At 48.6% G+C, this 60,948-nt stretch overlaps 1 protein-coding gene across 1 annotated transcript; it reads left to right on the forward strand.

The window, feature by feature from the left end:
* The first annotated feature begins 12,100 nt into the window (after window positions 1-12,100).
* Podxl (podocalyxin like) lies at window positions 12,101-54,386 on the forward strand. The gene is made up of 8 exons (XM_021165444.3): window positions 12,101-12,515; window positions 46,666-47,256; window positions 49,038-49,246; window positions 49,521-49,592; window positions 50,994-51,147; window positions 51,355-51,416; window positions 51,614-51,781; window positions 52,870-54,386. The coding sequence occupies exons 1-8, from the start codon at window positions 12,434-12,436 to the stop codon at window positions 53,065-53,067; spliced, it is 1,536 nt and encodes a 511-aa protein (XP_021021103.1). The 5' UTR covers window positions 12,101-12,433; the 3' UTR covers window positions 53,068-54,386.
* Window positions 54,387-60,948: the final 6,562 nt, after the last annotated feature.

Raw genomic sequence — 60,948 nt, forward strand, 5'->3', positions numbered from 1 at the left:
ACATTCTAGGCAAGAGCTATGCCACTATTACATTGTCCATATTAAACCACCATTCTTGATACCACCTAGGGCATCAGATGGTACAACCGTCCCTGAAGTTGAACCAACAGCTCTTAGTTAGGGTTAGAAAGCCACTGGTGTGGAGCCCACGAGAGACTATAATAAGATATAAGTATCCATCTGTGGACATATGTTATCCCTACAAATAAGACACTATTCTTCAAACTTCTTCACCAACTATGTTTTGGAGTTTAGAGCTGTGTCTAAACAGAAGTTAGGGCAGACACTTCCTTACCCCTGTTTCACAGATAAAGAATTGACACTTGAGTTTCCTGATATCATACACGAGTGAACAGCTGAGTAAAGAATAGAAACTAGAGCAGTGGTTCTCACCCTTCCTAAGGCTGCCCCCTTCAATACAGTACCTCATGTTGTGGTGACCCCCAACCATAGAATTATTTTTGTTGCTGCTTCATAACTGTATTTTCTGGAGATGGAAGTTTTACCAAATGGGGTTTTGACCCACAGGTTGAGAACCACTGAACTATATAATTTATCTGTGAAGATTTATTCATTTTCCTAACTGCTGTTAACTGATCTCCTCCCAAGGCTATGCTGCAAGGTATGCCCCACATTATAGGTTTGAGCCCAGCAACATAGCTGTGACCTCACAGAGCTTGGGGAATAGTGGGGAGAACAGTACTGCACACAGAGAGAAAGATTTAGAAATGCATGTATGGACTATGGTATGGGGTGGGGGAGAAACTATCAGGAGACCCCCTAAACACTAACACCCCAGCTTGTGTCTTTATTTTAGTGTATCCATTTATTCCTCAGTGGAATTGAACCCAGGCCCTCACAAATGCTGGGCATGAGCACCATGCAACTGCAGTGCCAGCCCAGCTCTGTCCTTTCACGCAAAAGCCTGCTTACCAGGATGCAACTTGAAAATTCTGGAATTTCCTACTGTACCTATGCAAAATGCCTCTGTGAAGACAGTGCTGTATATGTGATGTGTGTGTGGGGGGATTTCAAGCTTGTACAACCACTCTGGAAATCAGTCTGGCGGTTCCTTAGAAAATTGGACACAGTACTACCGGAGGATCCAGCAATACCTCTCCTGGGCATATATCCAGAAGATGTCCCAACCGGTAAGAAGGATACATGCTCCACTATGTTCATAGCAGCCTTATTTATAATAGCCAGAAGCTGGAAAGAACCCAGATGCCCCTCAACAGAGGAATGGATACAGAAAATGTGGTACATTTACACAATGGAGTACTACTCAGCTATTAAAAGGAATGAATTTATGAAATTCATAGCCAAATGGATGGACCTGGAGGGCATCATCCTGAGTGAGGTAACACAATCACAAAGGAACTCACACAATATGTACTCACTGATAAGTGGATATTAGCCCAAAACTTAGTATACCCAAGATATAAGATACAGTTTGCTAAACACATGAAACTCAAGAAGAATGAAGACTGAAGTGTGGACACTATGCCCCTCCTTAGAATTGGGAACAGAACACCCATGGAAGGAGTTACAGAGACAAAGTTTGGAGCTGTGACGAAAGGATGGACCATCTAGAGACTGCCATATCCAGAGTTCCATCCCATGAGCAGCATCCAAACGCTGACACCATTACATTCACTAGCAAGATTTTGCTGAAAGGACCCAGATATAGCTGTCTCTTGTGAGACTATGCCGGGGCCTGGCAAACACAGAAGTGGATGCTCACAGCCAGCTAGTGAATGGATCACAGGGCCCCCAATGGAGGAGCTGGAGAAAGTACCCAAGAAACTGAAGGGATCCGCAACCCTATGGGTGGAACAACATTATGAAATAACCAGTACCCTGGAGCTCTTGACTCTAGCTGCATATGTATCAAAAGATGGCCTAGTCGGCCATCACTGGAAAGAGAGGCCCATTGGACATGCAAACTTTGTATGCCCCAGTACAGGGGAATGCCAGGGCCAAAAAAATGGGAATGGGTGGGTAGGAAAGTAGGGGGGAGGGTATGGGGGACTTTTGGGATAGCATTGGAAATGTAATTGAGGAAAAGATGTAATAAAAAAATAAAATAAAATAAAGAAAATTCTGGAATTTCCTACTGTACCTATGCAAAATGCCTCTGTGAAGACAGTGCTGTATATGTGATGTGTGTGTGTGTGTTGGTTTGTGTGTCTCTTTGTGTGTACATGTGTATGTGGTATATATGGTGTGTATGTGGTGTGTGTGTGTGCATGTGTGTGTATGTGTGGTATGTGTGTATATGTGGTGTGTGTTAGTATGGTGTATGCATGTATATGTGGTGTGTATTAGTATAGTGTGTGTGTCCATGTATGAGTAGTGTGTATGTGTGTTGGTGTGTGTGCATGTGTGGTGTGTGTGTGTGCATGTCCATGTATATGGTATGTATGTATATATGTGAGTGTGTATATGTGTGTGGTGTGTGTGTATGTGTTGGTTTGTGTGTCTCTTTGTGTGTACATGTGTATGTGATATATGTGGTATGTATGTGTGGTGTGTGGGCATGTATGTGTGTGTATGTGTAGTATATGTGGTGTGTGTATGTGTGGTATGTATGTATATGTGGTATGTATGTGGTGTGTGGTATGTATATGTGGTATGTATGTGGTGTGTGTTGGTGTGAGTGCTTGTATGGAGTGTTGGTGTGCATGTATATGTGGTGTATATTAGTGTAGTGTGTGTCCATGTATGTGTAGTGTGGTATGTGTCTATGTGTTTGTGGTGTGTATGTGTGTGTGTGCGCGCATGTCCATGTGTATGGTGTGTATGTATATATGTGAGTGTGTATATGTGTGTGGTGTGTGTATTGTGTGGTGTGTGTGCATTGCATGTATGTGCATACATGTGTGGTGTGTGTTCGTATGCATGTGTGGTATATATGTGCATTTGTATGTGATGTATATTGTGTCTTTTGTGTGTGTTGGAATGTGTGTTGGTGTGTGTGGTATGTATGTATGTGAGTGTGTATGTGTGGTCTGTATGTATATGTATATATGGAGTGTTTGTGAGTATGTGTGTGGTGTATGTGTATGTGGGGTGTGTGTTTGTGTTTGTGTGTGTAATGGGGAGACAGAGAAGGACATTTCTTTGTCTTCTTTGGCTGTGACTTCCAGCCACTGCTCAAGTCCTTCCTGCTCAAAGTCAACTCCTACAGCCAGTTGTGTGCCTGAATGTGCAAATGTTATCAAAATGTCCAGGCGACACGGGAAGAGCAATGCCCCCAAGGTTAATGAAGTCATGGGAACCTCTAGTGCTCGGTCTCAGCCTCAACCATTGCTGCCATTCGTCCATAACTGGCCAGTGTGTTTGCCTCCTTGGTTTCAGTCCTGTCCTTAGGGGCCACAGCAGGGCTACTCCAGTTGTCCCCATTCTGTACTCAGATATAAGGACACCTGAGCTAGCGACTTGAAATAGAATATGTGCCCCAGGACACATGTCATATTGGAGCTACAAAACCCTGGATGCTGCCAATTGAGTAACCAGGAAGAAGAAAACCCTTAATGAACTCCAACCAAGGGAGACTGGAAGATCTATGAGATCTGAGTGGGAAAGGACAGGGGTTATAGGATGAAACCACGGGGTGCTGAGGTTATCCTGATATTTGCAGGTAGAGGAAGATGTCAAAGATCTTATGATTCATTAATCTTTTTGTTACATTTATTTATTTATGGGGCACATACATGTGGAAGTAAGAGTACAGCTTGCATAGCCAGACATGGTGGTGCACATATTTCATTCCAGCACTCTGGAAGCAGAGGCAGGGGGATCACTGTGAGTTCGAGGCCAGCCTGGTCTACAGAGCTAGTTCCAGGACAGCCAGGGCTACACAGAGAAATCCTATTTTGTAAAGCAAAAATTAAATAAAGTACAACTTGCAGGAGTCCATTCACTGCTACCAGGAGGGTCCCAGGGATGGAACTTGGGTCATCGGGCTCAGCAGCAAGTGCCTTTCTCCACTGAGCCATCTGATTGCCTGGGATAATGTGATACAATGCTAAATTTGTGCATGTCTTTAGCTTAAACACACCTCGCATGGTCTCTCTCATGTATGCTATAGAGTGAAGATGGTTCAGTAGTCGTACACCCCATGTGCTTTTTATCTGAGTCAAGAGGGTTTGGGGCAGCGTGCAGCGTGGTTGTATGGATGAAACAATTGTCTCCTTGAATGGAGGACGGCACTCGTGGTGGGCTTCATCTGCACACTATATTTTGGATTGCTCCTAAGGGCAGATATTTCATCTTTTAACTGTGTTTATGAGACTCAGCAGGCAAAGTTATAGCACAATAAATCTCACTCTGTAGTTAACACCCCATGCTCTCGCTGTCTGCACAGTGAGAGGTTGAGAAGTGGAGCTGACAGGGTTAATTCTGACCCTGCTACTTAACAGTTACAGGATTTGAGGCAAGCCATTTAACTCCTCCAAGAGCCTCAAAATCCTTACCCAGAAATCAGGATTAACAACAGTACCCTGCTTCATGGATTGGTTGTGAAGATTCAGCATGGCTATCCAGGTTTTAATCTGGGTCAGCACTGACACATACAGTGAGCATTGATAAATTCCAGCTGTTCCGAACATGCAGTATCTCATAGGCTCACTGGTCCCCAAGCGCAATATGGAAAGTGGTGGAAACTTAAAGATGTCTAGCTAGAGGAATTACGACACTGGAGGCAAGTCTGCGGATTCTATGTGATCACCATTTCCTGGCTCTGTTAGCATTTGCTGTCCACCATGAGAAGCAATACACTCACACTGCCATGATGTCTGCCCAAGCAACCAAGGGACAGAGCTCTCTGAACCTGTGAGCCAAAGTGAACCTGCTCCTGCAGGCTGTTTCTGTTGGGTATTTGGTCACAGAAGTTACATTGTTTGTTGTTTGTTTTGTTTGTTTGTTTTTTATCATTGACTGTCAAATGCTATCATTTGTGGGATCCCCTAAATTTCCTGTGCTAGAAACTTGGTCCCCAGTGCAGTAGTATCAAGAGGTGGGACCTTTAGGAGGTGACTAGATCATGAGGTCTGTGTCTTCTTGGATAGATTCATTGGTAAATGAGTTATCTGGAAAGTAGTTTTACTATATATAAAAGAAAGCAAGCTTTAATTAGCTTGCCTACTGTGTCTCACCATGTGATACCCTTAGCTCCCGTATGATTCAGGGAAAAGGCCCTCCCAAGGGAATGCCAGCACCATGTTCTTGGACTTCCTAGCCTCCATCCTGGGAGCTAAAACAAACAAAAGCTTATCTTCTTTATAAATTGCTCGGCCTCAGGAATTTCATTACAGTAACACAAACTGGACTAACACTAACACACACTTGTTCAACTATTGGGCACTCACAGTGTACCAGATGCTGTGCTAAATACACACCAAGTGGGCAAACAAGTGACTAAAGGGGGATTCTCACTCTCACAGAAAGAACTGAGGTTTGTCCCCCAAAACCATCTATTCAGACAGTGAATTAGGCAAGAAGAGGAGAAAACGGTTAATTCTTACCTGAGGGGCAGAGGCCAGGGCACAACATGATGCCTAAGCCTCCAAACGCACAAACTATGGGAGGTGAGCTAACTCTGGGGGCAAGAATCATCCATCACCTGCAAAGACCTGCCAGGAACAGGGTGTGTGGAATCCAGTGTAAGAGACCTTCTCCCCAACAGTGGGAGAGAAGGAGGGGAATTTAGTACAGACCAGAATTTAGAAGGCTTTGAAAGCCAGTTTAGGGAAATCAGGCAACTCGAAACAGAGGCATTTGAACAGGAACGTGATCACATTTAGTTCTGGGACCCGATACTTTGGTGTCAGGTGGAGGAAAAGCAGAGAGAGGTGAGGGACACATGTCAGGCCCAAGGTAGGAAAAGGAGCCAGATACAACAGCTCTGTCCTTATGGGACTCAGAGCTCACTGGAGACATAAGACACGTGTGTCAACATCCAAGACGGAGATCACAGAACAAAGCCACAGTTACCTTCAGGGTCAGTGCTAGGGAAATGGGTTTTCATTTCCTCAACTGGAAAATGGGACAATAGCACTCCATTTACCCTTCTGGGTTTATATCAGGATGTAATCATGCCAGGACAATGAGACGTGGAAAACCATTTGCCGCATACAAACCAAGTTCCGTTCAGTATTGCCCAGGTGCAGGTTTCAGGCCTGGTCTGACTCCAGGGTGGAGGAAATTAACTGCATGCTGGTTTGACTGCACGAGGACTGGGAAGGAAGTGAGCCTGGAAAGCAGGCTGGGGGCTGAGATGAAGCTGATGCTTCAGTGTCTTTTTTTCCAACTCCTCTACTTCTGTCTCCGTGACATAGCTCTTCTGTTCCTGCCTGGGGACCTGAGACTTTCCAAATTGTGAGACACAGGTGTACGGATGAGAATAACATTGACAAAGGATTTGGGACAGCCTGTTAAAACAGTAGCTGGAGGGATAGGCTGTTTCTGGAACCTTCTTTACAAGCAACACGAGTGAGGATGTTGTCTGAGCTCTCTGGGCCTCAGCTTTCTTCCTGTGGGAGAGGAAAACTTCAGGTCCAGTGACCCCTAACATTGGCCGAACCTTAGGCTTGGTCCGAATGTGAGGTGTGGGAATTCTGAGACAGTGCACACATGGCTCTGTTTCATCTGAGAAGAGGGCAGGTACAAGCAGATTTGGTAACCTGTAATGTTGGCTTGAGATGAGCATCACCTCTATGGAAAAGTCTCTCACCTGTCCCTCCAGGGCACAGCGTGTTAGGCTCGTATGACTCTAGACTCAGATACATGAGAGCAAACAAATACTTCTGGAACAAAGCAGAGATGGAAGCGTCTCTTCCGTGGATGCCAAAAATATCCACGAATTGAGCCCCCCAACTACCACGGGACTCTGGGGGTTGAGGTTTATTTTATAGAGGAAGAGACTGGGTTATAGAAGTTAAGGACAAGGCCAGAATCTATGGCCACCAAGTCAGAGGATAACATTCTGGGCTGACTCAACCCAAGATGTAACTCCCATCTGCCATTGATAGACAGTGTCTCAAAACAATACTTTCTCCAAATCATTGTGGTGTGTGTCTCTCTGCATGTCACAGAGTATATATGGAGGTTAAAGGACAGCTTTGGATGTCAAACCTCACCTTCCACAGTGAAACAGGATTTTCACTGTGGAGTGATCCCCACAGACTCACTGATCCCCAAATTTCTGGGGATTTTCTTGTCTTGGCCTCTGATCTTGATCTAGAAGCACTTTGATTACAGATTGATGCTACTACACCTAGCTTTACATGTTTTTTGTTTGTTTGTTTTTGTCTTTTGGCTCGTGGGAAAAGGGAGGAGGGAGAGATTTGAACTCAGGCCCTTTCCCACTGAGCCATCTCCCCCGCCCTCAGCTCCAGACCTTTTAGCACTGGCATTCTTTGGCTTAAGATGAATCTCACTGTTTCTGCTTCTTCTAGCTTCTCCTTTTAAGCTAGCTCCTTCTGCCTAACTCACAATCATAGAAGTTTCTCTCATTTTAAGATTAGACAGCTCATAAGCCTTCCCTGGGTGCCGCATTCTGCGCCCTCCTCCCACCCCACCCCACCATCTACATTGACTAGATGTAGGCATCTGTCCTCTGTTCAGCACCTCCCTGACAATTCATTCTACTTAATGGAAACCACACTGGCTCTTTCATTGCCGGATTCTGTCTCAGCCCTTGCAGCAGGTGACTTGGATGACTCTTTCTCCCTCCATTTGGGGGGAGGGGACTTAGTAACTCCTCAGTCCATCTCTTTTGGCTTAGTAACTCAGCCCCTCCCCCTCTGCAGTCCGGCTGTGAAAGAGGATCTTTTACAGGATCTGACTCAGTCTTTTCTTATCTCCACCGAAACTATCCCCATCAGTCCTGCCTCAACTCCTCCTGTACCCTGATGACTCTCCTGTGGCCGCTCTTGGTCCTGACCTCTGTCCGAGCTCCAGTGTCACAAATGGGACCTCCAGATATGACTCTGACTGTGTCACGGGTCTTTAGCATCAGCACATCTTGTAACTAAACGTTTCTTCCCCCAAATCTGCTTCCTTCCCCACCCTCCAACCCCCCGCATCTCCTCTATTTCAGGAATGCCCCTACTCTCCCCGCCCCCCACAACCTTTGCACCCAGATAGTCCACCTAATAACCAACAGATATCTAGAACCCAGTCATGCCTTTATGCCACAGTACTCCACAGACACAGCCGCTACACCATACCCCACAACCTTATGTCCCCCAAATACCTCCTGTTAGAACCTTCATCTCATTTCTGTCTCTAGTGTTTAAATTCAAGGCCTCCCTGAACCATTAAACTGGCTTCACGTTGTGCTGTGATCCCCCTGAGATTACATCTATCTGCCTACCATTCCAAGTACGCTGGAGCTAGAATGATTGTTTTTACATGGAAAGTTGGTCATTGTCTTAAAGATTTTAGCTGTAGTGACCTTTCTATTGTCAGGTCCTAACACTCTACAAAATAGCTTTCTGCTTGGGGGTGGGTGGGGGTAGGGTGGGGAATCCCTGAAGATCTCAGCTCCCAGGCTCATTTTGACCTCTCTCCTCTGACTCTGAAATGCTCCACCTTTCCTTCTATTGAAGACCTAGCCAGAGTCGCACATCCCTCCTCCTGGAGCCTTCCCTAACCTGAGCTGTGTGCCTTGTTCTCTGCTGCCCACACAGTTCTTGCCACCTGCTAACCGTGTTTGTGTACAGGGATTACTTCTCCCTGAAGAGAGGGGAAGCTATGCCGCCCGTGTGGGGATTCTCAGCGCGGTGCATAATGTCTGGCACACCGCCTGTTACAGTAGTCGGAATAAAAACACACAGGGCATGACTTTGGAGTGAGGTGGGTAATTTAAGCCCCAGTGGAAAGTCATAGAATTATAAAATTTGGCAGTCAAGAATAAAGTGCAGCTTTTATGATAAAATCCAAGCACTTCGTCATCTGTTTACCTGTGTGCATTTTCCCAGGATAAGGCACTATCTTCCAGGTCCTGGATTTCAAGATAAACGGAACACTGCTCTGACCCAGGGTTAGAAAGCCCATTTAACTTTTACGTGGTCCTTTAGACAGGCATCCCTGGTCCTGTTTGCAGGTACAAAGGCACTGAAGGGGTAAGTGAGCGTATTACATCTTAGTAGGAGGCGTAATGGAACAGGGTCTGTTCTACCTCAATAGACATGGCGAATAAGGATCAAAGTGCTTCAGGATGAAGATCAGGAGGACTTACCAGGTCAGCATTTAGGGATGTGGTCAGCTGCATTGTCAAGTTGCTCCTAATAGTGAGGGACTGACAGGGACAAGAAGAATACAATTTTAAACCTCATGCCATAGGTTCCTGTGTTATGGTTCCAAGCTGGCATGCATGTCTGCATCAGTAGATTAGCAAATATATATACATATATACACCTATATACATATATACACACACACATATATATTACATATATTGTTGTACTGCTGTGCTGTTCTGGCCTACTCTGAGGAAGTGAAAAGTAGACATGGAAGATTCTGTGTAAATCTGGGCTGGAGAGATGGCTTAGCGGTTAAGAGCAGTGACGGCTCTTCCAGAGGTCCTGAGTTCAATTCCCAGCAACCACATGGTGGCTCACAACCATCTGTAATGGGATCTGATGCCCTCTTCTGGTGTGTCTGAAGACAGCTACAATGTACTTAATAAATAAAATCTACTATGGGGATGGATGGTCTGGAGTGTAGTTCAATGATAGATTGCTTGCTTAGCATGCACATGGCCTTGGGTTTGGTCACACACACACACACACACACACACACACACACACACACACACAGAGAGAGAGAGAGAGAGAGAGAGAGAGAGAGAGAGAGAGAGAGAGAGAATGTGCACTGAGTTCCAGAAGTATGGTGGACTAGCATCAGTAAAGGGCACACTGCATTGCAGCTACAATCTTGTGTTCCAGGCCAGCAAGCTCACTGTGCAGATGAACCAGGGCTTCAGTCCAGCTGAGAAGAGCACTTTCTGATGGCTTCATTCTGGAAGTAAATTGGGGGTCCTGTCAGTACTGGAGATTGGGAACCACAATTCTGACTTTGCAGTTTTTACTGCAAAAAGTACCCCACTTCCTAAGTCTAGATATTTGCTGTCATTTTTAACTATGTGCGATCTAATAGTGGGGCCAATCTGAAATCATGTGAATGTAAAATGTCTCAGACTTTATGCACGAAGTTAGCATTGATTGTTTTTTGAGTTCGTATCGAAGTTGATTCGCTGAATGAAAGGCATGATTCATCGGAGAGCATACAAAATAAAAATTTCAACCTCAGTTTTGAAAAAGTGTTGCTTGGTTTGAGAAGCAAGCCTTTTGTTGGCACTACTGTCGAGGAGAACAGCACTAAAAAAAAAAAAACAAAAAGACCATCAGACACAAATACACACACACACACACACACACACACACACACACACACACACACACCGGCGTATTCACAGGCAACACCCTCTGTCTTTCCCATACGCAGCGTGGAATACCACGCCAGAACGATCATGCAGAAACTTCCTAGTGAAGACAGCAGGGAAGCTCTTCTCAAACTTGAGACCCGCTACAAGGACGCCCCAACCCTGCTCTTCCTAAGCGGTTTCACGATGAGCCTGCGTGCAGCCCACTTGAGAGGTTCATAAGGTCCACGGTCCTTGGGATCTGGGAACAATCTCTCCACTTAGGCTCATCTGACAGAAAGACTCCGGATTAGTAACCCAGGAGTCATGAGTGACAAATTTTCGCCATCTCCCTTCGGTGTCAGCCTCCCCTCCCCCTTCAGCTTTGTATCCCGAGATGAGAGTGCCACCTCTGCAGGGGACTCCACTGAGTCTGCAGCCCGCAAAGCCTCCCCGCCTCCCCAAACGGGGGTGAATAGGATGCGAGCTTCTTTGTCCTTTCACAGAGTAAACTCGGGTGTATGAGATTCTCCAATTCCGATCTCCCACCTCAGGTCTATGCGTTTCTCACGAGCGAAAGCTGCTTCTTTCATTAAGGCTGTTCAAGGTTCTGACCCTACTCTAAGTGTGTCTCCCAAGCAAGTGTCTCAGCAGCTGTTGGAAGTGTTGTTAGCCCTGTTCTTCCTATGTAAAGAATCAAAGCACGCAGAGTGAGTTAGCCCAAGTAGGGTTTGAGCCCAAGTTGGATTTGACGCCGAGGCCCTTAAATCTCCATTGCTGCTTTTTATTCAGCAATATTATTTCTTATGGCTCAATTACAGTATTACGGGCTCTGTGCAAAGTATTTTTCCAGATTAATCTCAGAAGCAAGGCTACTATTTACCACCTAAGGGATCTTAAACAACTTTTTAAACTATTTTTTTTTTTACTCTATTTTCCTGTCTGCAAAATGAGGCTTAAAAATGTGACTGCCGTGAAGAGCAAGCGAATTAATACGTGCAAAGCACTTAGAACACAGACGCGCACGAATTAAGCGCTGAAATTTTTGCCTTAAAAGAGTCGCATCCATTTGTACATCGGTGGGAGAGGTTAAGAAAAACCTCCGTCCAGATGGTACGGGGCTCATCCCGGAGGACAGACTTGGGGACAGCACGAGATCCAGGCACCTGCTGGGCAGGGGACCTGCTTCCCTGGTTCTGCCGCAGGAAGGCGCTGAGGTCTGGGGGCCTGGAAGGGTCGGTTTTTATCGGAACTTCCAGACTGGGGGGGGGGGGGGCTGTGCCTGCGTGTAAGGGCGGCAGCATTATGGAGGATCCGGGCTGATCCCCTGCAAAAGCAATGTGTAGGACATCAGCGGCATGGATTGATTGTCTGACAGGGTCCCTGGCGCGCGCACAGGCAAGTATACACAGCGTGAGCACAGATTCACAGGCACACACACACACACACACACACACACACACACACACACTGCCCGGGACCAAGTATACACAGCGTGAGCACAGATTCACAGGCGCACACACACACACACACACACACACACACACACACACACACACACACACACACTGCCCGGGACCGCCAGCCCCTGCTCCCCCGCCCGCCGCGCTCCAGGGCGGAGTTTCCTCCTCTGCTTATTGTTCGCAGCCCAGCGCCCGCCCAGCCGCCGCCCCGCCCGACCCCGCCGCCGCTGTGGGCGAGCTCCTGGGGGAGGGGGCGGAGGCCAGCGCGGACGGGACGGGGCGGGAGTCTTCGCAGCAACGTGCGCGGGGCCGCAGAGGCGCAGACACCGCCCCGGCCGCAGACACCTTCGCTCCTCGCTGCTGGCTCCGCGTCCCAGCCCAGCTCTGCGGCAGGCAGGAGAAGCGGCCGGATCGCGACTCCAGAGTTTGCGGCCGTCGCCAGGCCTCCCCGAGCGGCGCCGACGCTCCCGCCGTCCGGACGCGCGACCCTGCGCCAGCGCCGCAGCCACCTGCTCCGAGTCCCCGGGCGAGCACAACCATGCGTCCCACTACGGCGCTCTCCGCGCTGCTGCTGCAGCTGGTGCTGCTACTGTCGCCTCCATCTCTCTCCCAGCAAAATGGTGAGTGGACAGCCGCGGCTCTGCCGGGACCCCTGGTCATTCTCCTCCGCCCCAAGCCTGGTGGGGCTCCTGGGAAGCCGGCTGCACCGCGTGGTCCGACCGCTTTCAGCCTCTCCCGCGTGGCCGCACGCAGAGTCCTGACCTTGGCACCGTCCACGCCCCCTCCAAATTGGAGAACCCCGCAGGTGCGGGGCCAGATCGTGGATTTATCCCTAGTCTTCACTGGTGTAGAGTGAGCCGGAGGTTGTGAGATTGTAAAGGGGGCACTTGGTGGGTTCGTTGGAGATGGGGGGAAACTTTGGGTTGTGGGGAGGTCCCAGATTCCCGAGTGACCACCAGAATGCGATTTCTCTTTCTCGTGTTTGGGGCTACTAGGGGACCGTATTGCGAGGTCGTTGAAACTAAGCAAAGCCACGGGCAGGGAGCACACGAAGGAGCCCCTGAAACTGACCTCAAACCCCTAAATGCCCACGCGTGTAGCGTACTTCTTGTGCAAGTGCTTTTTCTTAAGCCTGTCACGGGACGGGTGGAATAAGCGCTCCTTCCAGGGTCCCAGAGTCTGGTTCAGTGGGGTCCTTGCTTTCATGTTGCCAAAGGACCGAATTCTTTCTCAGAGCATGGCCAGGATGGTGGGCCCCTCCCACCCCTTTGTGTAAACAAGAAATTTCTTTCACAAATGAGGTTTGAGTTGTGTCTTACCTCAGGCACCCATCTCCCATCAGACCCAGCTTGGAGACGATCTCACTACTTTCTTTCTGAAGGTGGAATGTTACTTTCTGTTTGAGAGGTCAGGCAGTGTCTGCAAACATAACCAGAGCAGGTGTCCCAAAGTCCCTGCCAAACAGCTGAGAGACTCAGCCCAGGAGAGAGAGGCAGGTTTCATAAACGGAGTAGCCTATCTTGAGCAGGTAGCTGCAGGGAGAAAGTAGCGAAGGGAGGCTTTCCAGAGTCAGAAGTACAGTGGTGACCGCCCAGGCGGGGAAGGGACTCTGCTCCTGTGGGAGTTAGTGTTGGGGGAATATGATTCTGCAGAACAATGAGAGATGAGATGGCAGGGTGGCGAGGGCTGGTCCTCAGGGAATGGAGGTTTAAACCTCCGGAGGGTGGCCTGCGACTCCAACGTGACCTGGAAGGGAAGAGTACTCCCATTGGGGGAAGGGCCTGTGCTCCTTGAGGAGGGGTGCAGTTTGAGGAAGATGGGAAGAGCTTGGAGGGCCACAGTCTTACAAGGACCGACAAGTCTGTAGAGTGCCCTGGCAACTTCATGGTCTTCACATGCAGTCTTTTGGAGGGGGAGCCCCTAGTACCATTCAAAAGCCAGATGGGCTAGTTAGTCCACAGTGATCCAATCTTATAGAAGCCAAGCTTGGAGAAGATACAGGCTAAAGGGAGATCCCTGGAAGCCATCAGTGAACTGCTCCCAACCTGGTCCCTGGACATCAAGGTTGGGCTTCTTGTCTGGCACCTGAGAACTGCCTAGGAACGATGCCTGCTGAGGGGCCCTGTCCAGACTCTACCACAGGGACAGTTCATAGTCAGAGATCAATATGCTCGAACAAATGTGTCCAGAAACCTGGCCTTGTTCCAAACAGCAAGTCTCTTAGCACCACTGAGCCCTGGATACTGAAATCCTGAAATGTCATTTTCATAGTATGTGGCAATATAGAGACGTTCTTTGACAGTGTTTGGTGGCGAGGAGGAATGGTTACACTGACAGCAAATTGATTATGATGACGATGATGGTGGTGAATTGTATCCAGGTCAAAAAAGGCTTAGGGGGCAAACCTGGGGTTGGGTTGTGGTGGTTTTACACCCTCCTGTCATCAGCCATACCCCCCCACCCCCACCCCCAGCGCCCCTCAGCTGGTGGAATTCTATGATGAGATGCAAAACTGTAGGCTTCCAGGGCAGGTCTCTGTAACACAGGGATTATCCCAACAGGTCTCCTGCTTTCCTCCTAAACTGGTGGTTTGAGCTCACCCTGGAGGTAAACAGCCTTTATCCTGGGGTCCTTCCTGGGCTTTTCCTTTGCCACAGGGCAAGTCAGGCCTTTGCTCTCCACTTTCCTATCTGTAAAGTAGGATGGAGGAACAGAAGGGGACCTCTGTTTTCACTGTTGTGGATGTCTTGACTTCCATGTTCCTTGGCTGTTGAAAAGAGAGACCTATTTAGGCCTCTCTGGATGATAGCTGTTTGAGGGATGAATCCTGGGCAGGAGACAGATGGGTTGACATGGTGGAAACTCTCTGACTGGGCCCCACACTTGCATGCCTGTGGACTTTTCAAGCCTAGGCTTCCTACTGAAGTGATCACAAACCTGCTTCATAGGTTGTCTTTCATCTGATGAACAATGGTAAGGGTAACAGATTTAACATTGTAGCCAAAGCACTGGTACTGCGGTGAATTGAATGGGTGTATTGGGTGCTTGATGGGCTTGAGACGTCCTGAGCTTTGGGATTCTGCTGCTGTTACCCAGTGGTCCTGGACGAGTGACTTGCTTCCCAGAGGCTAGGGGCTGCTGTCTTAATGAGCCCAGTGAAGAGCTTCCTGGAGTGTTTTCGTATGGAGATTTTAAAATAAAAGAGGATCTGCAGGGGGTGGGAGAGCTGTTCCTAGGGTCACTAAGCTAAGATGAATTGTAAGGTGTAAGGGAGAAGCAGGCTTGGGGATGGGAGCCACTCTGGGGGGGGGGGGTTGAGGCGGGATCTGTGAGGAATTCTATAGGGGAGGGAGCCAGCCACTTGCCTGAAGGGAAGGTTCCACAAGTAGGGAGGGGGTAGGGGTTTTCTGACAAGATTCACTCTGAGGTGTGCATCAACAGAGGTAGCCTGACTGCGAAAGGCACAGAGGCTTCAGGTGGGGTGTGGCCTTCCAGGGAGGGACAGAGACCAGCAGTTTAAAGTCCTCAGGAGGTTACACTGAGAAGTGTGGAATGTTAGACTCAGGTGAAGAGAGCCTGCCAGTCAGCCTCTTCCTGGGGCCTCTCCATCCACCCGGAGGAGACTTACCTTTGGAAGCTGAGGGGGAGGGACCATGGGGTTAGAGTCCCCTGGGGAGGAGGCTGCTGAATGGGTTATCTCTTGAGCCTGGGCTCCATAGCCTGCTGTGCCTCTCCACACGTAGATCCTTTAGAGAACCTAGAGAACCAGGATCTTGTGCTGAGCACGTGATCCTTGGATGCAGACCGGAAAGGGAATCCCAGCAGCATCAATGTCTACCTAGTGGACTCCCTTTCCAGTTGTGTACTGGGAACCGGTCTCTGCTCCAGCCAGTGCTGCTCTCCACAGCTGGAGACAGGCCTGAGCTGGCCTGGAGACCCAGCAGACCTAGGTCCGGACGACTTTCAGCTCTGGGCTCTGTACTTCTTTGTGCCCAGAGTGTCTGAGGCAGGGCAAGGAAGGAGTTCAGTTGGTATGGTTTCCTATCACAGCCTGTTCCCAGAAACATTGATGGACGAGTCTTTCTGTCGTGTGTGTCTCATCCGCTTGTGAGGCTGTGACAGATCCAAGGAAGTGTCAGATCTGGGATCCTGACTCCCGGGGCCACAGAAGACTAAGTATGTTCAAATGGATGTGGTGGAGCATGTCCTTAATCCTAGCATTCAGAAGTGAGGGGATCCCTGAGTCCCAGGCCAGCTACATAGTGGGATCATGTCTCAAACAAAACAAAACAAAGCAAAACAAAACAAAACACAAAAACAAAAACTTTCAAGAAAATAATCTACTCAAAAGATACATTATGGGGTGGGGACAGACTTGAACTCTCAGTTCAGCTCCTAGCACTGAATAAACCCAGCATAATGGCACAAGTCTATAATCCAAGCACTTGGGCCGATGGAGTTGAAAGTCATTGGTTTCCTAGGAAACTGGAGGTCAACCTGAGATACATAAGACCCTATCTCAGAAAGCACAACATTGTAAGGAGCTGCTTGTGTTCAGCAATGCTTGAGATAAAGTTCCTTTAGGTAGCAGCCCACTGCTTACTCAAAGAGGAATCCAGGAACTGGGGATGGAGTTCAAGGACCACAGAGAGTGAGCATAGCCGCACACCTGTAATCCTGGTATTTGGGAGGTGGCCGGGAGGAGAATGGTAAATCCTAGGTCAGCCTAGGCTACAGGAGACCCCATCTCAAAGTGAAAAAATGTTAATAACGGAATCTAATTGCCCAAGGGTAGTTTCTATACCATCTCTGCATAACTGTCCAAGGGCTGAGAGCCATCTGGAACTTACCTGCCAGAGCTCACGTATTTTTCAGATGAGAGGTGTAGACCAAGGAGGTGGAATATTGCCTCTTTCTGGGTGTTCCCAAAGGCTTGGCAAAGACACCTGTGGATCGGTGTGTGGCTGTAGAACTGAATTCAGCCTTTTTGGTGCCATATCTCTTCTGGGGACTGGAGGAATTTAGTAAAGGTTGACAAATTTACCTTTAACCAATTCTGACCCTTCCTGTCTGCCATTAAGGTAACTTACGCTTGGTGTTATCTGGCCAATCAATGCCAGACAGAACTTCTAAGTACAGTCACAAAGCGGGCAGCCTGAGTTGTGGTTGTGTGTGCCAGTGTCCCCAGCGAGCCTGAGAGCTCCTATGGCATCCACAGCGTTCAGCCAGTAGCCGCAATAAAAGGGTGGTCAAAGAAGAGCTCACTGCGGGGTGTGTGTGTGGGGGGGGGGGGGGAGTGGCCTCATCTCCCGGAATCTGAGACATAGGCCCATCAATATAGTCACTGTGTTGGTCTCTGGGCCACCAGTTCTTCCTTTCCTTCTTCTGTCCCTACCCTCTCAGCACACACTACCACTACCCTCTCTCTTCCTTCGTACCCTCACCCCCTCAGGTCAGCCACCTCGCACTTCCCTAGGGCCAGGGTGCAGGGTGGCACCCCGTCCGCCAATTGTCATAGCCGGAAAGCTACATGCCTCAACCCAAGGGTAGGGAATTGTGAGGACTGGCTGATCTAGGCTTGCGTTCAGCCCCACAATGGGGTGCTGGAGGACCCCCTCCCAAGAACCAGGCCCCTGAGGGCTTTGGGACAACCAGGGGCCTATGGCTGTGTGAGTTCAAACCTTGAAACTGACTGGTCAGGGTAGTCAGGGCAATACTGTGACACGGCCCAGGCATTCTGTGATCTCTAAGTATACAGCCGACGTCTGAGGCTTCCACTATGAAGCTCAAACCCACAGAACTTAGCCTGAGCTGCAAGGCTTTTGAGACTCCCGACTAACTTGGTGGCCCTGCTGCTCTCTGAGAGAGTCCCCACAAGTGTCACAGCGGCTGAAGCTGGAGGAGCACAGGCTCGCCACTGGGTAGCCTCTATTTCTGTCCATTCCGGAGGCACTGGTACAAAGCCTTAGAGACAGTCGATCGCCTAACCATGTCTTTCCTCAGTCATGCTCAGGCTCCCGATTCTTACTTCAAAGCTTCTTTTTTTTTTTTTAGACAGTTTCACGGAACTCCAGCTGGCCTGGGACTCTCCTGTGTAGGCTTGATTGTCTTATGCTCCTGCCTCCACCTCTAGGTGTGTATCAATGTGACCAACAGTTTACACAGTGCTGGAGATCGAATGCACAGGCTTCATGCATGCTAGACTAGCATTCTTCCAAAGGACCCACACCCTGCCCAAGTGTCACCTTCTTGAGAGAGCTTTCCAGGACATATAACCCCCCCACACACACCATTTCCTTGCCCTTGATGTTCTCTCTTGTGGAATGCTCCCCCCCCTCGCCCCCCCTCTAGGTCAGCATTTTTCGACCTTTCACAGGGGTTGCATATCAGACATCCTGCATATCAGATATTTACAATTCATAACAGTAGCAAAATTATACTTGTGAAGTAGCAACAAAAATAATTTTATGGTGAGAGGTCACCACAGCTTGAGGAACTGTATTCAGGGGTGTTAAGAAACACTGGGCTACACTGTATCATAAGGGCAGAAACTTTGTTAGTACTGTAGCCACAGTCTCTAGAAAAGTCCCTGGCCTGTAGTAGATGCTCAATAAAAACTTGCTGAGTGAGTGAGTCTTGTGTCCCAGCTCTGTCCCCTCCACTCCTGACCTGAGTCCAGATGGGTGGAGGTGGCAGGCAGGAGTTGGCCAGGGAGCTTTGAGAAACAGACAAGTGAGCATCAACCGGAACAGGGAGACTCCCAGGAGGAGAGCCACAGGAGTTGAGCAGCCTCCTGTCTCCTATGTGGCTGTGTGATCCTCACTCTAAAAGTCTTTCAGTGGAGACAGCATCTAAGACAAGTTAAGTTGCTCTCATTTTGGAATTTCGGAGTACTGCAGTGTTGGTTCTGCCCTCCTTAGCTCACAGCCCTACGGTCCATGATAGGATTCTGCCTATCAGGAAAAAAGGAAGAAGTAAGAACAGCGCTGTAGCTCCTCCTTTGAAGGTATCTACCCAAAACTACACCTGACTTTTCCAGGAGCATTTTGCTGACCTGAAGTCGCTGATATCTAACAACAAGAGAATCAGGAAGGGGGGGGGTGTTTTCCTTCAGAAAGAGTAACTTTTATTTGACCCAAAATAGTTACGTTATAAAGAAGCAGAGAGGGGCTAGTGAGATTGTTCAGTGGGTAAGAGCACCCGAATGCTCTTCCGAAGGTCCAGAGTTCAAATCCCAGCAACCACATGGTGGCTCACAACCATCTGTAACGAGGTCTGGCGCCCTCTTCTGGAGTGTCTGAAGATAGCTACAGTGTACTTACATATAATAAATAAATAAATCTTTAAAAAAAAAAAAAAGAAGCAGAGATGGGTACAGGGGTAGGTGCCTGGCAAGTTCTACTGGAGTGCTTGTTTGTGGCCGCCTCAGGCTGCTTGTGGCTTTAGTCAGCCCTCCTTTCCCTGACACGTCAGGGTCCATCTGTGCAGAAGGGAAAGAGAACTAATTGGTTTCTCCATGGCCTGAGGCATGGATACCTCTGACCTCAGTGCAGTCTGAAGTCTGGAGAGTCTAGGTGTGTAGGGTATTGAGGGAGAAGTACCTTTGAAGACAGAGAAACCAGTTCCCCCATCCAGGCTCCTCTGCACTCCAGTGGCCAGGCCACTGAGCCAGTTCTGAAATTTCCCATGAGCTGCAAGGCAGGCAGAGGGGAGGACCTAGGTTCCCACAATGGCCTTGGGATAGGATCGGAATCTCTCTGCATGCATGTGCTTGAGTAGAGTACACACACTCAGACACCCCCCCCCCACACACACACACACAACTTCCCCTCATGTTTTTATGGATACATGTATTGGCAGAGGGCAGCATCCTCTTAGGAGTCCAGCACCAAACTGTACCTAGGTAGGCACACCAGTGGCTTCAGGAAAACATTGACAAAATGGCAAAAGATGAGGAGAGCGCCCCCTAGGGTCTTTGTCTAGGTGAGAAACAGCTGAGGTCAATGAGGTCAAAGCCTGGTAGAGGGACTCTGGGGCTACCAAGAGCTTGGGGTGGGGGTGGGGGATATATCTGAAAGAATGCTAAGGGTTTTCTTATCGTTTCCATCTGAGTTTGTGTCTATCCATTGAGCATAACTGCATTTGTCTGTTCCACGTGGGAGTTCCTTTGAGAAAACTGTTTCACCGTCAGAGAAAGGTAAATGGAGACATCCTGATACAATGTCCCAGACTTTGGAGTCACAGGTTTGAGATTTAGCTTCCCCTTTGCGTCTCCCATGCTAGCCCTTGACCTTGGATTTGCTCCTTGGCCTTGTTTTCCAGTCAGTATAATGAACCCATTCCCCAACATTACTGGTCAAATAGAGTCACAGAAGTGGTGTGTGGCAAAGCATAAGTATGTCCCTTTTCCAAGGGACAGTCCTAGCCTGTTGTAGGAGGTAATTAAATAGACCGAACTCCTGGCGTCTTCCACCCATGGGAACTTCATAAAGTCAAGCTTTGTCCTTCAAGGCTAAGGTGACCATCTCATGGCCACCGCTTGATGAGCCCCAGATGAGAGTGTTCAGAGGAACTTGGCTTAGTAGGTGCTCTGGATTCTAGACCCTGCCTTCCTGGTTCCCACGCAAATGTTTCTCACCCCAGCCTGGGCAGTGGGTGCTCTTCTCACCCTTAGGTGTTACTGTCAATACGGGTTTTCCTGGAGCCACAGATGTGCTGACCCTGGGAGCCCTCAAGGCTGTGGTCTGGGCTCTCATGGCCTCTCTCCTACCAGGAAGAGAGGACATGTGATTGGCTGATGTTTTTTTTCCCTGGCCAGTCCTGCTGCATATCTATCTGCCAGCTCCCTTTTTTGGTTCCACCAGCAGGTTTCTTCCTGGTGTCAACCCACCCTACGCAGACTCCAGTGATACGGGCTGCCATCTAAGCATGGTGTGGTTGGTGGTGGGCTTCTGGGCTTCCCGCTCTATATTTTCCTACTCTAGCGATGGCCTGGGGCAGGTAGAGAATGGGAAGGAAGATTTACAATGTTGCAGCCCTCCTGCTTGAGAGCCTGCGGCGGTGGGCTAGGGAAGTGGTTGTTTTCCTACAAAGCAGGGAAGAAGGAGAAAGGGAGAAAGACAGTCGGGGCACCATTGCATGCCTCAGTTTACCCAAATGGTAAGTCATGGCAAGCATCATAGGGGACTGTGTTTGTACTTTCACAGTGCATGAAGCAAGCTGCTTACCAAACTGTTTGGAAAGAACACTATTCAAGATTGAATAGGCTGTCTCTCAGTGAAGGCTTGGCCAGTGGGTTAAATACATGTCCTATGATTAAAAGGGAAACCATGGTGCAAAGATGGAGAAATGCCACTCACTCTTCCCCTTCATTGAGGCTCAGTTCCAATCAGTCAATCAATCAATCAATCCCCCTCCCTCCCTTCATCACTCACTACCACCCACCCCCCACCCCACCCACCCACCCCACCCCCGGTTTTTTGAGACAGGGTTTCTCTTTGTAGCCTTGTGCTGTCCTGGAACTTGCTGTGTAGACCAGGCTGCCCTTGAACTCAGAGAAACACCTGCCTTTGCCTCTGAGTGCCGGGACTAAAGGTGTGCACTGCCCTAGCTGGTTCTAAACACAGACTCATATTGTAGTATTGAATAGAAAAATATCTGTTTCTCTTTTAAGAGGACAAGTATACTGCTGAGTTATAGGTACAGTGAGACCCTGTCTCAGAACACACACACACACACACACACACACACACACACACAGTCGGAGAAAGAGGAGAACATGTATTTTCTGAAGTACTCAGGCTTCCGCGGGACATCTGGGGATAGGCAGTGTCTCCACTGGCTGTCTTCAGTGTTAGTTCCAGACAATCTCTAAAGACCTGGGACACACTGCAAAGTCATCAGTGAAAACACTTTGACCTAGGGGTGGCAAAAGAGAAAATGAAACCCCAGAGACCTCTTCCAGAGGGTTTCTAGGAAATCATGTGGGAAACCAGGCTTTTGAAGGTGCTTGAGCCAGGTACATGGGATCAAGTTGAGTTCATAAGCCTTGCAGCTCTCTGTGGGTGTTAGCCAGGCTTGCTCCTTAGCAGACTGGGACTTAAAAGGAGTTGTGGGGGGTCAGGGATGCAGTTCAGTGGGCAGAGATCTTGCTGGGCACACAGCCCTAGGTTTGATCCTCATTACCACATAAGCCCAGCAGCACACATCTACCTGGCTGAGAGGGTATATACCTGTAATCCCAGCGCTGCGGAGGTGGAGACAGGAGAATCACAAGTTCAGAGTCATCCTTAACTATATAGAGTTTGAAGATAGCGGAGTCTGCATGAGACCTTGTCAAAAAACCAACCAAACAAAAAAATCATAAAGCAAGCAAACAAAAACTGGGTTTGGGGACCCTTGCTTCTGGTGTTTGATCTTTTGAGTTCCCTGCTGGCCAACCGTTTTTTCTGGTTGCTCTTGGCTCCACTCCCCGCCCCCTTGCCTCTTACCCCAATTCCTGTAACACCTCCTGGGTACCTCAGGTCCCAGGTGTCAGAGGGGAGGAGACATTCTGGAGCAAGGGGACATGCTGTAGAGCTGGCTAAGCAGGACTCAGGCTAAGCCAAACGGTAACCACTGGGAGCCACTGGCTGGCATTAGCTTTTCCAGTTGCAGCTGTCCCCTATGTTACACCCCCAATTGAGGCAATGGCAAGGAGTATCCCCTTGCTTAATTAAACAGGTTCAGTTCCCACCCTAGCCTGAGTGCAGACAAAGTGCAGTGTGTCCCCTGTCTCCCTTCCTTGCATGGTTGGGTCGTAGTCCAGCTAGGAGCACCCCACACTTGCTTCTCATTGTGAGGCCACCCTGGTTCTGGTTTTGTAGCTTCAGAGGTCTGGGCTTCCTGGGGTGGGGTTGGGGGTAGGCACTGAGGCAGGGCATTTTCTGAGTTTATCCTCTCAAGCTCTGGGAGAACCTGAGAGTTCTGTCCTGTGTGCTCACAGAGCATGCACAGTGATAGATTCCAGGACCCCTTAGGACAATCACAACGACATGGCAGCCACAGCTCTCCCTCTGTAGCTATAGCTATGGCTGCCTACGTGTGCTGCTCCAGTATATGTGGCAGAGAGGCATGGTTGGCAAGGGGAATAAGGAGAGATGGATCATGGGAGCTCACGATTGCACCATGGAGCAGGGAGAAAGGAAGACTGGCTTGTGGTAGAGGCTGTTCCACATGGACGGACAGACAGTGTGAAGTCTCCTGCTGGCCTCGGTTTTCTCATCTGCAAATAAGGCACCCGTGGAGTAGCTCCTGGTGGCCTTTTCAATTTGCTTCGACTCAACTGATGATTTGACTTCATGTGTGGATATACCCAAGGAGGGGGACCTAGGAACATGCCGTATTGATACTCTGACCTGCTGTGAATGCCTTCAGGGGAAGTGTCTTAAAGGCAGTGGCCTGTTTAGGACAGTCTGGGATGCTGCCAACCCCTGGGTCACAGTGGAGGACACAAGTGCCTGACCATAGGCCCAGCTGGGACCAGGCTCAAAGGGATGTCGAGAAAAGCTGAGGACCTGCTTTGTGCTGTTGGCCACTCTGGGATAGAGGAATCTTGGTGTGGAGCTGTCTCCACTTTCCAAATGGGATCAGGAGATGGGAGAGTGGTAGTGACTTTTCGAGTCATAGCCCTTGTGGTTTTGGATTAGCCTGAGTGGCGTCACACAGGTGAGCCATGGAATAAGCCTGGCCTGGCTATCTAGCTGGGCTCTGCAGCTACTTACAGGGAAGCAAACTGGAAATGCAAGAGAGCAAAGACAGAGGTGAGGATGGGAGTGTGTGTGTGTGTGTGTGTGTGTGTGTGTGTGTGTGTATGTGTATGTGTGTGTGTGTGCGCACACGCGTGTGGGATTCTGGAAAGGGATAGAACCTTCCCTACCCACCTCAAGGCAAACTTCAAAAGCCAGCGCGGGTGATGTAAGACAGCCTAGCCCTTGCCATGATTGGGGAAACCTCAGAAGGAACGTTCAGTGCAGCTCCCGATTCCTAGAAAAGGCAAGGCTGCAAACAACCCCCGTCCCATGTATGCATTGTGTGCTCGCACACCCACTCTCAAAGAAGACCAGACTCTGTGCACTCCGGTGGGTGGTCGCACTTTCCCCTCCTGGGTCCAGCTGATATTCGCTTTCTTATTTTTTGCTTCAGGAAGCATCAGTTGGGGTGCTGACAAAGCCACGCCTTAACAAAATGTTTCCCCCCACACACCTCTCTGCCCCAACCAAGCACAGGGGTGGGAAAGGTGTAACGGTGAGAATTATTCTTCAGCCAGAAGCTCATGGGTGTCTTTCCTGGAAGAGGGACGTCTGCAGCACAGAACACACAAAGCTGGGAAATCTGGAAAGCGACACTTGAGGTCACTTGTGGTCACTTGTGGTCATGACCCCTGGCTTCCACCTGATGAAAGGCAGTCATTCCCAGGGAAATTCACAGGCTCCATTTCACAGACGGAACTTTCAATCTGGTTCCCAGAGGCGACTGTTCCACAGCTGGGGATGCAGGACTTCCCTCTGGCTTCATGCCTTTGTTTGTGGCAGGCCAAGAGTGGAGGCTGGTCCCTGGCAGAGGATTCCGGGGGCCACTTCGAAACTGTACGCATCTGGCTATGTTCACGGGACGGGGAGGCGGCGTGGGAATGATACCGCGCCCCCTCAGAAAAATATTTACCGAGGTTGTTTTTGACCGAGCTGTGAAGGGAAGCGTGGAGTGCCAAATGCGCAGGCGCTTTGCCTCTGGAAGCGGCTAATGTGGAATGTGCAGGGTCGAGTACTAGGCGCTCTACTGGGAGGAGCCAGCACCACAATGAGCCAATACCACAGAGCCCCACACCACAGTCGAAGAACTAGTGTTCTTACGCAACGCAACGAGTGTTGCATAGCCCTCTGGTCCCCCTGGGTTGCCTGGGTTCCAGTCCAGGTTCCTCACCTGACTGAGAGACGAATCTCACTGAGCCACCCAAGTCTGTCGTCTGTTTCTTCTTATTGATACAAGGGAAACAAAGTCATAAAGCAATGGCCCGACTGGTATAGAAAGGCTGTGTCTGGCCAAGGTGAGAAAGCTTTAGTAAATAAACCTTGGTAGTTAAGTTTAAGAGGTCGGCTTTACGGTTTGTTTTTTTTTGTTGTTGTTGTTTTGTTTTGTTTCCTGCATAGCCCTGGCTGTCCTAGAACTTGTTCTGTAGACCAGGTTGGCCTCGAACTCAGAGATCTGCCTACCTCTGCCTCCTGAGTGCTGGGACTAAAGGTGTGTACCACCACTGCCTGACAAGAGGTAGACAGGCTTTACACTAGGGGGATGCATGGAAAACTGTACTGAGAGAGAGAGAGAGAGAGAGAGAGAGAGAGAGAGAGAGAGAGAGAGAGAGAGAGAGAGAGAGAACGAGAACATACACCCACACCTCTGCCTTGGTGTCTCCGTGGTCACAGGTATATCAAGACACAGACATTGCAAGACGGATCATGCACTGGTATCCGAGGTACACAGTACGGTGTTTGATCTGGCCCCTCTTGCCTCCTGTCTCTGTGGATTTGAAAGTCTTTTGTTGCTTTTCTCAAGGTATATACTTGTTCAGTCTTTCTCCTCTCTCTCTCTCTCTCTCTCTCTCTCTCTCTCTCTCTCTCTCTCTCTCTCTCTCTCTCTGTGTCTCCCTCTCCCCCCCCCCCATCTTTTGTTTGTTCATTTTGACCCATGATTGTCAGACAGGAAATCCAGGCTCTGGGAGACCCCTGCCCACGTAAATCTCAGGCCTTCCCTGGCTTGCTCTGTGGTGCCCATTGAAACTGTGCTGTGACAGGGTGAAGGGCTCCCTTGGGAAACACTTTTTCCAGGTGCTGCTGTCTTCTGTTGTGGCTTTGTCCAGCAACCTGTGTTGGCAGTGGGGGAGGGGGGTGAACAAGGCAGCTGGGCCTCACCTCTGTCCCTGCCCACCACTGGCAGTGGACAGGCTGCTCCTGGGCACCTTGCCCAGACCGACTGACTGGGATTCACATGGCCAGTAGCTGCCAAGGGATTAGGAGGCCCTGTGAGGGTGCTGTTGAAGGACGCTAATGGCTCGCTCATTCCTCCTCAGGAAGAGCCCTGCCCCTTCCCTTCTCCAGGTAGCTGGGCAGGCTGGCATCCTTAAATGAAGCTCCCAGTAGAGACAGGGCAGCTGTGACTGGTAGGGAAGCAGAGGTGTGTGTGGGGGGGGCAGAGGGAGCAGCTGTGGGCAGCTTCACAGGTAGCAGCAGGGTAGAGCTGGGCACAGGATGACATTCCAGGCTCTCTTCTTACCCTCCTCTCTGAGTCACAGAATGTTCCTAAGATTCCTGCTGAGGGCTCAAGGGTAGAGCTGAGTGAGATCTGGGCCTTGATCTCCCCGGAGAAGCGCCAAGTGGTTGGGACACTGCTTACGCTGGGCCTCTCTGAGTTTTATCAGAAGAGATGGGAGAGAGCACTGAGCTGTGACCCTAGCTAGCTTGGTCCCTTACCCTCTGTGCCTTCTGTGCAAACAGGGTTGTTCAGCTTCTGAGTCAGCCCTAGAACAGGCTGCTGGCTCCAGAGAGTGATTCCCCTGTCCTCACCACCGAGTGACAGCCAGAGAGAGGGTGGTGTGCAGAGCCGAGTGGAGTGGCCACGTAGAGAAGACCTGACTCGGGCTGCGGGTGTACGTGGGAATGGGAGCCCCTGGTTCCGTTCTTCTATCCAGATCTCAGTAACGGGCCCAGCCAGCCCTGTCACCAAGCTGCCTCACGTGCACACAGATGTTCATGGGACACAGCCTGAGTGTGCATGGCACTGCAGTTCACAGCAGCCTGAAGTAAGCTGGAAATGATGGAGCCAATTGGCAGCAGTAGGATTGTCCCAAGCCAGGCCTGCTCACCTGTCCTTAATAAGCTAACAAAAAGTGGAAGGAAGGCAGAGAAAGACTTTATTGTGGCCACACTGGAAGGGGTGGACAAAGACATTCAGCAAACTCCCAAGTCCATCTTTGGGGTTCTGAAGTGAAGGGACAAAGATGTACACACCTACATGGTGCTGGTCCCCACTGACCCATCACTGGACTTCAGTCGTCCTGCAAGATGCTGACAAGTTACTGAGCTATGAGATTTCCCTGGGAGACAAGTTCTTCCCCTGGCTGGTGCCTTGCCCTTCTTCCAGCCTCCACTCCCTGGGGAAATTCCCATTTCTCCATTGTTTGGATAGTTTGATGGATTGAGAGACAAGTATGTCTTTAGACTAGCTTAATTTCGGTCAGACCCAGTACAGGATGCATGCAAATAAGGAGTGTGTGGACTGCACAGTGAGACTCTGTAAGGGAAGTTAACAATCTCAAACCATCAAGTGCCAAGTGGTAGTGGTGGTGGAGAAAGAGGAGGAGGAGGAGGAGAAAGAGGAGGAGGAGATGGTGGTGGTGGTAGTGGCAGTGATGGTGGAGGTGATACTGGTGGTGGTAAATTCAAAAAGGCACAATGTGGCTGTAGGTACAGTTTGGTCACAAAGTGCCTCACAAGCAGGTGTGACGTCCTGATTGTGAGATCTGATGTGATCTTAATCCCCACTCTCGTGTGTGTGTGTGTGTGTGTGTGTGTGTGTGTGTATACGTGTGCATGTGTGTTGTGTCGATATGCCAAGGTATTCTAATTACATCATGTTGTTAAGCCGTGTGGCACATCGTACTGCACACTCAACTGCACACCTTTCAACGCTGGGAGCAGTGGACCTAGAGACAGGTCTCTTAGAGGTGGCTCCTCCACCACCAGGCGAGGAAGGGTTGTCACTGCCCACTCATTATAAGACAGCCAGGCCAAATGGATCACTTCTTGGCCAGTCAAGCCTCTCTTCCCCAAATTGTTCCCTGGAGTCAAATCCCTGTCCTGGACACCTGAATGTGTCTCGGTTGGGGTTCTCATGGACATGGGAGAAAAAGAAGAATCTGGCCTGGCGAGAAATTACAGCACACAGGAGGACTCTGCTTGTGATGGGAGATTGGTGTGAGGAGGGAGCCTTCTGGACTGGTGGGTTCAAGGACACTCGAGGGTTGAGAAAGCTGCTGCAGACATGAGGATGACACTCCTGAGCCAGCCAGGTCTGCATGGCTGAAGCTTGGCTAACAGTTCCTAGTAGACCTCTCTCCTGCCAGTTAACATGACATCGGAAAGCCGGAAGCCAGGCACCTCCATGGGACAGTTTAAAAAAAAAAAAACAAAAAACCCAAAATGTATTCTTCTCTCATGCAACACATCTTGGGTATGGCCTCCTCCCTCCGATCCTCCAAGTCCCTTCCCCCACCGTGCCTCTCCCCCAGATTCACTGTTCCCCCCTTTTCCTTCAGAAAGGAGCAGGCCTTGCAAACATTAGGTGGAGCTTGGTGAACCCCTCTGAATAGAGAGAGGAAGGATTGTAGGAGCCAGCGGGGTCGAGGACTCCAGGAGAACACAGGCAGGGCTCATAGGGGTGCACAGAGACAGATTCGACATTCGCGGAGTATGCATGGGTCAGCACTGGGTCCTCTGCATACATGCTATGGTTGTTCACCTTGGGGCGTTTGGGGGACTCATAACAGTGGGAGTGGGGGGTGCCTCTGACTCTTTTGCCAGTTCTTACGACTCTTCCTCCTACTGGGTTGCCTTGTCCAGCCTTAAAATGAGTGGGAGAGTTTTTCAAATAAGGAGGAAGAGGCTATGGTAAAGCTGTCCTGGGACCCACACCACCAGGTTCCAGTCACCTCTTCTGGAGAGAAGGGAAGTGGAAAGTAAGTTGGGTATAGTGACCTGGTGGAGCGCTGGCTGACTGTACCCATCGCTGATGCCAGCTAGCACTGACAGTCCCTTGAGAGTCAGGATGTATGGCGCCTGTTGGCACCTTCCCTGGAATACACTAGGTGTATACAGGTGTCTGGGCTGCAAGGTGAATGGGCACAGTCCCTCCCTGCAAAGCAGTAGGGAGTGTTGTTGTTGGTAACAGCCATACAGAGGGGAAGAGTCCTACAAGGTCCCATCACGACACCAGTCCCCTAGGTCTGCTGCTGAGCTGTAGAACTTCAGGCCTGTAAACCAATCTTGACTTCTCCTTTTTTGGTGGTAGGTAACAGGTTGGTTGTTTTTCTCAGGGGTTGAGTGTGTATTTTCTGTGTTTGTATGAGAGGCTTTGGCTCTGCTTCTAATTGCAGGCATCCGAGTGAACCGTGAGGCTCTAGGGAAATCATAGAACAGGATTTGTAGCTGGATGAAAACACAAGCGTCAATCCCCAGACCCAGGAGAAAAAGCACATCAAAGGCCAACCAATAAATGCTTGGCTGCATGCAGTTGTAAATAAAGTTTTATTGGGACACAGCCATGCTTAATTAATTTACAATATCATCTCGGGTTGCCTTTGGGCTCACCCTGGACAGAGTTGAGCATTCGTGGGAAAGACTTTGGGACTCAGAGAAGCCTTTGCTTTCCTCTTTTGCATATCACTGTGTCATAGTGGCCTAGCCCCTCATCTGGAGCCCTTCTTTACAGCAGACACATCCCCCTTCCAATTTTAACTTGTCCCCTCCCAAGAGCAGTGTGTGTGGGGGGAGGACACTGTGGATTCCCCTCCCTCCACTTGCTTAGGGTGGTGCAGATGTGAGGGATGAAGGCAAAGGTGGTGTGCACAGCTCTGTAGCAGGAAATAGGTAGGGGCAAAACTGAGGTCTGGAAGTTGGAGATACCTCCAGGCATGGAGGACACAGCTCATGATAGTTGAGTCTTGTGAACCCACTGTTCTGAGTACTTAAAGCCAAGGGTTATCATTCTGCCCTTCGTGCCCACTGCTCACTTGGATACACAGGGGAAAATGGAGAGTGGACAGTTGCCTGGCCACACAGCTACTGTGGAGACTTAAGTCAGATGGCTGGGCTCCTTCCTACCCTCTTCCTCTGCTTTAGTCTCATTGGGACCAAGTACGGATGTGGGGCATATGGGAGCCAGGGTATCCTGTAAAGGAAAAACTGAGCAGGTCCATGAGGGAAGCTAAATAGACCAACCAGATGAGAAACCACGCCAGGGCAGGGCCCATGTTTTTCCATGGTAGACAGAGTGTCCCCTCAAAAGACAAAAGAATGTAATTACGGCTTGATTTGGACAAAGAGCCTTAGCTACTGTGATAGTTAAGGGCTTTGAGACTGGATGGATTATATGGGTGTGGGCTCTACAAGCCACAGTTGTCTTTTCGAGAACCTGGCTGGTTTTGTGTGTCAACTTGACACAAGCTGGAGTTACCACAGAGAAAGGAGCTTCAGGTGAGGAAAGGCCTCCGTGAGATTCAGCTGTAGGGCATTTTCTCAATTAGTGACCACCTTGTGGGTGGTGCCATCTCTGGGGGTCGTCTTGGGTTCTATAAGAGAGCAGGCTGAGCAAGCCAGGGGAAGCAAGCCAGTAAGGAACACCCCTCCATGGCCTCTGCACCAGCTCCTGCTTCCTGACCTGCTTGAGTTCCAGTTCTGACTTCCTTTGGAGATGAACAGGAATATGAAAGTGTAAGCTGAATAATAAACCCTTTCCTCCCCAGCTTACTTCTTGGTCATGATGTTTTGTGCAGGACTAGAAACCCTGGCTAAGACAGTGGCCCTCAAGGCTGAGCTGAGGATGGTGTTGCTGGGAGCTGCAGGGAAGAGATGATGCTTCAGTGCCGCCAGGATTCACGCAGACACTGATTTCAGACTTTACTCTTCCAGACTGAAGATGCTCCAATGTTGCTCCAGTGTTTTCCTGCCTCTCAGACCCTGTCTGTGAATCAGGGGCCCAGGGGAAAATGGCCCTGAAGAGGGGGCGGACTCTGACAGACCTCACTTGCCTGAGCCTGGAGCTGCTTATCCCTAGGTCCTTCCTGGGTCTCAGGGAGTGGGTGTCACTTGAGCATCGAAGCAGGCAGCCTGGAGCACACTTTCCTTGGTGGTTGTGACAATGACTCCGAAGTCCCAGTAAAAGCTGGCTTACCTGTGTATTGCACAGTGTTACACAGGAATTGCTCATATTCTGAGGGACCTTGGAAACTCTCTGCATGCATCACAGTGCCTGGGTCTCAGGGTCAGAGGCTGGGGGCGGGGTCTGTGTCCCCATCTGTGTGTGTTCTTTGGTCCCACTAAGCCAAGGAGGGCTGCCTCAGGTCCAGCTTGGTCTCTGTCCTCTGTCCTTTCATTGCTCTGGAGGTGACAGCTTGGAGTGAGGAGCTGTGGTGGAAGGAAGGAGAGGCCAGGCGAGTGTCCGGGTGGAGTCCAGTCTTGCTGCCTTCCTGCCTGCCTTCCACACGCCCTCTTCCTGGAGCATTCTTTCCAGTTTCCTTTTCTGCTATTAATAGTGGAGTCAGTCCCAGGTCTGGGAGCAGCCAGGAACAGGAGGAAGCCAGCCCTTATGGAAGGTTTAAGCAGCACCTACCTCTCTCTGGGGAGCAGGCTGAAAGGGCCTTCTCTTGCTCCATCCTCCACCCTGCTGGGGCAGCAGCTACCCCAGCCTGAGGTAACCTTTCCTCCTCAGCAAGCATCTGTCCTGTCCTCCATCCCCTCTACTGCAGGGCAGCTTCTCAGATAAGAAGAGCAACAGTCTAACCTGTTTGCCGACCGTTTTCCATCTGCGCCCCATTCGGCCATTTCCTTTCCACACTTCGAATCTCACCACCAGCCCGAGTTCTAGCTACCGATTGATCGCTGTCCCTCTGCCCCAACTCATTTGCAGAGCCATCCTTTGGCACTTGCAGGAGGCTGGTGCTAAGACCCTATCCTTCCCCCACTTGGTAGAGTCGCTTATTACATGGCATAGCATTTGCATACAGTCGGCACAGATCCTTCTATATGCTTCAAATCACCTAGACCCAGGGATCTTCACTGGGTTGCAAGTCCGCCTGTTTTTTTTTTTTTTTAGATGTATTTTATGTGCCTGCTTTGTATGAGCATGGTGTGCATTTCCGGTGTCCGTGTAGCTTAGAACTGGAGTTATATAGATGATTGTGAGGTTCCCTAGGAGTGCTGGGAACTGAAGCCAAGTCTATCACAAGGGCAACAGAGTTCTTAGCCACCAAGCCCTCCACTGTGGTTATAGAGGGCGGACCATGCACCCACATCACTCACAGGAATTGAGCTCTACAGTCTGTCTTTCTCTTAGCCACCCTGGGTTTCACTGGTCCGCCATCACAGACCCCTGTTCTCCTCTTTCCAGGTGGTCCTTCCCCTCTGCTTTCTCTCCCAGCTTCTAAGCATCTGACTGCTGCTGGAGCAGAGGCACACGGCTGACTCAGTTCATCTTACATTCACGAATTGTGCTTTATGTTGCCACCGAATGCTACCCAACAATCATGTCTTATTTGTCTAGTATAATGTTTCTGAAAGTGGTCCAATGACCAGCAGCATCCAACAGTGGGAACCCAAGAAACCGGCAGGTTGTCCCACTATAGTCTGTTTCTCCCAGAATTGGTGTAAACATTGGAATGTTACAAACCCTCCTGGAGTTTTGATGCTGGCTGGGGCTTAAGAACCACTCTCCTAGTAGGTTCTTGTTTGCTATTTTCAATGGGAATATCTTATTATTTCTTTCTTTACATACTTATTTATTTAGAGACAGAGTTTCTCTGCATACCTGTCCTGGAACTCACCTTGTAGATCAGCCTGGCCTCGAACTCAGATCCGCTTGCCAGTGCCTCCTGAGTGCTGAGATTAAAGGTGTGCATCACCATCACCCAGGGCATTTCTTACCCCTTCCCTCACCTCCCCCATAACCATCCCATCAGCTTCACTTCCTCAGCAGCACCTGCAGCAGCTGCTGCTGTCATTAGATAGAGGACCACTTGGAGAGTTCTGAATATGAACATTTGAACTGCCATGTGTAAGATCTCCCTGTCTCCAAATTACAAACGGTCAGAGGTCTGTGTCTCTCATCCTCTTCCTTGACTTTTCAAAGATGCAGATGTCCCATATCCAGGCACCAATGTAGCTCTCTTTATATCTCAAGGACTCAGTGAGGCAGTAGAAGGAGACCAGTCACCCGTGCAGAAGAGGATCCCTGCCTGAGCTGCCTCTCCCCACCTCCACCTAGAGCCCCAGCTGTGCTCTCTCCATAGGCCCCCTCATCAGGAGGCTTCCAGCTGCCCTGTGCCTCTGCTTTCCAGCACCCCCCTCCCAGATGTTGCTAGGCTCATGGCTCAGCAGCTATTCTTGCCTGAAAAACAGATGGCAGGAACCCTTGTTGTCTCTGTTTCCCACTGTAGGTAATTACCCAGAATGCAGTGTTGGGAATCTCTGTAAAGTTAAACAAGTGTTTTCTAGTTTCTATCCCTAAGGATACATTTTGGCAATTTTGGGATGGTATAATCAAGTACGCGTCATTTTTTTGCTTTGCCTTTTGCCTTGTCTCTCTATGTCGTCTAAGTGGACCTTAACTTCAAACCTACTGTTGCAGCCCGCTGATGCTGGCTGGAACATGGCGTGCTTGCTCTCTCAAATAAGAAGTCGTCTTGGCCTTTTAATTTTCAATGAATTAATGTAATTGTAAATGTAGACACAAGTCACCCATGTCCCTGTTCTATAGTATTCAGGTACATGACTGCAATCACATCTTATTACAACCTCCATTGGTAAACATGTATTCTTGTCTGTATGGGGCCAATACAAAAAGCGACCTTGGAGGTGTTTCTGGAACTCCTTAGGGTAAGTGGAGTGGTATAATCAAAAGTTGCTGAACCAAAAGTTGAGAGAATTGCACATGCCCAGTGCTCTATTTTGCAGAGTATTTGTGCAGATTTTCACTTATCCATATGCTTTTTTAAAAAAGACCAGTCTTTGAATTGACCTCATTGGCCGTCATCCATAGGAGCTGTCTTTGCACCATATTCCTTTGTACGTGTGTCAGAAATGTACTGGACAGTGGTTCTGGGTGGCAAAGCAGGTTTACCTTTGCACATGTCTTCTGACCTTTACTCCATATTCTTGCTGCCTACCCCTTGTCTGGATTTACAGGTTTTGCTGATTAGGGGGATATGAAATGACAAACCCCCCTTTTATTTTACATTTCCTTAGCTAGTGACATTTCTTGATGTTCCTGGCTTATATGTGCCATTTCTCCTTTTTCTGTGAAATGTCTTGAGTTAGAGGCTTTCTGCTGTAACAGATTAAGAAGAACAAAGGAAGACATGTTTATTTTGGCTCATGGTTTCCGAGGGGTTCATGGTTGTTTGGCCCTGGGTGTCTGAACTGGTGGTGAGGCAGAGCTTCAGGGAGGGGAGGGGAGAGAAGGGACTCGGCAGGGCAAAGATACACCCCTCCAAGGCACACCCTTGGTCATCTGCTGACCTGCTTCATCTGGGGAGCAAATATCTGGCACAAGCCTTTGGGGGATTGTCGCAAGCGGAGCGTGTCTGTTTTGCTTGTGGTTGCTTTTGCAGACTTCTTGGAGGAGGATAACTGGGCCCTTTGGGATCCTATAAGGCTTTGGTCTTTGCTTACTATGGTCCCCTACACCCACACCCAGGTATTCATCCTGACGCCTTATTGTTTTCAAATGGCCCACGACTGGCTCCTCCCGGTGGATCCCTCATTTGGCTGCTTTCTGTCTTTTGGACTTGCTCTTTGTTTCTTGTCTTCCTCACTTGTCCTGGCATTACAAGATGTTCTGGGCTCAGCTGCTCCGTCAGCGGTAGAAGCGCAGACCTTTCTCCAGGAGCCCTGGTTGGTGCGTGTCCCTGGAGGATGACATTAGGCACAGTCTGGTGTGTGCTGCTGCTTTGTCAGAGCTGCTAGGTGCCGCCATGGGGCAGAGCAAGAAGATGCAGTCGTGTATATTCATCGGACTAGCCGTACATAACAGTAAAATGAGCTCGTGAGCTGGCAAGTTGGCTCAGAGGGTAAAGGCCCCTGCTGGCAAGTCTGACAAGCTGCTTGGTCCCTGGAACCACACAGTGGAAGGAGAGAGTCTACTGACATCCAAACTCATGACCTGGCACTCCTTTCCACACAATGAATGAATGAATGAACACAGTAAACAAACAAACGAATAAATGAATGAATGAGGTAAAAACTTGAGCTCATCCTGACATCTCTAGACTTCAGGACTTGTTTAGCTTCTCCACTCCACCTCTCTCTTGCTTGTCTGCGATCTGTCTGAACAGTAGCTTTTTGACGGCAATCTATAGAGAACTATGGACTTTGTGTTTTTAAGTGGTAAAAGTGTGTTTCACCCAAAGGCACGGGTTATGAGTTTCAAACTGATTTTACCTGTGAAGTTGGACTAAGCAGGTAATTAAACACAACACAGAGAGCTCAGGCTGGGTTCTCCTTACTGCAGAGGGGAGTTGTTCTATGCAGTGAGGCTGTGTGATGGACACGTCTAGAATGTGGCTGACTTTGTTTCCGTAGACTTCGCTGGTCCTGGGGTTTCCTCAGCATCCCACTTGACTATCTCACCATGTACAGCAAAGAAAGCCACGCCTTTGAGGTGCTTGGTTCTGCTTCTCCTCATCCATCACCACAGTGCCGCAGTTGCCCCAAATAACCTCACAAAGCCCCTCTCCTTCTTCAGTCTCTCTAGCCACTCTGCTGTTCTCCAGTCACGCCTGTGTGCACATGTGTGCCCGCGCGCACGCACACCTACAGTGTGTATAAGCTGCTGTGTTCATGTATGCCTGCAATCCTAGCACTCTGGATATGAAGAAAGGAGGGATTATAGGGTTACCAAAAGCCTGGATTATGTAGTGAGGCACTGTCTCCAAAAAAGGAAAAAAAAATCAAGGGCTGGGTCCGTGGGGCGACTTGGTGGGGAAAGGTGCTTGCTGTCAAGGCTGACAAGCTGAGTTCAGTCTCTGGAACCAACAGGAAGGAGAGCTCACACTCTGAGAGTTGTCTTCTCACCTCCACGTGTGCTATGTTATGCACACATGCACTAGCACACTCGTATGTACACACATAAGTAATAAAAGTGTTTAAAAAACAAAGGTCTATACACATAGCTCAGTGGTGGAATGGTGGCTTAGCTTATTCGGGTCCCTGGGTTCAATTGTCAGTCCTGCAAAAAATAGTAAAACAAATGGCTAACCCGATCTCCAAAGTGCTAACCTAATTTTGCATTTCTACTGCGTATGGAGTTTGCCCTTGATCTTTGCTTTTAGCAATTCTAGTAGCTATGTAGAGCTGCACTGCAATTTTAATTTGGATTTGCCTAAGGATCAAGGCTGAGCATCTTCTCTATCTATTTTCTTCTGATATATCTTTGGCATTTTTTTCCTTTTCTTTTGGAGGGATGGGGTCTCACTCTGTAGCCCACATTGGTCTCAAAGTCCCAGCAGTCTCCTGCCTCAGCCTACTGAGTGCTGGGGTCATAGGCATGCCCCTGCTGCTGCACTTCTGTTGTTTTGAACACCTCCCCCTCCATGGGATTGGCTGGTCTTGCATTCAGGAAGCAGGGTGAGAAAGGATAGCTCTGTTTTTCCCAAAGCACCCAGCCAGTCTCTCCCAGTTTCTGTACGCCATAAGCTTATTAGGAGACATCATTTGACCATTTATTAGGTAAGGAACATTTTCCTCTATTCCTAGTTCACTTGCATACTGTCGCCCCACCCTTCTTCCTCCTTCTTTTCTGAGGGGGCTGAAGAGATGGCTTAGCGGGTAAGAGCACTAACTCCTCTTTCAGAGGTCCTGAGTTCAATTCTCAGCAGCCACATGGTGGCTTACAAACATCTGTACATCTGGTTTTGTTTGTTGTTGTTGTTGTTGTTTGTTTGTTTGTTGTTGTTGTTTTGAGACAGGGTTTCTCTGTATAGCCCTGGCTGTCCTGGAACTCACTTTGTAGACCAGGCTGGCCTCGAACTCAGAAATCTGCCTGCCTCTGCCTCCCCAGTGCTGGAATTAAAGGCGTGCACCACCATCACCCAGTTCACAACCATCTGTAATGAGATCTGATGCCCTCTTCTGGTGTGTCGGAAGACAGCAACAGTATATTAATAAAATGAATAAATAAGAGGGGTCTGGAGAGATGACTCAGTGGTTCAGAGCATTTGCTGCAGAGGACCTGAGTGCAATTCCAACCCCACATCAGGCTGCTCCCAAAGCCTGCTCCAGGGGATCCGATGTCCTCTTCCGGACTTGAGGCACCTGCATTTATTATGTGTATACGCTTGCAAACATGTACACAGGATTAAAAACAAAAATAAATCTTCAAAAAATAAATTGGGATTAAGATGATTATAGGTTTTTATTTTGTTTTGTTATTATGGGGATTTATATTTTGTAAATTCTGAGCTATGCATGAGAAATCCCACTTGGTCATTGAGTGCTGTCCTTTGTAGGTGTTGTGGGTTTGGCTAATTAATAGGCACTGAGATACCAGCCCATAACTGTTGAAGTGGCGATCATGACAAAAGCAGATAAGCTGGGTGAGGCTGTATAGAAAGACAAGTTCCGTGAAAAACCCCTGCTTATGTGATATTGGGCAGCCAGTTTGGAAAATAGTTTGGCAGTTTATCAAGATGCTAAATAAAGAGTTTACATACAGCTTGGCATTGCTACACTTAGAGAAATAGAAACATACATCTCATGTAAAGTCTGTACATAACAAATGTTCCTAGAAACATTGCTCACGGGAGGCTGATGGTGGACACAGCCTAGGATGAATGAGGAAAATACAGTAGAACCGTCTGGTGAAATAATACAGTGTAGCAGAACTAAGGGATAAAGAACAGGATGACCCTACAGAGGGGATGAGGTGAAAAGCAAGACTTAGGGGAGCCACATCACAGAACATGTCCTGAAGAGGCAGCTCCGTGCACAGTAGGTGAGTGGCTGCCATAGGCAGAGGCAGAGCCTTTGCTCTCCTGTGTCTTAAGTGTGAAAGGTGTGTTGGTCCAGCAGGCTTGGGTTTAAATGCTGTTGTTACTATGGACACCTTTAGTTCACTAGAGGCTGGGGTGTACTCCAGAAATGCCTGTTTGTCTCCCTGTGTGGCTGTAGTTCTTTAGAAACAGCATCGTTACTTTAGATTTAGATTTACATATCGCATGCATGCTTGGTACCCACAGAGGCCAGAATAGATCATCAGATCCCCTGGGATTGGTGTTACAGAGGGATGTTAGCCACCATGTGGGTCCTGGGAATTGAATCCAGGTCCTCTACAAGAGTAGCCTCTGCTTTAATCTGCTGAGCCATCTCTCTAGCGCCTGTAGTATTCGGTTTTGTTTTGTTTCTTCTGCTCCTAGGAGTCTGCCTTTTTCAACTTACCCAGCTCATTCCATTGTTAAGGCCCTTGGTGGCATTGTGGGGCAGGGGTGGGGACCTTCTCTGATGTTCTGATTAATCCCCACTCAGGAAACTGTGGATTGGGAGTGTGCCCCCACTTCCTCTCCCTAGATGTTAGCTAGGCTCAGTCCTGGAGAGTCCTTGTACATCATTATGTAGTCCCAGTTACTCGAGAGAAGGCAGGAATATGGTAGGTTTGAGGCTAGCCTGGGCTACATAGTGAGAAACACTCCCCCATCCCCCATCAAAACAAAACTATTCTGTGTTTGGTGTTGCTGTTGAATTTTAGTTTCAGTTTCATTGATTTTTATCATTACTAGTTTATTCCATTGTTCAGTTTTCACGATTGAATTGTGAGCCCTGGATTCCACCCATGGCAGCACAAAATTCAAACAAGAATTTATTCAGTCCTAAAGAAAGACCAGGATAATGGCAGTGCAGGACCATCTTCAGCATGCTTAGCCCGACCTACTATATGGTGGGCCCAAACCTGATGCTTCCCAGGATGGATGGATCTTCATCTTCCCCTAGTAGGATGCTCATGTCTAGCCTGCTTCTAGATAATGTCAGGCTGATAGGCACAGAATGCTTCAGGATCATAGCGTATTATGGGAGAGCCTGTCGGAAGAGAACATTCTTCCAGTGGCCAAAGCTTTCCCTAGTGCCTTTCACAGGCAGTACCTGAAGGGTTAGAGCCAGTGGTTTAGAAGGAGCAGGAAAGGAGGAAGAACCCAGCATGCATGGGCACTGAGGGTCAAGGCTATGGCTGCTCTAGTGGGATGTGGCTGGAGCGGGGCTGCCTGTCTGACTCCATTGGTCCCCAGGGCTCGTGTGTGTCCGTTCTTTCTCCATCACCTTATGGCTGTTTCACGGGCTCATGAGCATGTGGCTAAAACACATATGTTCCAGGTGTGTGTGTGTGTGTGTTCCCTGCAGCCGCATTTCCAGTAGCAGCAGCAGCCTTCAGATGCCTTCCTCAGAGCTGTGAGATGCATGGAACACGCTTGCTGTGGGCACAGTATGGAACATAGAGCTCCTGGGTTGTACTCATGGCCATCGACTCTACATGCTACTGAATAATAAAGCAGGAGGAGGATGGATGGGACCCAAGGGATTCCCTGCCAGGCCCAGTCCTAAAAGTTAATGTAGAGTGTCCCCAGAGACTGCAGTTCTCAGAAATGAATCTGGTTTCTAGCACTCACAGAATTAGTGGTGTGAAATGGTGGTGGTGGACCAGTGGCTTTCCCAGGTTACCTCAAAGGAGGATGGGACACTGTTTCTGACCTACCTAAAGCATGCAGTGTTGACACCAGTGATAGCCTTGCTTCCCATTTGCTGTTGTTAGCTAGCTTTCTCCTATGTTGCTTAGTTTGGGACCCCCGTCTAGGGAATGGTGCTGCCCACAATAGGCTGAATCTTCCTACATCAAGACAATATTGCTCAGACATGCCTATGGGCCAGTCTCTCGGTTGAAGCTTTCTTAGAGGGTCCTAGGTTATGAAAAGTTGATACTTCAAGCAAGCTGTCACAGGTTTGCTGAAATATGGGGGAATGATTTAGGAGGTAGTTATCCCAGGATGATATATATATATATATTCAAGTCTTTACCATGAACATTGTGAATGTGACCCGAGGCATACACAGTCATTGAAGGTTACTATGAAATCACATTGGTGTTATTGTATTTTTTATTTGCCTGATATAACTGTCACCTTTAAGGCTTAGTGACTCAGTCTGCTAACCTGTGCCCAGTCCTGGAAGCTTCTAGCCTCCATACAATCTAATCTAGGCCTACAGTGTTACTGCTGAATAAGCCCGCCCCTTTCTAGGTCTGTCTTAATCTGTATCTAGTTTTTTTCTCTTTCCCTGCAACCTTTCTCTGTACATCTGTCCCAGTAAAACTGCCTTCTCCCTCCCTCTCTCCCTCTCTCTCTCCCCTCTCCTCTCTCTCCACTGCTTTCTTAAGTTGCTTCCCTTTCTCTCTCTTATCCTGAGAGTCAGGCAGATCCTATTCTGTCATATCCTTTACTGATTCATCACTTTGCCTCTCAATTAGACATCACTTTCAAAAATGGCTGCTTCCTTCTACAAACTAACTTTACTTTTGTTGTATGGGATTCAAGGTATGTGCTAAGGGCTGAGCCACACCACAACTAGAAACATTTTTTTTTCAGTAAATAATACAATCGCAGGGTACAAAGTGTGACCAAATATTCTACAACATACTGGAGTAGGACAGACTCTAAACTAGTGGACCCAGAAGTAGAGAGTTTGCTTGGTATCTATGAGGATTTGGGCTAGGACTCCAGGTTCCCTCCCTTGACAATACTAGAGGCACACAAGGAAAAAAGCCACGTGTTGATGAGTCAGAGTGCGGTGACACAGCTATTAGCCAAGGAGTGCCAGGAACTGAGGAAGAGGGAATGTGGGACTGCCGGCTTCCAACCTCTGGAGCTGGGGACAGTATTGTCATACTCCTATGAAGTCACCTTTACGAGAGGAATCTGCTCCATTGGAGGGACTTGTGTGTGGGCGCACTGACTCCTGGGAACTGGATAAGTGGTAGTGTCCTCCAACATCATTCAACATAGCTCTTACAATTGGCCTTTAAGAATACATGATGCTAGGGCTAGTGAGATGGCTCAGTGGTTAAGAGCACTGGCTGCTCTACCAGAGGTCCTGAGTTCAATTCCCAGTAACTAACTACATGGTGGCTCACAACCATCTATAATGGGATCTGATGCCCTCTTTTGATGTGCCTGAAGACACACCAAAAATAAGTAAATCTTAAAAATATACATGATGCTTATCTGCTATTCTAAATCCCCTTTGACCAGATTGTGCTGGTTGTCAAACTGGTCTTCCTGCCCAGAATATAGAATCACATATATCTTTCTCCCCTGGAAGCTCTATTCTGTCTCTACCTTCAGGCAAGTTTGTGTCCAAACTGGTTGGGATTAGTATGTGATTAACATATCTGGCTAAGGAGGGAGAAGCACAATATAACTCTACACTGTGCTAACAGCGCACTCAGTTCTATGTATCCCAAGCCACCATCAGTTATAAAATGCACAGTAAACCAGGCATGGTGTCTCATGCTTGGGATCCTAGCATTTAGGAGGTTGAGGCAGAAGAAGGGTCATCAACAAACGTTGAAAAGATAAAAAGTTGGGCTGGAGAGATGGTTCAGCAGTTAAGAACATTGACTGCTCTTCCAGAGGTCCTGAGTTCAATTCCCAGCAACCACATGGTGGCTCACAACCATCTGTAATGGGATCTGATGCCCTCTTCTGGTGTATGTCTGAGACAGCTGCAGTGTACTCATACAAATAGAAATAAATAAATCTTTAAAAAAAAGAAAATAAAAACAGGGGCTGGTGAGATGGCTCAGTGGGTAAGAGCACCCGACTGCTCTTCCAAAGGTCCAGAGTTCAAATCCCAGCAACCACATGGTGGCTCACAACCACCTGAAATGAGATCTGATGCCCTCTTCTGGTGTGTCTGAAGACAGCTACAGTGTACTTACATATAATAAACAAATAAATCTTAAAAAAAAAAGAAAATAAAAACAGAAAGAATAACTATTTTATAAACCACTAAAAACAAAAACAAAACTCTGAAAACATGATCAACAGATATTTATAACATGTGTTGATTAGAGAGCCACAGTGAGATGTTCATCTTAGAACATGGGGGAAGCATTGCTGGAAGCCTTGTCAGGAGTTGTGCAATCTGAGCTAAGGGAACAGAGTTAGAGGGCACGAGAACGGGGCACACAACCGTAGGTGCTCATCACTGCCTGCACGTGGTGCTGGGGTCAAACCGATACTTTAAAAAAAAAAACAACTTTGTTCATGTTGTTTGTTTGTATGTGTATTTGCGTGTGTGTGTGTGTGTGTGTGTGTGTGTGTGTGTGTGTGTGTGTGTATATACACAACCTCAAGAGTAGTTCCTTACTTTGCAGACTCTCTAACCTCCTTTCACTTTAGGAATGCCGTGATTATAGATAAATAATACTGAATCTAGCCTTCCCGGGATTCTAGAAATCCAAAGTCAGGTCCTTATGCCCGCAGGCATCTGTCTCCTGCGCCTCAGATGGATACTCTTGATTTTAAGACTAGCATCTTTCTCCAAGACTTTGGGTTTCTTCTTGCGCCGCTATTCTTGGGCATTCTGCAGTGTAATCATCCATTCGGTTATGTCTTTCTTTAACAAGGTATCCAAGACTGGGTATCTTGCGCCAGCATCTGGAGTCCTGGGTCTCTGATTAAGTACCTATATTGATAAACTTATCCTGATGCAAAAGTTATTTTTGTGTTTTGAGAGCTGGTATTTCTGGGAGTCCTAAGCAAGTTTGGGTTTACCTTATAGGAATGTGGTTGACTCTACTAACGAGGGAATGCCATCAGAGATGGGGGCTTATGGGTAGTTTGGTTCATTAGCATGTATCCCCATGTGAGGTCCATTTCTGTTACTAGAGACCTGATGAGGTGATCAGTTAAACTAATGCTGGGATTTGGCAACCCACAAGAACAGTTTATTGTCTTTCATCCTTCTCAGCCTCTCAGCTGCCAAATGGAGGTCTCTTTGATCTTAGAAAGCCTGTGGTTTTTGTTCTGTGCGGTTGGGGCTTTATGGAACGAGTTTGGTGTTCTCTCATGTTAGACGGTTTTCATTGGGAAGTCACTGATACCTTCAAGGGACATATGGCAGTATTGGGGCATTTTCAGTTGCTGGAGTTGGAGGCGGATAAGTGTGTCTGTTACTTACAGCCAGTGGACAGAGGCCAGAGATGTTGCTAGAACACTCTAATGCACAGAGCAGCTGCCTATAACAGAGGAGACTCCAGTTCAAAATGTCCACAGCTCCAGATTGCAAAGCTGTTTTCCTCTGTTCACCATTGTAAGAGCCCTGCCTTAATCACCATTCTGTTGTTGTGAGGAGACACCATGACCATGACAACTCTTCTATACCCCTCCCCGGCCCCCCACAGGGTTTCTCTGTCCAGCTTTGGCTGTCCTAGAATGCACTATGTACATACACAGAGCTCGAACTCGGAGACCCCCTACCTCTGCCTCCTGAGTGCTGTGATTAAAGGTGTGTTCTACCTACCACCCAGCTGGTCATGGGAACTCTTACAAAAAAAAGCATTTAATGGGGTGCTTTCTTATGGTTTCAGAGGTTAGTCCACTGTCATCATGGCAGAGAGACATACAGACGTACAGACATACATGCAGACATGCAGACATTTAGACGTGATGCTGGAGCAATAGCTGAGAACAATATCCTGACCCAAAAGCAGAGAGAGAGAGAGAGAGAGAGAGAGCAGAGGCAGAGGCAGAGACAGAGACAGAGACAGAGACAGAGACAGACACACAGGTAGGCAGACAGACAGGCAGACAGACACAGACAGGAACTGGCATGGACTTTTAAACCCTAAAGCCCACTCTCAGTGACACAATTCCTCCAACAAGTCCACACACACTCTAATGAGGCCACACCTAATTCTTCTCAAATGGTGTCACTTCCTGATGACTAAGCATTCAAATATATGAGCCTGTGAGGGCCATTCTCATTCAGATCACCACAGAGTTCCTGTCTGATTCTGCAACTCTTCAAACTCCCCCGATGCTGACAATATCAGGGTGACAAGAAATTATGATGCTATCAGTTGGGAAATCCCCAGTCCAAGTATAGCACCGAGAGGGTTGGGAACATCAAGCACTGGCTATGCAAACGTGAGGGACCGATGCGCAATCCCCACAACCTTGCTTATAATTCACGGCTGGGACAGGGGGCCTCTTCACCCCACCTCAGCCTTGTCTAACCAGTGACTTCCAGGCCAGTGAGAGACCTGGTGGGTGTCTCCTGAGGAACGATGCCCAAGGTTGTCAGTTTCCACATGTACTGGCATGTACTGCACACACCAGCATACGTGTACATGCAGATGCATGATCACATGAACATGCCAACTCGCCCCCGACTCTGCAATATGGCTCTAGATTTGTTTGCGTGTGGCAGGAGAGAATGGTCCAAACTCCTTGAACACATTGTGTAGTGGGACAAGAGATGTGCACCATTACATCTGGGTTGATTGCTTTTTTTATTTAAATATGACATTCTATTATGTGTGCCCTTCAGTCATATATAATAGTCAGTCCCACAAATGTCACTTCATGAACCAGAATACTGTCCCCTTTATAGATTTTTGACTGCCTTTGGTTCCTGCAAGGCTTGATGGTGCCATACCATGTATGAGAGAGACTGGGATCTTGCCTATTTATGGAGAAACACACCCCCTCTTCAGACTGTGGTTCAAGATGCCCAGCGGAGCATGGGATACTCACTAGTGTCAGGGCTGTTTGCGCTTGAACATGGTCTCCTACTGTGCCATTATGATTTCTTCCCTTCCTAGCTAGATGCATGTCCCATGCAACTGACACCTGCTTGTGGACACAGGGAATACTGGGCAGCATTTTCAGCCTGTGTCTGGCCTGTCTCATGGGGTGAGGAGTTGTCCATACAGAAACGTAGGCTGGCCATGGCACCCCTTCCCCACACAGCCTCCCTTCTGCTGAAGGACAAAACCGGGAATCACCATTACCCTCTCAAAGTCTCTGATTTTCCTCCTTCCCCACACTGGCTCCATCCAAATGCAGTCCTGAATCTCCAACCACTGCTTGTCTGTAGTGTCTAGCTCTCCACTTCCAGCCACCAGCTCTTCCCCGGGTGACTGATAGACACCCTACTGGTCCACTCTGTAGGCTTTCTCCCTTTAGATCACATTCTACAAAGGTGAAAGCATGGGCTTCTCACCCCTTGCAATAGTGCTTTATCTCTCCCACGTAAATAAGATTAAAGGCCTTATTTTGGCCTCTGAACTTAGGGATCATTTAATCTAGGATATATACATAGATGTGTGTGTGTGTGTATATATATATATATATATATATATATATATATATATATATATATATCCTCCATAAATAGGCAACATCCCAGTCTCTCTCTCTCTCTCTCTCTCTCTCACACACACACACATAATCTTTAATATATTTTAAATAAATATTTATATATGTATATTATACATATATGTACTATATAATTTTCTTTTCTTGAGATGGGGTCTCACTATGTAGCCCTGGCTCTTCTGGATCTGTGTAGACCAGCCTGGCCTGGAATTCTCAGAGATTGACCTGCTTTTGCCTCAGCAAAAAGACTGCCTCAGCACACCTGGGCTAGGATATACTTTTAAGAGAACCTTGTTCTGTCCTCAGAACTGTTCGGTTTGACAGCCCACTCTCTAAGGCCTGCAGTCTCAGCGTCCCCTCCCCCACTCTCTAAGCTCCATGCAGACATCCGTGTCTTCCCTTAGTCCCTTTCCCCGGACTTGAGACCTTCACATGTTGTCCTGTTTTCCTCTGTCGGAGATGCTTGTTCCCACAGCATTCCTTTTAGCTTAATGGTCCTTAGGGGGCTGCTGTTAGTGGCTTAAAGTGATGAATTTGCGGGTCAAGTTGACAAGGGTTACCTTCATGCTGCCAACTTGATCCAACCTGGAGCCATCTAGGAAGAGGTTATTAGTGGAGTAATAGATTATCAAGATCAAGTTGGCCTGGTGGGCCTGTCTGTGGAAGATTATCCTGGTTGCTAATTGATGTAGGAAGACCCAGCCCATTGTGGCACCCTCCTCCAGGCACGGATGCCAACAGAGCAGAGTAGCAGCTGGGGACCCACATGGTTATCATCCATGCTTGCGACTGACTGGATATGCTGCTTTTAAGGTCTTATTTTAACTTCCTGATATAAATCCATAGCAAACCCAGTCTTATCCAGGGAGTTACTTTTGATCAAGGTGTCTTAACACAGCAAGAGACGCAGGGTAGCTGCCTCTCTCGCCACCACCATCCCTAACTCCCACCCCTCTCCATTTTCTTTCCTTGTCCATTCTTCCTGAAGTTATCTGAGTCTGTTATTCAGTTGTCATCTCCCTGGGGTTGTAGGTTCTGGGTCTTTGTTCCACACAAGTCACTACAAGTCCTGTTTTATAGCAATGCCCTCAACACACATTCTTTTAAACCAATAAAAAGCCTCTCTTCTTTGACCCGTTCCCCACTTAGGTTAAGCTGCCAAGCTAAACCCAACTCAAGCACACTGCTTTTCCCTAGCACAGTCCACAGAGGGTCCTTGTGAACATTTGGGTAACTGCAGTCTGTCATCCATTTGTCCTTGTTGGCTGTATCATCCGTGGAAAGGCTATGTGGCTCTTGTCGGTACTTGTAATTTTTTGGAAGGCAGGGCATCTGGGAGCTTCGGGGTGGGGTTGGGGGTGGGATTGCAGAATCCCATGGCAAACTTGAGGGACGATGTAACTGTAGACTCATGAAGGATGCAGGTTTCAGCAAGGCGAATGCCAGAGACGGGTAGGAGGCTCATGCACTTGGGAATGAGCTAGAGAAGTCCACCAACACTCTGGCTAACACCTGGCTTGATTCTGTGTTGTCTTTATCGACAGGAAATGAGACTAGCATATCTACTATCAAACCTAGCACTGCCCAGAGCCAACAAGGTGCCACAACATCAACAAAAGTCACAACTGGTGACCCAGTGACATCTCCACTTGCTTCAGCCCAGCCAAGCAACCCTACACCATCCACAACCTCAGTCCAATCTCCGACGTCCATGCCGACCTCCATACCGACCTCCACAGGCAATCAAAGCAGTGGCAGTCTGACTACAACCTCCAGTGTCTCCGAGGTGAACAAGACTAAAACAAGCCCTCCCAGTAGCACGACCTTCACCAGTAGCAGTGGACAAACAACCTCCTCTGGAGGCAAGAGCGGTGACAGTTTTACCACAGCACCAACAACCACTTTGGGGCTAATCAACAACGTCTCTTCTCAGCCTACTGACCTTAATACCACCTCAAAGCTTCTTTCTACCCCCACAACAGACAACACAACAAGCCCTCAGCAGCCTGTGGCTTCTTCACCGAGCACAGCGAGCCATCCTACGGGGCAGCATACCCCTGCTGCTGTTCCCAGCAGCTCTGGCTCCACGCCTGGCACTGACAACTCTACACTGACATGGAAGCCCACTACACACAGTAAGTCATTCCTTGGCATTTTTTTGTTTTTGCTTTTCTTCCTTCCTTCTTTTTCCTTTTTCCTTTTTTTTTTTTGTCTTTTTTTCCCTCTCTTTTGGTTTTTCAAGAGAGGGTTTCACTCTGTAGCCCTGGCTGCCCTGGAACTCATATTCTGTAGACCAAGGTTGGCCTCAAACTCAGAGATCTATCTACCTGCCTCTGCCTCCCGAGTACTGGGATTAAAGGTGTGCTCTGCCAGGTCAGGCCGCTTTTGTTTTTCTTAAGACGTGAGAAGGCCTGGAGAAATGGCTCAGCTGGTAAGAGCACTGGTTGCTCCTGCAGAGGACCTAGGTCCAATTCTCAACATACACATGGCATGTACACATGGCGGTTGACAACCATTTGTAATCGTCTGACTCCCTCTTCTGGCCTATTTGGGCACTGCACACATTTGGTCTGTAGACAAAAAATGCAGGTAAAATGTGTGTGTGTGTGTGTGTGTGTGTGTGTGTGTGTGAGAGAGAGAGAGAGAGAGAGAGAGAGAGAGAGAGAGAGAGAGAGAGAGAGAGAAAGAGAGAGAGAAGGAGGGAGACTTGGCAGTGCATTTTCTCATACTACCAGTCAGTTGGAAGATATCGGTGTATGCTGAGTTTTAACCCTTCTACGTGTCTTCTGCCTTCATCAGACCTAGCCTTGGATACCCGTTTTAGCAGTGATAGAGGCTAGCAGTGTATAGATTCAACCAAGCCAGAATCTATGCCCAGGCTTGTGCCACAGGTTGTGGCCGCAGGGTGTTAGAGAATTCTAAAACTGCGTCTCAGACTTGCTTGGTAGCAATCCACTGTAAGAAATACACTTTTAAATAAGTAAAAATAAATAAACAAATAAATAAATGTCAGCGTGTGGCACTTGCTGCTAAACCTGATGACCTGAGTTGGACCCCAGGGACCCAGGAGGGTGGGTGGCTGACTCCTTTGAGCTTTCGTTCTTTCTTTCGGGACTTGTGGTATGGTATGCATACTGCTGTTTTCTGGCCCCTTCCTCTCCCTCCTTTCCTTCCTCCTTCTCTCTCTCCCTCCCTTCTTCCTTCTGTCCCTCCCTCCCTTCCTCTGTCCTTCCCTTCCTTCCTTTTCTGAGACTGGCTGGCCTGGAAGGAACTCACTCTGTAGACCAGCCTGGCTCCAGACTTACAGAGCTCCGCCTGCCTCAGCCCCCCGGATGCTGGGATTAAAGCTGTGCACTGTCACATCCTGTCTCATGTCTGCTTCTGCTTATTTAGTTTTTAAAGCTCCAGTCTTTAAATTCGTGTCAGGATCTATGGCCGGCTCAGGAGCCTTAAAATCCTGAATCAGAGTTTCTGAGCATTAGCCTATGCCCTGGAGGACAGGGCCACACCCTATAGCAGGTGCACAGGCTCAGGATGGCCTGTTCAAATCCTCCTCTTTTGCGGTTGTGCCCTGTGACCTTGGACAAGTCACCGAGCTTCAGTTTCCCTGTTGATAAGCAGGGACCGTCCTAAAGGAGCAAGTCTGTGAGACACAAAGCACAACCCCTCCCACAGAGCCTGCGTAGTGTGTTAGCTATGGCCCACCTGGGCCTCGGAGAGGTAATTGTAGCATGGTTCCTGTGACTCCTGCTTAGTTCTTACTTCATCCAAGTCTAACTCATTCTGTCCCTGGAGCCCAGGACCCCACTTCTTCATTCTTGCCTCTTTCCTCTTCATAGCTACTGGTTTCAGCTTGTGAGAATCATGAAGCCAGAAAAGCCTGTGTTCTCCTCAGCCTTTGCCTTCTCTGTTACAGAACCACTGGGCACCTCTGAAGCCACTCAGCCCCTCACCACCCAGACACCAGGCATCACTACATTGCCCGTCTCCACACTGGGACAGTCTACGGCGTCTACAGTGGGAACTACGACTGAAGAGTTCACACACCTCATCTCTAATGGGACTCCCGTGGCCCCTCCAGGCCCCAGCACAGCCTCTCCCATCTGGGCCTTTGAGAATTACCAGGTAATTCTAGCAGAGGGTGGGATGAGAAACCCCCAGACTCAAGGGAAGTCCTTTCCTTTAGCCTTCTCAGGGTCCCTGGCTGGACACTCTAAGGAAAAGTTGTCTGTTTCCTCTGTTCTGACCCCTGGGCAGCCAGGTACTCCAGTCTTAGAAACTGACTAGTCATGCCTGAGTTTGCTATGTGCCCTTCCCCTGTGCCACCCACCCTCACCAAGGGGAGAATCCAAGATCAGGTGACTTCGTGCCTAAACCTTCATCTTTTGACCTCTTCCAGCTAAACTGTGAACCTCCCATAAGGCCAGATGAGGAACTCCTCATTCTGAACCTCACAAGAGTCAGCCTTTGCGTGAGTACACGTGCCCGAGCCCCAGTGCACCCTACATCCCACCCTGTCCATCAACTCCTCAAAGGGAGTAGACATTTCCCACCTACGCTTCAGACTTAGAAGTCAGGCGGTGCACACGGGCCTGCTCCAGGCCTATGCAGAGCATGCGCGGAGCATGCGCAGAATACCTACAGAACACCCACAGCCCCCTCAGCTTTTACTGCTCTAGTTGGTCTGGTTGCATTTCTCTCTCTCTCTCTCTCTCTCTCTCTCTCTCTCTCTCTCTCTCTCTCTCTCTCTCTCTCGAATTGGTAGGTTTTAGCGGGTTGTGTGGCTCAGGCCTCTAGTTCCAGCTAGTTAGGACGTTAAGGCAGAAGGACTGAAGTTGATCATAATCATAGTCGCGTCTTGGCCACAGCGTGTATTTGAGGCCTGGCAACTTCATGAGACTTTCTCTTGTTTTTTTTTTTTTTTTTTTTTTTTTTAGCTTTTTAAGTCATTGAGATAAGTACTCTATTTTTTTCCATTTTTTTAATTAGGTATTTAGCTCACTCTTTAAAAGTAACAGGAGTGCTAGAGAAAGCTTTGACTAGCGCTCGAGGTCCCCAGTTCATTCTCTAGGGCCTCAGAAAAGAGTTCCGATCTGAGCAATCACCCTCTGTCCTGATAGTGGAGTCATAGTTCCTGGTCTCCTGCATAGTTCCATATAAGAAGGTATAGAAGTGTGTACAGCTCCCTTCACACCACCAGTGTTCTGGGACCCAGGGCTTGGTGGGGCTGCACTGCATAGCTCTTGACCTCGTTGGTGCAGGAGGTGGCTGATTCGTTGCTGCCCTCTACTGGCCACTGCCAGTTTTGCAGACATTTCTGCAGCCCGTAGCTTACACCTCAGCGTCACCCCTAAAGCCCCGTTTCCGTCTTCTTTGGGCTTAGGTTTGTGTAAGTAACCCTGTGGACACCCCCAGAACCCCCTTCTGCCTATTCTGCATGCCTCACTTTCCCTATCATCCTGAGGTGGCAACAAGAGGCTGGAGAACGGCAGGTTTCAATCCCGGGATTGCCTCTCTCCCCTGGCAGTGGAGGAGTGCTGTACCCTCTTTAATCCCACTCCCAGCTGAGGCGTGATAATATAGCCACTGGGTCCAGAGCCTTAGGAACCTTGCAGGGAGGACAGGGGGTAGCCTCGGGGATGGGGGGGTGACATGCAGACAAGATGCCCAGGCTGAGGGGATGGGAAAAGAGTTCAGAACGAGACTGAGAGGCTAAGGACCAGCCTGGGAATCCTTAACTTAATTCCTGGCGATGTAGCACCAGTGAAGGATGGAGAAGAGACTGTTGCAGGCTGAGCGGGCAGGGGGCAGCCTCACAAGCCTGAGCTGTTGTGGCAAAGCCTGGGAATCACTTGTGCTCTCGGTACACTAGGAAGGGAGCCCTCTGGATGAGAAAGAGAAACTCGTGGGACTGCTGTGTCACTCAGTCAAAGCGTCCTTCAAGCCAGCTGAGGATTCGTGCACTCTACATGTGGCCCCTATTCTAGATAACCAGGCGGTGGCAGTGAAGAGAATCATTATTGAGAGTGAGTCGAGGGTGAGGGGACCGGGCCCTGTGTGGGAGGGAGTGCCACAGAAGGATGGTTTGGGGTGGAGGCACCTAAGACTATACAAGCCAGCTACCATCCCAGCAGACCCGAGGGACATCCTCCCCTTGGGTACCTCTTCTACCCCTGACATTTCACTCTGGGCTGGACCCTGGAGGCAGCATCTGTCTCTTGTCTCTCCCACAGCGAAGCTTTCTCCTAAGGCCGTGTATGAGCTACTGAAGGACAGATGGGATGACCTGACAGAGGTAAGGAGCTTTGCCCTGTACTGTCCTAAGCCCAGTGCCCTCTGGTGAGGAGGCCCTTTGATAGTATAAGCATGCAGGAGGCAGACATATGAACAGGGAAGGTGGTAGGATAGCAGCAGCAGACCCACACAGACTGGAGTGGAGACAAACGGTCTGGACTCCCGTTTTCTGTCACTTAAGTTCTGTGTCTTGGCCAGGCCGGAGTCAGTGACATGAAGCTGGGGAAGGAAGGGCCTCCAGAGGTCAATGAGGACCGCTTCAGCCTGCCCCTCATCATCACCATCGTCTGCATGGCATCCTTCCTGCTCCTCGTTGCTGCCCTCTACGGCTGCTGTCACCAGCGGATCTCCCAGAGGAAGGACCAGGTGAGTATTTTCTTACTCTAGGTAGCCCAGTTACCCAATGCGTCTCTCACTCGGTCCCTCCACAGGAGTGGGCCTGGAGCCTTCGAACAGGTTCTTGTCCCCACTGTCAAGCTAGCTTGTCTCTAACGCTGGAGACTCAAACGTAGAAGCAAGAGCAGAAACACTGGGGTTAAGCCGTGTCTGTAAGTCAATGTCTGTAAGTCAATCATAAGTCTACAGCCTTGTCGTCTGCATAGTGGGGACGGTCCCTTGCAGACCTGTTCTGGAGATTTAGGGGGTATGATTCCTAAATAAATTATATATCATATATATGGCCTTGGGCAAGAGCTCCTCTAACCAAAGCTTCTTTCACCCAACCAACTAGCACCACATCTTCTCTGGTGCGGTGGCGTATATTGGTAATGGCGGCACTTGGGAAGCTGAGGCTGGGGAATCGAAAGTTAGAGGTCAGCCTGGGCTACACAGCAGGACCCTGTCTCATCTTTACAGTGCTGTTCTGCTGTGGGTCTCCACCCTAGCTGTAAACTAATGAGAGCATGAAGACAGTTCCCACTCCTATTGACCTTGTGCATTGACCGAGGCATGAGTGATGGCAGTGTGTATCCACAGCTGGATCTCAGAGCACAGACTACTGTCTGCACATCTGTAAGGGTCACCCTGTTCACCCCGACCACTAAAAAGTCCTGTCAGGCTGCTCTGAAGGAGCCTTGTTTATTTACTTATTTATTTATGTTGTTCTTCTCTGTTATTTATTATGGAATGATGTAGAAAAACAGAGGTTTTTATGGAGAGGGATGGAGAAGAGAAAAAAGATCTCAAGGACAAAATGTCTTCCGAAATCTCTCTCCATGATGTCACAGACTGCCACGGAATGAAGGTAGAAAGCAGCTGGTAATTTTAGGATATGGGGGAGTACTTATGAGATGGTCAGGCTAGTAGCCAGGGTGGTCTCTGCTCCCACAAGTGAACCACGGGAATTTAATCTAGCCAACTTGAGGTCCCTGGGTTGAATGGGGGAAAAATGTTTCATATTAAAGCTCACAGCACTCCAAAATTGCCGTCTTCCTGTGTTATTGTCCCCATTTTAGCAACGACTCACAGAGGAGCTGCAGACAGTAGAGAATGGTTACCATGACAACCCAACCTTGGAAGTGATGGAGACTCCTTCTGAGATGCAGGAGAAGAAGGTGGTCAACCTTAATGGGGAGCTGGGGGACAGTTGGATTGTCCCTCTGGACAACTTGACCAAGGATGACCTAGATGAGGAGGAAGACACACACCTCTGATCTGTCTGCTGGCCACCCCAACTGCACTGCAGAACTCCAGACCACCCAAAGTGCCATTTGGACAGGGAGGGGGAAATCTTCCCACCTGAAGACAGAAAGACTGGGGAGGGAGAATGGACTCCGAAGGTTGTCTCCCTCCTCATAATCCCTCTAGGGCCTTAATTTTCCTTTTCAAGTTCAACAAAGTCACATTCTGTCCAGTTCCCTCATGTAAAATAACCTACTTGTGCCTGAGCCCAGAGCAGGAAGGCAGGAGGAGATGGAGAACGCCATGCGAGAGGCTCTGGAGCTCCACCAGGAACGGCACTCTCTCATCTCATAAGATGACCGAGGCCTTAAGAGGTCAGGTGACTTGCACGGGGCCACACAGCCCTTTGGTGACAAAGGTTGTTTCCCTCAGTCTGGTGCTTAACTGTATCCAGACACACTACTGTGTTCATCTGTGCCCGTTTCCCAAGGCACAAGACTTGCAGGTGGGCAGGCTGGAAAAGAAAACCAAGCCTCTATGGTCTCAAGGACAGGTCCCCAGTTTCCATCTCCTATAACATGGCCTCTGCTAGCTTGTTGTATCCCACCTCTCAGGAGTTAGTCTTTAGTCCCATTATTTCCCAGGGCATGGCTTTGAACTTCTTGTTCTACATTCTGATTTCCTTGCCTTTCTTAGTGGGATTGGCCTCACTATCTAATGGAGTCTGCCTAAGGGGTGGGTGGGCAGGTAGAGGCATCTCATGCTCTGATGGCTTCCCTAATGACTTCCTCATGGCAGCTGATTCTGTACTGAGACTGGCCTGTCATTCAAGACACTCCCTAGAAGACACTCCTCAAAAATCTCCTCTGGCCGTCTGCTTCTGCTCCCACTAGAAACAAATCTGCAGTAGCTACGGAAAGCAAGATGCTCCTTTTTCGTTGTTCACTGCCCAGCTGAGTGGGTGACTCCTCAAAACCTAGTGTCACATAGCAGTTGTCTAGGGACAGACATGTCCTGGGGTCCCAACTGGTCCCTGATTGGCAAATGTGTCTCAGTAGACAATCGATCTAACCTACCAGACATTATTATTCCACAGGAAGCTCAGGGACGTTTCAAGTTGCTGAGAGCTTGGGTTGGTGTTCTGTGCTGTGTTGTGTGTGTGTGCCAGCTCCTTACTGCCAAAGGCCAAAGCTCAGATGGTGGAGACTGTTAGCTAATTCCATCGGTTTGCACCCTCCTTTGCCACACGGAGAAAGGCCCAGATCGTGCAGTTTTAAGATACCTTGGCCTACTCTCCCAGCACGGAGCCAGGCTTTTGTGTCTGGTGTGCTTTGTAGCATTCCAGCTGTCCCATTTCTGATGGCCTCTCAGGGAACATAAAACCATGCCTAGTACCTAGCACAGGATTTGTCCAGACTCAGCGGTGTCAGGCAGCCATGTCCAAGGTTTCGAGGGCCCAGCATAGTGATGATGGGTTTCCTGAGAAAGGGGAAGGGGCCCTGTGTGGAGCTTTGAATTAGGCCCATGGTTTGCATTCTTGGGCATAAGTTCCCAGGACTGTCTGGTTTGGAGCAGCTTATTTGAAAGGGGAGCTAGGGGGACAGACAGGTGTCCTCTGCCTGAGTCCATCTTTACCGCTGTCTCTCTGAGATACAGACTAGAGAGAAAGAAAAGGCTGACAGAAGTCAGGGTAGGGTCCTAGTGAGTTTCACAGGAGCTTGAAAAAAAATGCTAAGAAGAACTCAACAAGCCCCTTGGCATGCTTCTCTAATGTTTGCAGGGGAGTGTGGGGAACAGTGCCAACTGGGGAGGGGGAGGGGGAAATTAGGTCTGTTTGACCCCTGCATTAGGTTCTGCCACCCAGTGGGTTCATTCTGTCATGGTCCGAGAGGCAGACAGGATTTCTTTTCCTTTGCTACAATCAATGGGGCAAGGCCATCTGACAGGCCGCAAATGCTTTTTCTGTAAACTGGTCACAGATTTCAACCCTACAGTCTGTCAGCTATGACTGTAATATTAGACAACAGATAGTGTATCTGGGCTGGAGGAACAGCCATGGCTCTGACCAGACTGGCCCAGTGTTCCTTCTTGTGCACTCAATTTGTGTAGCCTTTTAGTACCTGGCCTTCGCTTGCTCTTACTGCTGGGACATCTGTTCAGCAAGATATGCTGCTAGCATCTATAAAAGTCATCTTCCTGTGGTTATGACTGGGTTTTTAGAGCTCTCTGTTAACTCAGAATCTCAGGCCCAGTCCGAGAAAAGGGAGAGTAGGGGAACTTTAGAACTAGCTGTGCCAAAGAGAAACCAGAGCTCTTCATTTCAGTGGCAAATGGTTCTTCCCTAGCTGCAAACCCCAAGGGCCCGATGGCTGTGCCTGAGCAAACCCAGCAGCTCTTGTGCTCCCATGTGCATGTCAAGAGAGGCAGGTGAGCATGGGGCACTGAGCAGTCTGCCTGGCAGAAAAGGACCCAGACTCATCTAGGACCCTCATCTAAGACACTCACTTCTATCTTCCCTGATAGAGTGAGCTAGCCCACTCTATCAGTGTTTGAGTTTTATTGGTCTTTGCCTATTTTTTGGACAATACAATGGTGAAACTTTGAAGAGTAAGTTTAAGTTGACAAGATCTATGCATATTTTTGACAATGTAAATACAAGAGCCACATGTTTATTTACCCTGTACTACTTTCAGAGAGTAAACTTTGGGTAAAGATTTGATAGCTATGAGAGATAGCTAAGCCTCACCCCCACTTCTGAACAAGAATGTAAATGTCTATTTAGTAGAAATGACTTTTTTAAAAATGAAGAACATAACAAGACAGGCTGGTAACAAACGTATTTGCCTTGGAGATAGCGGATTTACACCTCCCCTGCCAAGTCTCAGTCCTACTGCAGTTCAGGCTGGAGTTGAGAATGGTCTGTGATGGTCACAGGGAAAGGTTTGGAGACACCATCTAGTCTTCCTACAGGAAATCACATCCGAAGCCACAGAGATTCTCCCCAGGGACAGGGATAAGAGGGAAACACTCATCCCACCCTGCCCACCCTGTGCTGCGCGTTTCTCAAGAACAGGGAATTAAGGATTGCAACTTCTAGGTACAAGGTTATAGGAGACCGCCAGTCCTTCCTCACGACGACCCTGGCGGGGCTGGGAGGACACAAGGGACAATAGCAGCCATATCCTGGGCTCTGCAATCATGTGGTCCAAGGTGTAAGTAAGCATTCTAGGGGCTTGGGTTTGTTTTTGTTTTTCTGTCAGGAATTAATTTTGAAAACTCCTTGAGGAATGTCCAGCAGAACGAGGCTCAAAGGGACTGCATAGATGAAGGAAGAGGGGGAGAAGCCCTGTAGAGCAGCCTGTGTCACCGTCAGGTGTCTGATGCTTCCCTCGGTCTGCCGCAAACCCACCACTGGCCAGGATCATTGTTTTGTGGGGCCTGTTTGTGAATGTCAACCAGCTTGCCCAGGAGATTGGGGGAATGTATGTTGTAGTGGACAGGGGTCTAAAGTACACTGGAATTTATTGAGAGATTATAGTTAACTATTGCATTTTCTTATAAAGTATATTTTGGAAAACTGTACACTGTCAATAAAAATGCTTTTGTGTAAGCTGGTTCAGGCCCTAGTGTTTTGCTCTGTCTTAAAATTCTTCACTTGAGGGAGGACATTAGCTCCTCAGGTATAATTGGGCAGCATCCCCTGCTCTCATCAGCACCTGTGGCATTCCGCCAGTAGAGGGGGAAAGAGGAGATGCTGGAAGGAATGGAGGACCGCAGGGCCAGCTCCTAAGAGGACCATGTTCCTTGCTGTGCACTGTTTACAAATTTGTCACCATCTAACACCCTTCTGCTTCTGCCTGGAGTGTAAAGATACCATGCCAGTTGGGTGTGAAAACACCACCAAGAGATAAAACCAAGCGCTAGAATCCAGCTCGGGTCTGCACAGAGAAGGTTGCTACGAGAGGTGGTGCTTCTCTCACCCAGTGAAGGATGGAGCTGATGGGCGACACATCTCTCGGCCACATTACCAACAGCTACATTTTCTCAGGGCAAGAGAACCCTACAGTAACAGCTTGAAGTAGGGAAAGGGAAAGGTCTGCCCTGCAGAGCTGGCCCATCTCTGCCTCCACCTCAGCAGTCATATGACATCTTCACCTCATTTATAGGAAACTCACCATACTACGTGATAGACTGCAGACTTCCTCTCTTTGGCTCAGGCCCTGACTCCATCTTTTCTCTCTTCAGTGCCAGATTCTTTTCTCCATACTACCATGCCTGAATTCTAAAAACAAACTTCATTTCTGGATTATATCCACAGTTACCAGGGTTTTTTTTTCCCCCCTTCTTTTTTTCCCCTTAATCTTCTGTGCACTAGTAGGCAAGTGACACCCAGAGGGGTGGGCCAGAGTTAGGGCCAGGGTATTTTGAGGTTAACCTCATGAGTATGCCAAAGACACAGAAAAGATCTAAATGCCAGGAACTCCCAAAGGACCATGGCCCTGCTCAGGCACACTGTTCTAACAGTGACTCACAGTTTATCACAGCCCACAAATTAGCTCTAAGGCTCCATTCTCTTCCGGAGTAGTCGCTGACCTGGCTCTTTGCCCTAACAATCCAGAGGTCCTCTTAGTTGATTTTTTTCAACCTATAAGCTCCCTCCCAAACCACCTCTCTTCTGAACCCAAAAGGAAAAAAGGAAGATAGGACAGGCAAACACTCAGGAGCATTTCTCAAACACTTCCTCTTAATGAAACTGACGGGAGTCTCAGACGATCTACTGCTAATATTTACTTGTACAGTTGAGACTGGTCAACATGTCCCAGTTTGTACAGTCTGTACACTGCTAAGCATCCTCCTCTCTTGGATTCTGCCAATCATCAAGGCTTTCCAGCACAGTGGACAGATCCTGGCTCTTGTCTTTGCTGTTACTCACTGCCCTGCTTTTCCTGGCTGAGGGCACAGGACAGTTTCTGTGGCTATCCAAGGCACTGTGGAAAGGGCATCATGCTCAGCTGCCTCCCATCTCTTCTCTTCTGAAACAAAAACTGCGGAGGAGGGGACGCCTAATGAAGCGAGAGGAAAGAGCAGACAGCACAGGCTGCAGCAGAGCCACCCTTTTCCAACTGAACCTTCCGAAGTTTGCTGTTTGTGGACATGACCAGTATTCCACTCCCCCACCCCACCCTCTGCCATGGCCTCTGGCTGTCAGTCCGCCACTTGTGATCTGTAGGCCTGACCGCACTGGACAGGAGCAGCTGGCATCTTAACTGTGCTTTGCTTGCTGCCATCTTCCTGACGGGAGATGTGACAAATGTGTCAGCATGATCCCCGTCTTGATCCCTTTAATTCTCAGGAGGATTAACCAAGGAAAGGGCAATTTCTTACCTTATCAGTGTACCTCATGTTTTCCTGTTTTGAGAACACAAAGAAATATTACTTCTGAGCCCTACTAAAGTGTACCCTAGCAATGAAAGCACTGCAGGGAGAGGTTGATTTTACGCCCTACTCTGAGTACATACAAGGCAGGCACATGAAGCCTGGCGCATTTGAACCTTATCAGATGGATGACAGGTGGAGAGCCCTTGTTTTACAGCCCACCCCAACTTCTTAACCCTAACATCCCGCTTGGTAGAGTTCTGGACGTACTTTTTAGGTCTGGCCCTTAGAGATTCTCCTCCACAGCCGAGACAGAAGCCTGGCCTGCTCTGACCCTGGAGTGCAGCACCGTTTTCCTTTACTACTTTTCCTACGGCTCATTTTGTTTCAACCTAGTTGTCCTTGTCCTTTTAAACCAGTGTGACCAAAACCCAGGAAACAAGTTCAAATACACAAAAAGATAAATTGTTGATTGCAGACAGATTAATTCACGCCCCCCCATGAAACGATTTGCCAGTGTTTCTGGAAACTTCCCCAGAAACTCTCCAGTACTCTGAGCAGTCTCAGGGGAAAGCACCCAAGGACTGTGCGGCCCATCACCATCACCTCTGAAAGCTTGACTCACACTCTGTAGGGTATCATGTAGCTCAGGCTAGCCTCAAAAATCTCCATGTAGTTAAGCATGACCTTGAGCTCCTTACCCTACTCACCTTCTACACACTGGGATTAGAGACATGTGCATCCCACCCTCTGATGGATCCTCACTGCAGTTTGTGAGTGGGGAACAAACCTAAAACCTCCTGCATGCTAGGCAAACATTCTACTGACTCCCCCCCCCCATAAATGTAATTTTTAAAAAAATTTCAAAGTAATTTTAGCAAACACTTGTTCATATGTAACTTTTTATTAAGAAAAGGAACAAAATACACTCTCCTTATGTACATTACATACAACATAATTCTATAACTGCAGTTGTTTAGCAGTGATCACTCATTTACTTATTCACAGAGTTAGTGATAACATATACCAAACCTGGGGTCAGAAAATTACTTTTACCAGAAAGATATCCTAGAAAGTCCACAAGGATTAGACAACAGCTAAACCAGAGAGGATGACGCTAGCCTGGGGATGGGGAAGATCGCAGAGCTCGACAGAGCTGGAAGAAATGAGCTCAGACCCAAGGGTGCTGTTTAAATGCTTCAGTCACGCATGCTGGCCTTCCATGATACTGTTTCTGATGCTCCAGTCTGGGGGTGGGGTGGGGTATGCACTGCCACAGAAGGGGGGTGGAAGGTGATTTTTTCCTCTACACATCAAGAGGAAGACTCTACTTGGAAAACTGAGGTGTCAAGCTTGTAAAACTAATTCCTTGCTGGTGTTTATACATTGTTTTTTAAGCATTTGTTGAAGATGATATTCCAGGCAAACGGACTCCTTGTATTCTTTTATATCGTACTTCTTTTGCTTTGCTTTCGGCCTTCTGAGTGTGGGGTTAATTATGGCCACATAAAAAGTTCATCACTACAGTCTGTGCACGGTGTGACTATGTTCCATCATGCCTGTGAGGCTGCCTAAATTCAGTCTTAGGGATAGCATGTCCAACAACCTCAACAAGTAACACTCCATAGCTGCAGTGAGTTCTCCTTCTCCAAAGTTCATCATTAGAGATAAAGGGACTACTTTCAAATTATTTATGGCAAGAAAATGCTTGAGCAACGAACGTTAGTAACTGGGAGGAGCCTGCAACCTGGCCCTCCCTGCACACCAGTAGCAAAAGACAGAAAGGCTATTAATATTTGCTCAAAAGCCTTTGTTGACTTTGGCCATTTTGATAAGGAAAAATAAGAAAAACAATGTCTTTTAAAAAAGGAGGGGTGACGGGCTAGCCAGGCCTGGTGGCACAAACCTTTAATGCCAGTGCTTGGGAGGTAGAGGCAGGAATTCTCTGAGTTCCAGGCCGGCCAGGACTACACAAGACAGACAGACAGAGCTACAAAGTGAGACCCTGTCTCAAAAAGCGGGGTGGGAGGGGAGTTTGTCAGTTTTTTTTTTTTTTTTTTAAAGAGCCTTTCTTCCTTCTACTTAGTTATTTCCGAGTTTTCTGTAATAGGCATAGTTTTATAATGGCAAAGTGCTATTAAAATTCACAAGGTCACTTAACACCGTAGCATGTAAATAAACTGACCCAAGGGCCAGATGTCCTCACCCAGCAGGTGAGGTAGGCCTGGAAGATGAGGCTGTACTCTGTAGGCAAGCTGTTAACTTTCTGAAGCTAATTCCCACCCAAGCTTTGGATCGAAGCTCTTTATCAGATGACATCTTCATTTCTGGTCACTAAGTACTTCGAACTCACAAAAGGGGACATTAAAAAATTCTAACATTTGTTCTTGTGTGGATTACAAGTATGTCTTTTTCAGAGATGGAACACTGCATGGTCTCAAAACTAAAGAAAAAGGGCCTCCTCAGCCTCCCTGTACTCCTTCTGTGGGGCTGAAGGCCCCGCCGTGCGTGACTTCAGAGTGGTGGTCAAGAGGAAT

This window comes from Mus caroli, unplaced genomic scaffold (genome assembly GCF_978045245.1).
Source record: "Mus caroli unplaced genomic scaffold, Mus_caroli_1 scaffold_7, whole genome shotgun sequence".
NCBI lineage: Eukaryota > Metazoa > Chordata > Mammalia > Rodentia > Muridae > Mus > Mus caroli.

Coding starts and splice junctions, on each gene's coding strand:
- Podxl (XM_021165444.3), top strand. CDS start 12,434: ATGCGTCCCACTACGGCGCTCTCCGCGCTGCTGCTGCAGCTGGTGCTG. Junction 49,593..50,993: donor TCACAAGAGTCAGCCTTTGC/GTGAGTACACGT, acceptor TCGGTACACTAG/GAAGGGAGCCCTCTGGATGA. Junction 51,417..51,613: donor GATGGGATGACCTGACAGAG/GTAAGGAGCTTT, acceptor TGTCTTGGCCAG/GCCGGAGTCAGTGACATGAA.